The following is a 72,089-nucleotide window of genomic DNA, read 5'->3' as shown; positions in this document are numbered from 1 at the left end:
ATGAGAGCTTATAAAGCTAAAACTGACTTCTAACAGATTCGTAACTAACTTGCCAGCTAATGTAACAGACTAACTTCTAGAAGCTGACAGATGGGCTACTGACTGGGCAAGCTTGGAAGCTGACTAGAGTGGCTGCTGACTAGGCAATCGTACAGCTAACACCCCCCGCAATCACATGCTTAGGAACAAGCATGAGATTGGAAAGCAGAGACTTGATGTGGGGAGAAGACAATGCTTTAGTGAGAATGTCTGCAGTTTGTTGAGAGGAAGAGACAAAGTCCAAGTGAATATCCCCTCGAATGACTCTCTCGCGAATGAAATGGAAATCGATTTCTATGTGCTTAGCTCTAGAATGAAACACAGGATTAGAAGACAACGCAATGGCAGACAGATTATCACAGTGAAGCAGAGGAGGAGTAGAAATGAAGACATGAACATCACAAAGAAGCTACCTGATCCAAGTTAACTCAGCAGCAGTGAAAGCTAGAGCCCTATATTCAGCCTCAGTAGAGGACCTGGAGACAGTAGGTTGACGTTTTGAACACCAAGAAATGGGATTAGAGCCAAGAAAAATGACATAGCCAGTGGTGGAGCGTCTGTCATTGGGATCACCAGCCCAATCTGCATCACTGTAGGCAAGAAGATCAAGAGTACCTTTTTGATAATGAATGCCATAGTCAATTGTATGCTTAAGATATCTGAGAATTCGATAAGCAGCATCAAGATGAACATCTGTAGGAGCATGCATGAATTGACAGACTGTGTTGACATTAAAAGCAATATCAGGCCTGGTGAATGTAAGATATTGCAGAGCACCAACCAAGCTTCGGAATAAAGTTGGATCAGAAAGAGGTGTGCCAGCATACTTGAGCAGTTTGTGATTGGGAATAGATGGAGTAGAGCAAGACTTGCAATCCTCCATAGCTGCCTTCTTAAGCAAATCAGTGATGTATTTCTGTTGATTAACAAAGATACCTGTAGAAGTCCTAGTGATTTGCAAACCCAAAAAATAGTTGAGTTCTCCCAGATCATTCATTTCAAACTCAGAAGAAAGCTCCTTAATAACGGCCGAAATGACAGAATCATCAGTGCCTGTGATGATAATATCATCAACATACAATAACAAAAGAACCATGGACTTGGACTGTGCATCACTTCTGACAAACAAGGAAGAATCAGCAAAGGAGGCCTTGAAGCCTAGACTAGGAAGAAAAGAAGTAAACCGCTCATTCCATGCTCTAGGAGCCTGCTTCAAACCATAGAGAGACTTATTTAACTTGCAGACATAATGAGGATAAGAAGCATCAACAAACCCTTGAGGCTGCTTCATATAAACTTCTTCAGTAAGCAGACCATGTAAAAATGCATTTTTGACATCCAATTGCCTCAATTTCCATCCAAACTGAGCGGCCAATGCAAGAACTAATCTAACAGTAGAATGTCTGACTACTGGACTGAATGTTTCGTCAAAATCCAAACCAGCTTCTTGACTGAAGCCTTGAGCAACCAACCTGGCCTTATATCTAGAAATAGAACCATCAGCATTTTTCTTAATACGATACACCCATTTACAACCAACAAGGTTCCTTTGAGGAGGAAGAGGAACAAGAGACCAGGTACCTTGCTTCTGCAAGGCAGTGAATTCCTCAAGCATGGCCTGCTGCCACTGAGGAATGCGAGATGCAGAACCATAAGTCTTTGGTTCAACAAGTGTTAAATCAACAGGAGAGTGAGCAAGATAAGTTTTAGGCTTAAAAATACCTGACTTGGACCGAGTCTGCATAGGATGAAGATTAGAGAGAGGAGGTGGAGAAAAGGAAATGGGAATATCAAGTTGAATGGCAGGTGGTGAAATCGATGGAGAAGAAACATTAGGCTCACTAGAATGAGAAATAGGAGGCTCACTAGAAATAATAGGCTCACGAGAAAGATTAAGGTCACTAGAATGAGAGGAAGAGGGAGAAGAAGAAGTACCTGAAGAAGCTTGAGCAGGAGCAATAGAAGACTGAGTACCATGACTTGAAGAGGAAACAACTGGAGAAGCAGCAACTGGAGAAACAGGTTGTGCAGTGGGAGGGTGAACAGAAGAAGGAATGGAAAAATTAAGAACAACAGGAGACGCAGAAGAAGAAGATGGCAAGGGAGAATCAATAGAAGAGGAAGACAAAGATTTATAAGGAAAAACAGATTCATCAAAAACAACATGTCTAGAAATATAAAATTTGGAACAAGCAGGATTAAAACATAGATAACCTTTATAACCTGCAACATAGCCCAAAAAGATACATTGAGTTGTGCGAGATTGAAATTTAGATTGATTATATGGTCTCAGAAGAGGATAACATGCACAACCAAATATTTTTAAATGATGAAGAGCAGGAAGGGTGCCATGAACTGACTCAAATGGGGACTTATGATTCAAGATTGGAGTAGGCATTCTGTTAATCAAATATGCAGCAGTACTACAAGCATAAGACCAAAAAATAGAAGGCAAAGAGGCATCTTTAAGCAAGGCTATAGCAGTTTCAACAATATGCCTGTTCTTCCTTTCAGCTAAGCCATTTTGCTGAGGTGTGTAGGGACAAGAAACTTGATGAGATATACCATGAGAAGCAAGATAAGAATGAAGAATTTTGTTTTGATATTCACCCCCTCCATCAGATTGCAAAGTATGAATTTTAGCAGAAAATTGATTAGACAAAAAGGCATGAAGCTTAATGAAAAGAGAAGAGACATCAGACTTATTTTTCATTGGAAATAGCCAAAGGAACCGTGTACACTCATCAATGAAAGAAACATAGTATTTGAATCCATCCAAAGATACAACAGGAGCTGGACCCCAAACATCACTATGAATGACTGAAAAAGGGATTACAGATTTATTTGAAGAAAGCTGAAAAGGAAGCTTTGACATTTTAGCAGCTAAACAAGACTCACAAAGACTCATGTGTGAATCTAAAGTACAAGATATCTGAGATTTGGACAACATTTGAGAAACTATCTCATTTGCAGGATGACCAAATCGTCTATGCCAAAGAGAAGACTTGACCGAGTGTCCAAGATAAGCTGTAGGAGGAGAAACTTGCTGAATAGGAGAAGAATGAACAGAGGAAGGAAAAGATACTGTCTTGGGAATGGGATACAAGCCATGATTACTCAGACCTTTGAATAGTATTGCTCCTGTCAGCTTGTCCTGGATACAAAAAGAGTGAGCATCACAAAGAAAAGAACAGTTATTATCAAGACAAAGCTTATGGACAGATAGCAAGTTAGCAGAAATCTTTGGAACATGAAAAACTTGGGATAAATGCAAAGGTTTTGATGAAGTAGGAATAAAAGAAGAACCAGAATGAGATATGTGTAAGCCTTCGCCATTGCCAACAGTAATAGTATCTGAGGTGGAATATGGTTGAGGAGCTGAAATAGAAGAAAGATCAGCTGTCATGTGATGTGTAGCATGTATCAGTTAACCAAAAATCTTGAATAGTTGCATCAGGCTGAAGAGAAGCATTCATAGCAGTGAGAGTGGAAGTAGGACCTTTGCCTTGGTAAGCAAAGTTGGTTCTGTGAAAACAATCAAGAGCAGTGTGCCCCTTCTTGAAACAGATTTGACATTGCTCAATATGCTTGGATAAAGGACTGATATTGAGTCGTTGAAAACAATCTGCAGCAGAATGACCATGCTTTGCACAAATTTGACATTGAGAAGCTGAACCAGAAGCAACATTCCCACCAAAGGTACCACCATAGCCACCAAAGTTACTATTTTGTCTATATCCAAAATTGCCTTGACCATTTGTACCACCAGTGCTGGTGAAAGAACCACCATTGCCTCCAAAGTTACCATGTTGTCTATGGCCAAAGTTACCATTGCCTCCAAAATTACCATTGCCTTGACCATGAAAACCATTGAAACTAGAATTATATCTATTATTAGGACCATAACCTCTGCCATAGTTGCCATTGCCATTGTTACCAAAACCTCTGCCATAGTTATTTCCAAAAGAAGTCCCTCGACCCTGATAGGTATTATTCTGCCATGAACCCCTTCCTCCACCCCTCATAAAAGGAGGTTGATAAGGAGGAACAACAGAGGATTGATGCTGAGAAGAAGGAGCATCAGGCTGACCAGAAGATGGTTGAGAAGACTCTTGCTTGGCTAACATTGCAGACAAAGGAGTAAAACCTACATCTTGTGAGTTCTCAGAAATGGAAGCTTCTTCAGCAAGAAGGTTGATGCGAAATTCCTTCATAGTACAATTAATGTTCTGATGCCTGTGAATAGACTTCATCATTGTGAATTCAGAGGGAAGACCCTTAAGAGCAGTGATTATAATATCCTCATCTGAATAGAAAATCCCAACAGAAGCAAGAGCATCGCGTGCCAACTTGATCTTATTCAGGTACTGAGCACAAGAATCATTACCCTTCTTAATATTGTGAAGATTAGTCTTCAATTGATGCACATGAGTGCGAGTAAGACTAGCAAAATTATCTCGCAGATTCTCCCAAACTTCTTGAGAGGTTTCACAACCAATAACACAAGGCAAAGCTTCACTTGATAGAGTAGCAAGAAGAAGAGTGATCAAGGTCTTATCGTTTTGCTCCCAGTCCAAGAAAGCTTGAGTGACAGCAGCATTAGCACCATTTTCATCAGCAAAAGCGTATTTGGGAGGACAGGGAATTCGACCATTAATGTAACCCATAAGACCATGACCTTGAAGCATAGTCTCTATTTGATACTTCCAAACCATGTAGTTTGAGTCATCCAAGCGTACAGGAACTAAAGTGCAAATTTGAGGAAGAAGAGATATGGGAGTCATGGTGATCACAAAAGGAACACACAAAAAACGAGCTAGATCAACTGAATATCAAGCACAAATAGCAATTGAGTAGCAATCGAGTAGCAATCGAGTAGCAATTGAGTAGCAATCGAGTCCAACTTCACAATCTTCAACAAATAGCAACAATTAACATAGTTCCGAGAGAGAAAATTCACAAGCAATGATCAATTCAACACAGAATTTCAACTTCAATCTTTAGCACAACACTTCAATCTGTCCAACACTTCAAGATTTCCAACATTTCATTCTTTAACACTTCAAGATTTCCAAAAAATTTCATTCTTTCCAATACTTCAGCAAATCAACAAGACTAAAATCTTTCAAGAATTCACCGTTGTCTAAACTTCGCAAAAGAAACCAAAAAACCGACAAGAACAAGACCAAGATCAAATCAGAGAAAGCTTACAAATCAGAGATCGAGAGCGCACCAGATCAAGACCAAGATCAAGAACAATCACACCATGATCAATCGCAGCAACGCAGTGACAGAGCAATCGCAGCAACGAACACGGATCAGTGGCTCTGATACCATGATTGAGCAAGTAAAATTCGTGATTGGTAGCTAAGAAAAAATATGCAGGAAAATGAAAAATAAGCTGGAGAATTCTCATTATTTTTTCACACGCACACAGTGATACAGTATGAGAGCTTATAAAGCTAAAACTGACTTCTAACAGATTCGTAACTAACTTGCCAGCTAATGTAACAGACTAACTTCTAGAAGCTGACAGATGGGCTGCTGACTGGGCAAGCTTGGAAGCTGACTAGAGTGGCTGCTGACTAGGCAATCGTACAGCTAACATTTTAAGGTGAGGAGGTTAGGTGATCGGGGGGAGGGAGACCGAGTTGGGCAAGTGTGTAGAGGAGATCTTTGTCACTCTCACAACACCATATGCGTGTGTTCCCAATTCTCTTATAGGCACAAAACTGCTCCATCTTGTATATTAGGCCAGAACTTCCCTTATATTTATATGCATACATGATGCACTTGCTTGTGTGTCTCCCCCTTCTAACCATTCATCTGTAACCCTTATTATTTCATATTTAATTTTTAAAATTTTTAAATGCAAAATGACGTAAATACCCCTACATATGTAAGTCAAATTTTACGAAGTTTCCAATTTTGACTAAGATCAGTACCAACCTTAACCAAGGGTAATAAATAAATTAAAATCACAGGAGTAACTTTGAAATATGACCCAAATCACTTGAACTATTTGTGTAATTCGACCTAAATAAAATAAGCTTCTTGCCCTTTATTTACCTAGATATTGAGGTCGATTCACTTAATCATCTAAAAAAATTGCACAAATTTCCTGCACACCTTAATTTTTAATTTTTTCTTATAGAAAATTAAGATTAAATATCAAACCTTAATAATTTTTTGGTATCGCATAAAGACCATATAATATTTCAATTGAACTACTAAATTCAAATGTAGTTTTTTAGATTAGGTCTTAAACATGTTGGCTCCTTTGATTTGAGCCTTTTCTATTTGACATTTTTGTCTTTTGGCCCACATATAATGGTTGTTAGTTAAAATTTATAAGGTTTTGACAAAATTGCCCTTGAGGCTTTTATATTATCTTGAAAATTTGCTAATATAGTCTCAACTTCACATTTAGTTGTGACTGTATGACACTTACAACTTTAAATTTAATTGTGACTGAACGACAGTCACATCTAAATTGTGAGATAGTCACAATTAAGTTGTGACTCAATTAAATTTTTTTAGAGAAATTATACTACAATATAATATAAATAGAGGTCAAAACAATATTTTTACTCAAAATAATACATAGTATAGTGGTGTGAGTTGTCTATTTCAATTTACCAAGACAGTCATAGTTAAGTTGTGACTGGATTTATTTTTTTTTAATACAATATAATATAAATTAATGTAATATTTGTGATGTAATATTTTTTTTATATTTTTATTATAGTGGCATATAATATAATATTTGTAAATTCTAATACCTTTTACTTTATTATTTTGTTTGACTTTTCAACTAGTGTCTATCTAAATTAAATACTATTTAATTTTGATACCTATACTAAAAAGTTATTGAAATTTAGTAGTTAAAATCAATTGACTTTTTTTCATAATGTGAGACCTTGGTCAAATTCCGTTGTTGTTTCCATTGTTAGACAAAAAAAAAAAGTGCAACAACCCCATAAGATCCCACTCTCATTCCCTCTCTCCACCTACCGTCGGCAGCTACCCATCACCAGCAGTCTCTCGCGCCGACCACCCTATTTTCTCTGCCCGCTCCCTCTCCTATATATTTTTCCTATATTTCTCTTTCTTTCTCTTTTCCCCTCACTCTTTCTCTCTCTACAAGCTACTTGCCAGAGCACAATGAAAGGTCAGTGACCTTGCCAGCCTCCTAATCGAAGATTAGCAACCTCCAATCTGGAGGTCGAAAAGGTTGCCGACCCTTTGTGCTCCGGTGGATGGGTTGTAGAGAGAATGAAAGAGAGAGATAGAGAGAGAGAGAGAGAGAGAGAGAGAGAGAAAAAGAGAGAGAGAGAGAGATAGCAAGATAGGGAAAGGGGGGAGAGGGAAGGGGTGGTTGAAGCGGGGGATCGTTGGCGATGAGTAGTTGTTGGCGGTGGGTGGATGGAAGGAAGGAAGGTGGGGTTGACTGAATTGGACGGAGCTTGTACATTGCAAAAAAATTGAAAATTAATGTGATAAATTGGTGGTTTTTTTAGATGATAAAGTGAAATCAACCCCAAAATATGAGTAAGTAAAGTGCAAAAAACCCATTAAGATAAAGGAGTGAAATCCAACTTAGGTACTACTCTTCATCTCATCTCACCCACATAAGGGATTACTAGCCGGTTTATTAATTAATTTGAGTCTTGGTTGGTCATGCAATCAACTAGTTATGATAAGGTTGTTTATTGGATTTCAAAGTATTAATTTAAATCCACCCATGTGATTAATTTAAGGGATTAATACCATTTTACTCCCCCGACTATTACACTTGTATCAGTTTGCTCCCCAGACTTCTAATTTGGAAAATTAAGGACTCTGACTTTTTCAATTTTGCCAATTGAGGTTCTTTTGTCAATTTACACATTTTTTATCCAAATCTTTGAGGGCAAAATGGTCCCTTCCAATTAGATCTTATCATTTTTTCCTCATGCATCATTTTTCCTCTTTTATTTCTTGCTAAATTTTGCTTGATCATCTCGACATTTTAGATGAAAAATGTATAAATTGACGGAATAACCTTAATTGGCAAAATTGAAAAAGTTAGGGTCCTTAATTTTCCAAATTAGAAGTCTGGGGAGCAAACTGATACATGTGTAATAGTCTGAGGAGCAAAATGACATTAATCCCTTAATTTAATGGTAAAAGGTAAGTATGAGACGAGTCGTAAACTCAGTTATAAACTTATAATTAACTGGATTATAGTATAATAAAACTTGATGTAAAAGGAAAAAGAAAAAGAAGTACTTGTGTTAGTTAGTTTGGGATTTCACAAAACCTGGATATATAACAATCAAATTCAATCTTCTATTAATATATAATGGAGTGGTTATATATTCACTCCCCTGTCCTATTTTTACACCTACATTTTAATGTAAATAATAATGACAAATTTATATATCTTTTTGTAAAATGACCTTAAAGGACTTGTCTAAGAAAAATAAAATGAATATACTTTACCCACTCACTGCCTACAACGATCTAAACTCGATAGACTTTAGAATCATCTTCTCTCCTTTTTCTTGTATCATCAATCATTTGATTATACTATTTTTGAATAATGAACAATTAAGAGTAATACATTTTTGATAACACCCACCTCCCATTGTTCCTTTTGAAGAAACTCTTTTTTTCTTTTTGTTTTGGTCGACTTCTGTAGAAACTCTCTTATCCCTGTTCATGCATAATGCCCAAAATATCTTAGCAATACGTTTGCAAGCAATTCTCATGATCACTTCAACACCATCATAGTCAATTAATAGTGAAATAAAACATATATGTGATTGAACGTGAACCAAAAAAACCCACATCAACGTAAGACCCCTATTGTAGCACTTGAAATCCTTGTTGATGACAGCAATATAAAGCAACAAAGGATCATTGAAGACAGCAAATGCACAAAATATTATAATCGTGTTCTTCCATATTTGATTAAGTACTTCTGTTGGTCATGTGGGTGTTATTAAAAGGGTATTATAGAAATAATAGGAGGTAAAAAAAGTATTTTTTCTATATTTTTTAAAATTTAATAAAGATATTAAAATAAAATGGGTGAGAATATAGAACAAGAAAATGAGAATATAAGAAGTCTTTATAATGTGGTTGTTTGTGGATAAACCCACACCGATCCAACAGCCAATCAGGGCCGGACACGTGGCTGGTTAGACCTGACTTCAATGTTTGACTTCTCAGTGGTCAGACTTTGACCTCCACATCATTACTGCTCAGCACTTCCTCCGCCAGCTCAGATCGGGTCTCCATGCCGAGTCCTCCATGCCCGGTCCGAGCCGAACCGATGATCTTCCAAGGGATTGAGTGTTCATCTTTCCACGGTCCCCCCGGTTCGGCTCGGCTCGGCTCGGCACAGAAAGAATCTCCTTTCGAGTTTTGGTGTCGGCCAGATACGGCTCGGAGGGACCCCTATCTACTGGATCGGTTCGGTCGGGAATCCTGTGTCCGACCCGATCACACATGGGCTTCATGTATACACATAAGAACATGTGTTCGGGTCGGCTCGGCTCTCCGCCGCCACTCCCAGGAAGATCACGTTGGGATGAACCGCCACACTTAAATGCGCCTGACAAAGGTCTTCTGACAAAAGAGACAATCCAGCCTGCATTCATGACTACTGAGGGAGTTCACCTGGATCTTCCATACTTGCATTCAATGCAGCATTAAATGCAAAGGAGGTGGATAGCTGTGCATGCCACTGTTCACGACCGAACGCGTGGATCTTTCTCAGCCAGCCAGTCACATGCAGGTAACTTACTCATCACAATCTCCTTTACCTATATATACCAACTCATATGTGCAAAAGGAGGATGGAGCTATTAACTCCTCACCAGAAAAACACTTACAAAAATTCCCACTCACCCAAGAGCATACCCAACTTGCTGAGAATAAACCCCAGAACATTTGCCTTGTTCTTCCTATTCTCCCAAGTTCATCCTTTGTTCTTCCTCACTTACCATCAAACACCATCACTGACTTCATCATCGGAGCGTGTTTGGCTGGTACCACACCGGTCCATCTCCTTTGATCTTGTTTCTCTTACAGGAAGATCTCACATCATCATCCAGCAAGGCTTCGGATTAGCCAAGTCACTACCTCTAAGTTGTTGCATCTCTCTTAATAAAATTTGCATCAACAGTGGTTCTCCTAATTAAATCGTTCATCGTCGTTTTGTCATATTATAACATAATGCTGTTGTAGTCCATTAAAAAGTTGCATTCATTAGTTTACATCCGATTGAATCATCCTTGGCAATTGATTGGAAAACTTTATGTGGGCACCGCAACTGTAAGATGGTGGAGGTACTATTGGTCCTCTGAGATTATAATGATGGTGCTTGGTTGGGTGCAAGCAAAGTCAATTTGATTTTGAGAGAGCCAGCTGTGTAGCAAGTCATTATTGTAATATGATGCATTAATTTGGGTGTGAAGTGTGATTGTGTGCTTTTGTGTGTGTGCGTGTGTGTGTGTGTGTGTGTGTGTGTGAGAGAGAGAGAGAGAGAGAGAGAGAGAGAGAGAGAGAGAGAGAGAGAGAGAGAGAGAGAGAGAGAGAGAGAACTGTGTTCCTTAAAGTCTATCCTCTGATAGACTGAACCACAGGCTACCTTTTGCAGATAAATCACAGTCCAGGAAAAATGTTACAAGTACATAATGATTTTGAAGGACGACTAATAAAGAACGACGAGGATCAAAAGCAAGTACCCAAATCCACCAACTTTTCAAAAGGAAAATGAGGAAATAATGGTGACTGATAGATATGATAGGATGGAGATTAGCTAGATTATGTTAATTATTTGGAGACTTCTACTTTTGAAGGCCCGGCTTCTAATGAAAAAAGAAATTCAGTACATTCATACTATTCATTTAAACTTTGGCCGTTACAACTTAATTAGAAACTCAAGTTGTTAGAAACTTAGGATAGAGACAAATAGATATATAACCTTACTAAATAAAAATTAGTGCTCAACCTACACTCACGCTTAGAAAATAGGGAATTACAATACGAAACTAATATTACATTCTAAACCAAAACGATCAAAATTAAAAATTAGGAGAATTGTCAACAAAAATTCATGATTCCACACCTCAATCACCATAATGAATGGCCAAGAAAGGCCAAAGCAACCACCATAAAATTAGCCTCTCAAAATATATGCTTAAACAATATATTCTCAAAATAATTAGTCAACTATTGAATATCGATCATGAATCTAGCTTTAAGCTTTAAGCCATTAAAAGAGATATCTAATAAGGATATATAGTTTTATCATAAAACAATGCTTGGCTCCATTTGTGTTGGAGGAAGTGCTCCATTCCAATCTCACAAACTCATGTCAAAAAAAAAAAAAAAAAACATGGGTAGTTTGTGAGACCAGAATAGAGGAGTTCATCCAACATTAAATGGAGCCAAGCATGTTGCTTTATGAATCATATACTTAGTCCGACCAGTAGTACGTTCCCTTGATTAATTTTCTCACTTCCGTCCCAACAAATATAAATAGGCCTGAGTTAAATTGATTTCTAAATCCGTTCAATAATTGCTCGAAGAGCCGAAGAGGGTCTTATTATAGACATGTGCACACTGACCTAGCCTGTATCTGCGTTAGAGAGAAGGGAGAGGTCCCTAGCTTTCTGGTTCAATATATAGTACTATAGGGCCAATATATTGTATTTTTGCATAGTGTAATATAGGGCCATCCAAGGCCTTGCATTTTGTCTCCAACTGTTATGGTATTATTGCAAGCCCATCTAGCTAGGTACAGGTACTGATGGTGACTCTGCTGCAATTATGCTAGTTTTGGTTCAACAACAAAAGTCTTGGCTTTGGGACCAAAATACTATTTATCTTTCACGGATGATGTGAAACCCATATGCTTGTTGGCCAACTTAATGACTTGGACCTTTATGGGTTGTGGGCAGGGATAGAAACAAGCATGACCTCTTAATACATACAAGATAAATTTTGTGAAATATAAAATGTTGGTTCTGTAAATTTAATATTTATCTGCCTATTTTAATGGTTAATTGTGTATAATTTTCTAAAGAAAAATGCACCCTAGTAAATTGTCAAAGTACTTCGTATACTAATTATTGTATCTTAAAGTTTAAAATATGATAACTTTAATTATAGGGCCTTTCTGTTGAGATATACTTCATCTTAGACATAATAACACATTATTTGTGGGGCACAGTCTACATTGTAATTTGATCAAAATTGTCTATTTTTTAATTCTCTATATAAGGATCATCCTTGGAAACAATTAAAACATCTAATTTTGATTGAATAAATAGATGAACATAGTAATTCGGTTAACACTTGAAATGATTGATGACCATTTTAATCAAATAGTTAAACGATTTCTAATTTGTTTAATTTTTTGCAGAGATAATCTTTAAATTGAGACTTAGAAAATAGACGGCTTTGATCATTAAAGTACAATGCGGAGTGAGTCTCAAACGTCATGCCTCATCTTAGACATAATGAAGTATGGCTTGTATGACTCACTCTGCATTCTGCATTGTAGTTCAATAATTGAAGATGTCTATTTTCTATATCTTTATACAAGGATCATTCTTACAAAAAAATTAAATAATTCTTAAATTTTTACCAATGCAATTCTAATTAAGCTCACTCCATGATGCAAAGGGAGGCCTATAATTAAGAGTAAAGAAATTATAACATTCAACTCAATTAAATCAATTAAACATAGATGCATGGATAGACAAATGGCATTGTATATTGTTATGCAAAATTTCACATTCACGTACAAAGGGATATATAGGATAGCTCTCAACAAAGAGCACTATAGATTAGGTTTGGTTAGGCAGGGCACTTGGTACTACTTACAGAGAGATATATATGTTAGCTGTCTTATTTATCTGCCTTCTTCATTTGCCTTCCTTTAATGCAGTAAAAAACTTCAGTTATATTTGAAAACTATATTACAATATATTAATCTTCAGTAATTGGCATGACTACATATCACATACTTGGATCTTTGAAAACTATATTACAATTAATCTTCATGAGAGGTTAATTTATAATTAATCCCCTCTAAAAATTTAGAAGTGATGCATTCTGAAATCAAATCAAACCACAAATTCGTATTCATTATCCAGCTTCTCGGTGCTCCTAATTTACCTTGTTTTAGCACTCATATATAATTGATCATTAATTTCCTTTCTTGTCACACATTTATAAATCCATGCCATGTCCAACTTGCAGGCAGGGACCGGAATAGATATATATCACTGATCTGTCATCTGTATATGAAAAGAGTGCTACATGATTGTACAGCTATCTACTTATCCTCAAATACACAATGGCCCAAATAGCAATCTCTCTCTCTCTCTCTCTCTCTCTCTCTCTCTCTCTCTCTCTCTCTCTCTCCCTCTCCCAGATCAGAGATTCTTCCTTTCATTTATGATATTATGCTTTAGCTAGAGATTGCAAGGACCATTAATCTGTGGGTGGTGAATATTTTTAATAAGTTATTGCAAAGTCGTATATAGTTCCTTTACTTTCATAGTGATCCTAACTGATCAAACATGAAACTTTTAAAAGGACGACCTTCCAGCTTGTTGGGAGGACCACCTCCATTCAGTAGATATATGAACCCTTTTACATATCAGAGATTATTGCTACGTATTCCAGAGGACCACTTTAATTTAGACTTTTCTCTATCAATGTCAAATAACCAACAACGTAGGCAACTTGTTTAATTATTGGGGGATTTCTTTACACAATTAATCTATATCTATAAAGTCTGTTGGGTAATGGACCAGCTAGCTAGCCTTCAATTCGTTCACTATTAATATTTATGTCTAACAGAGTAAGAATAAACCCTAATGATTTATTTCAAAAGGTTTTGATGTTATTAGTAATGGATCACTCAACTAGAATTATATATCGTATACATATGTCACCATTTTGATATAAAATTAATTAGTTTCATCCTCACTTGAACTCAATGTTTGTATCGGAACCACACAATCTCAACATATAGTAATTTAGTTGATATTTAGTGATAAATAAATATATAAATATATATATATATATATATATATATATAGTCCATTTTGCTTGATTGCTACAGCTCATATATTGTTTTCTAATTTAATGGGAGAAAGTCATAATTGCAGAAAGCAAATCTCCGTCATTCATAGAACACATGCCCTGCTGTTAAGGGTATCTTGTAATTGAGTAGCCTCTGAGGACAAGCCTTAATTGTTGGGCCAAAGATTGTCCAATCAATTGATGGCTCAAATGGATAAATATATATATGGAAGGAAACATGGCACAATAAACATATAGTTAAATATAACCAGTTAGAACATACATCTAAGGGTATTGATCGATATGGGCTCCTTGAAAACATGTATATATGGGAGACATTTTGATAGATACAAACCATGAGAAGTTGCTATTTATATGGGTCTTTCTAAAAAAGCCATGAGAAGTTGCTGTTTATACAAACCAAAGAGAGAAGAAGAACCTAGAACCTAGAACCCAAACTAAGGATTTCGAATTAAAATAGAAGTCAAATTCTAATCAGAAATGACAAATATTGATACGAAAAATTAACCAATTTGAATGAGAGCCCCATAATCACACGTACTACTAGAAAATCCCACATTAATTTGGCACTGTCTTTATACTCACAGTTGAGTAACTGTGAGACTAAAATAATATTACACATTGTTTGGGGTAAACTATGACTCTAAGCTAATTGTCATGGACAATCTGTGACTTTTTACCTTAATAGTCACAAAAAACTGTGACCAAACCAAACATATCATGAGGAATCCGATACCTTGAGAGCCCCCATAATCGATCATATGAAATAATAGAGAGAAACTATACCCAAAATTAACAACTAAGTTAGTGATTTTCAATGAGATTGGAATTATAATATGAAGAACCAAATGAAAATATAGACCAACCTATCATGACTAAAAAACTGATCATCACAAAGATAAGCATCGATCCAAGGTTAAATCCAATAACTACTTACCTAAATAGTTGCTATACGTATACGTACCCTATGCAAGCTCTTGCTTAAACTACAAAACTCATGTAAGAAATGTACCTACATTGTGAAGGGAGAAGAAAGATAAACAGAGTCAATGTTAAGCTGGACTAAAAAGAATAGATAATTATTCTTCTTTTCTGTTCTTTGTTTTTTTTTTTTTGGAAAACCGTAGTCATAATTGCTAATAGGCTTTAAGCATCCAACCTAAAACCAATTGACAAATGATGGAAAGGCTTAAAACATTATAAGCACATATGTTAAGCTCTAGTTTTTCGATATGAGACATTGCTCTACATTACTCTGAACACGCCCCCACTAGTGGCGAGATTTTGAGCCTAACATGTGGAGATATTGTATTAGGTGACGTGAGAGCACGTGTGGCCATTAGGCCTTACAATTATACACGCAGATAACCAAGCTCTGATAGTATGATAGAATTTGAGCATCTAACCCAAAACAAATTGGTAATGGGTGGATAGGCCTATGACTTTATAAGCATATATGCTAAACTCTAGTTTTCTGATGTGAGATATTGCTCCACATTACTCCACATTACTCTCAACAATTATCAGGGAGAGTCATGGTATTCAGGTTTAGTACGTGCAAGTTCAATTATTAACAAATAGAATGAGAATTTGACATTAGAAAATTTCTCAAGAGATGTAGGAGCTTGAGACTTCTAGTTTAATCATTTATTAGATACTGACTAACCAACTTAACATAAATAATGATGAAATTTGATCGATGTTGTACCTTTCTTCTAGAAACCTATTAAAAGTTAAGGATCGTGAAAGATGCAAACATTAGCATGTATGTGAAGAATACAATCAGAAGCATCAATCAATTCCACATCAAATATATAGAAGGAACAAAACAACAAAGAATAGACAAAACTACACACTAGGGTTTTAAAGCTCACTCTTTGATTAGAATTTAGGTTTTAAATCTCAAGTTTTGGGCCACCGCATGTCCAAAACTCGAGAGTTAAAACTTAAAAAAAATCCTCGAACAATAATTATATACCCTAAAATATACAACCATGTACATATAAAAAATGGCCTAAAAATGACAAAATGTCATAAAAATACTCATGTCGATCTATTCTTTAGTATATATATATATATATAATGGCCTAAAAATGACAAAACGTCGTGCATAGAGCATTTGTGTATATATATATATATATATCAAATGTCGGACAATTACTTATCCAATTAGAACAATTGTATTTCATCCCCCACAATTTAACAACTTGTTAATTATACTTTATTTTATGTTTTGAAAACGTTAAAAACTACCCTTACATGTAAGTATGCAACATCCAATTAACCTAGCAAGATATCAATTATATATAGACATGCAGAGCAAACTTATCTGCACGAGTAGTTTCTACCAATAAGTGATCAATTATTCACTGCTAGCTTAGAATGGAACGTCACCCTCCTACCAATCAAGTGATGTATCGAACTAGAAAACCAGCAGCAGCACCTGTTGACTCGACTAATACATGCAGATACAAACAACCTGCATGCTTTAGCATCTATATTCATATATGGTACGGGTTCTGGTAGCCAGCTACAACTTTTGGAATGTTGTGCAGAAAAAAGATCCGAAAACCCAATTCCAAAGATCTGAGAGTTATAAAAATAAGAAAAAATATCTGCATGAAACCCAATTACCCAAGTACTTATCCCTCTTTGGCAGTTTTCTTAATGAGTCCAAAAGATTGAAGATTCTGTCAGTCATCACCACTACCTTGTGATCAGACTTGAGTATCGCCCTCTGAATTTAACTTAATTGAGGGTTTGAATACTTCCATTTTCTTGATGAACTGTCAATAATATATTGCCCTTTCTTGTGTAGAAAGTAGGATTTTCCTCCCTGATAAAATCTAATTTTTTAACATTGTATTCAATTTTAATTTTGATATATCTATTCACATTAAGTATCCCGTAACTAGCTAGATTATTATTAAATTATGAACATATGTATATATAGGTGCATGTTCATAATTTGTAGGCATATTAACATTGAATCAGGTACATATATAATTGTACATATATTAATGTATATATGTATATGTTTATAATTTAGTAATAATGCACCTATAATTTATATAAATTCAAAGTTAGGATCTAAATTAAAATTCAATCTAGCTGATTCACTTCGGTTTAATGCATTGGATCTCATCCATTTAATGATGACAATCGATTTCATATTTCTTAATTATGTTGTTCTTGTACTTGTTTTATAATAGAGAAATGCATGTTAAGAGTGACAATATTAATTTCCATGATATACTATAAAGAGAGTGTACGTAGAAAACCAAGTGACTGTGGACAAATGATGTGTTGAACTTTAGAAGTTGCTCAAGGATAAACCAAATGTGAGGTAAGAGATGCATATATGCCGGCCACAGTCCAAATTGTCCAATATTGAGTGAAACAGACCAATATGGATCCGCAGGTTTTTCACCTATAAATATCTATTTTGTCTTTCGAGCTTTGTTGTCTTATGGCACAAATACTTGCGATGCATAAACATGCAAAAGCATTTCATCATCACAAATTCACTTGCAAGAAGGTTAATAACTATATATCATACATGCATATGCTTATTACTATCATATGACTTGTTTATGTTAGGATTTAAATTCTTGTTTTTGCTTGTTTAAATCATAACTGTGTAATCTAAATATAAGGGTTTGTGTAACTCTACTTACACTCAAAAAATTATTTAAATTTCTTTTAGAGATAATTAGGCTTGAGTCCTTTAGAAAAACAGTTTTTATATGGAAAACGGGAGTGTTTTAAAATTTATAAAAAAATCATTTTAATTCATAATAAAGTTTTTTAATTTATAAGAAATTTTTTTAAGTTCATAATAAATTTCTCCTCCGATTTGAAGGGTATTTTCCCTCCTAGGATATAGAATAGGCCTTGTTAAAGCTGTATGTGGTATTTCCGTCCAAAATTCCGGAGTAAAATAAAAGGACTTGATTAAAAACTTTAAATCACTAACAGTTTTAGTCTAATAAAGATTCATAAAATAGACTAAACTCTAAGTCTCCCTTCATTTTATCTTTTGCTCTATACTTTTAGATAATAAATATATACTTAGGATTAAAAGTCAAACACAAATAAATAAACAAATAAAAAACAAAGAAAAGATTTGTATCCATTAATTAAAGAGATAATTAAGCTTAGGTCCTTTAGAAAAAATAGTTTTTAAATGGAGACCGGTGGTGTTTTAAAATTTATAAGAAAATCTTTTTAATTCATAATAATTTATAAAAAATCTTTTTTATTCATAATAAAGTCCTTTTAATTTATAAGAAAATTCTTTTAGTTCATAATAAAGTCTTTCTCCGATTTGAAAAGTATTTCTCCATATTTAAAGGATATTTCCCCTCCTAGGGTGTAAAATGAGTTTTGTAGAGGATGCATGTTAGGTTTTAACTCCGAGATTTTGGGCGGAACCCAAAATTTTGGAGTTAAAACCTAATATAAAACCGTCAAAGAAGAAAATAAAATGACTTAATTAAAAACCCTAAATCACTACCGGTCTTAGTCTAAGAAAAACATATAAAATGGACTGAACTCTAATTAAGTCTCCCTTAATTAAGTTACCACGCACTGACTATGATTACCTTTGTTAGTTTACAACTTCGTATGTGTATGGATCAATGCAACTTTCATCAAGTCATATTAGTAGAACCAACCCGAAGGCAACTTATAATTAATTTGCTAGAATTGGTGGTTAAGTTGGGAAAAATATCAGTAAGTACGTATAACGCAAATATTAAATGTGTGGACCCATAGAGGTCTTGTATACGTCAAACTCATCATCAACCCCGACTTTCGCACAACATCTCTTCTATCTATGCTTTGAGGCTTGTGATTCTTCATTTGTGGTAGCAAAAGGAGACGAATCATGCATTCATGCCTCACTTCTCCTTTTGGCTTTATAATAGATTCGCCAACTGGCTCCACCCCACCACTCTCCACTACTATTTATAGGCAGAGAACCCTAGCCATTTCTTGCACATATATACCAACATACATACCATCATCCCCTTATCTTCTACCCACCTCTATATACACAGCCTTTGTCACACTTCCAAACCATTTTGTTGAGAGTTTAATTGATTAATTAATGGCTTCAAGCTCACTCAAAAAACACAACTCCAGCTCTTGTTGGACACCAAAGCAGAACAAATTGTTTGAGAGTGCACTGGCCTTGTACGACAAGGACACCCCAGAGAGGTGGCAAAATGTGGCCAAGGCTGTAGGTGGAAATAAAACAGCTGAGGAAGTGAAGAGACACTATGAAGTCCTTCTGGAGGATCTCCGGCAAATCGAGTCCGGCCGGGTTCCCATTCCCAACTACAAGTCCCTTGGAAGCTGCAGCAGCACCAATGTCGATGAAGAAGAAAGGTAATATTACTTATGATCTTTGATTATCATGCATGCAGATGCAACTATGTCACTCAGTACTGCTACTCGATCTAAAAAGTAAAAACATATTTAAATTTACAAGTGAAAAGAATTTTCATAATTTTGCTTAAGTAATTAGTTTTCAAACATAATTTTTTGAAAGTGGGTTTTCAAACTTAATTAGAGAAACCGATTTGCTAAAATCTTTGGCAGTAACTGAATTAAAAAGACAACCATTAAATACAACTTCCCTCTCATATTCAAATTTACAGGTTAGTTAGTTTTTTTTTAAAAAAAAAAACTCACATGCCAATTATATATGTGATCAGTTTTTCAAGAGTAATAATAATATATATTATATGAGCCAGAGACATTTTGAGGGGTTGTAAGTTCTTAATTATTTCCTTTATTTGCATACCTTTGTCAACCCAACATTTGTTTGTTTGCTTTTTCAGGCTTCTGAAGTATCTTAAGTTGCAGTAAAGTCCAAGTCAGTGTCACCTTTTGATGCCAAGGTTTACTACATATCTGTAGAAAAAAAAAATGTGCGTCTTTATATGTTAATGTACTCTCTTCCTCTCTCCTCTCTCTTCAATGACTCAGGTCATTCTTATCTGTCATTCTCGTTGAGGAAATCTCATCACCTCAAACAAATTAAATCTTTACTTGTCTCCTAATTTCAATAATTAAAGTAACGTTGCATGAACCACATTTTTATACTATTTACATTGTGGAGATATTACAAAATTCTCCAATGTTGAACGAAAAAGTGGTTAAACGTTTAAATAATATACCGAGAGCGTTCTCACATCTCACATTATATAATGTCTCATATATTAATCATCCATTTTTTTGTTTTGGGTCAAATGTGTGGCCATATATCCAATTAACTTACATAAAATGCAAGTTCTCTAAAAGGTAAGGGTTCAGTTAAAAAAATAAATAAATTTAAAGGGTTAAATATAAAAATAGTCTACGAACTTTACAGTAAATCTCAATTTGATCTATTAACTATAAAAAGTGTTAATTTGGTCCACGAACTTTTAAAATTATATCAAAACAGTACAAACATTAAATTTTATAAAAAAATTTAATACAAACTTGTCATATGCATAGTAAGTGACCACATTTTTAAGGGCATTTCAGTCCGTTTATCACATTTTCATGTGACTAATTCCGTTAATTTTTGGGTGAAAGTTAACGTTTGTACTGTTTTGGTACAACTTGAAAAATTTGTAGACCAAATTGACACTTTTATAGTTAGTTCACCAAATTGAGAATCAGTGTAAATTTCGTAGATCATTTTTGTATTTAACCCATAAATAAATAATGTAAGGGAACTAAAAAGGATACAAGCCGGCGGCCCTCCCCAACCCAAAGATTTCTAGAAAAGGGCCTAATGATTAGGCTCTTGAAAAGTTTCGTTGGGTTGGGCTTAGCCAATAAGAGTAGGGAGGTCCGTTAAGAGCAAATTATAATTTAGTACCTCAAATTTATATGTTATTTCAATTTAGTACCCTAATTTTGAAAACTTGCAAAAAAGTACCTCAACTTTCATTTTGTGTCAAAATAGTACATCCGTTAGTTTTTCTGTCAAATAAACCGTTATCTGCTGACGTGGCAGGAGTATTTTCGTCTTTTTTCCTAAATTTAAAAAATAATAATATTTTTTAAAACTTTTAAATACAAAATTTTTTTAAAATAAAAAAATTTCATAAACCAAAAAAAACATTTCCCCATCCTCCTTCCCCACCCATACCCCACATAGAACCACCTTTATCCCCCTCCACTCCCCTCCCAGCCCCCAACCAGCCCTTCCCTTCCCCAGCCCGCCCCCCTCCCTGCCCGACCCACCCCCTGCCCTCCCTCTCCCCCCACCCCAGTCCCGTCGACCCCTTCCCCCCAGCCCTAGCGTCATCGCACCCCAACCCTCAGCCCCCGTTGCACCCCCTTCCCCCAGCCCCAGCCCCAGCCCCGTCGCACCCCCCAACCCCCGTCGCACACCCCTCCCTCCAGCCCCAACCCCTCCCCTCCCCTCCCCTCCCCGCCCCCACCCAGCCCCATCCCCTTCCTTCCCCGCCCCCACCCAGCCCCAGCCCCAGCCCCAGCCCCATCCCTTTCCCTTCCCACCCCTACCCAGCCCGCCCCCAGCCATCCTCCCCCCTCTCCCTGCCCGACCACCCCCAGTCTTATCGCCCCTCCCCCCTCACCTCTTACCCAAACCCTCGACCATCCCCCTAATCTCCCCCCAATTTTTTTTATAAAATTTTTAAAGGTTTTAATTATTTTAAGAAATTTTTTATTCAAAATTTTTTTTAAAATTTTGTAGAGGAAATTTCATAACCTACAAAATATTGTCTTAACTTAATTTGAAAAATATTAAATAGTATAAAAAATTCAACAAAACTTTTGAGCTTCAAGTCAAGCTTATATTCAAAATCCTATGTTAGAAACCCATCCAAAAAGCTTCAAACATGGGCAAAGCAGCTAGGCCTAGTCAGCTGGAGCAAGAATTGGGCCTAGTTTTTTGTGGCCCATAATGTTTCGTGTCAGTGAGCAAAGGTTAGGCCCAGACTTCACAGTTCATATAAAAGAATTCAAAGGTCAAAATAAGTACCAAACTATACAGAAAATCAAAAACAATGTCTAAAGAAAATGTAGATTGAAGAAATCCATGGCCCAAGATCAATGAAAGAATTATATTTTTCCCAAAAGGCCTTAAATCATACTCAATAACAGTACCCAAGTTCCTGTTTTAATGTGAACCATGCACCATTGGGCTAGAAAGGCTTTAATGTGAACCATACCCAAGTTCCTGTTTGAATACTAATTATTAATGTTAGAATCCCCAATTTTTTCCCAAATTTATTTACCAAATTATATGTTGTCAGTATTTGGTGACGTGAGTATCAGTACTGCAATTACCTCCTTCTTTTTTCAACAAAAGAGGAATGCTACGGGTCTTCTCTTTCGTTATTGCGTGCTTTTTCTCTTCTTTTGTTTATTCAATAATATACTCTCATGATCGTAACATTTTATTTTTTAAAATTTCTGAAAAAATTAATTAAATTAGAAATTATTTAATCATATAATTATTATTAAATAAATATTATATTTAATTATTATCAAAATTATTTATTTATTTGATAACAGTTCGATAACTAAAATAATTTTTAATTTGGTTAATTATTTACAGAAATAATCTTTAAAAAGTGATCTAGAAAATAAATCATTTTGATCATAAAACTACATTACGGAATTGACAAGAAAATAGATAAGGCACAAAGAGAATGCATGAAGGAGAGGCCACATAGCATTCCTTAATACAATACAAAATGTTTACTACGTGAAGTTTTTTAGTTATATTGAAAGAAATTAAATTCTTAACTTATTATAATTCTAATTCATTTTTCCACCATACCTCACCAACCATCAATTCCAATACACATTAAAAGCGTGATTTATAAACATAATGTATCACATTGGCTTTCATTAAAAATTAAACAAGGGCATGGTTGCGAAGTCCTTTATTAATTTATTCTTGATGCACATCTTGATCAACCAAAGAAGCGAGAATTTTCTTGAGCTGCATGTTGTAGACGCGGGGTCGCTCCAATTGAACAAGGTGACCTGCCTTCTCTATAGACTGTAACGTTGCTCTCTCTCCCAGTTGCCTGTAATTATCAAGGTTCAGATTCTTACCAGCTCTAACAAAAATAATGTGAAGTACAAATTTTTATATTATAATAATATTTTTTTAACTCTAAAATATGCATATTCACTTTTTAACAGTAAAGTTTAAATTTGAAAATCATTGTTCAAGTTTTTTTTATGGCATATGAATTTTTTGATTATGAACTATCTCCATGAGATTTAAATTTAAAATACGATAAATAAATTGAAGATGGACGTTGTCCACTAAATGAAATGGTAATTGACTATGGCATGTTTTGTCTTTTGCTGAAGTCTTGGTTAATGATTTGTTAATAAAATAATGTATTGAGGAGACAAATTAGACATACTTTTTGAGGTTGGCGGCTGTTTCCATGTTGAAAATCTTGTCATTCTCTCCCCACAAAAGATGCACCCTCTGCAAGAAAATGCGTCATTTGACTATCATAGAAGAATTTAAAGGATAAATAAATAAATTAAAATGAGACTATGAGAGGGTTCATTCATAAAATAGTTTTATTTTTTCAAAACAAGAATCGTCGAGTATTCAAACACTGATCATTGTAATTGTACACACAAAATCTAAAGAAGTTTACTAACCAAAAAATTATAAAAGCGTTTAATCGCGACTGAAACATAAAATGTAGGTTTTACTATCATTGTAAAGGACTTTTTAAACACCAACTATAAAAGCATCGCTCTTTCATTATTTTCTTCCGATCCCTTTCTGCTTTTAGCTTTTAATTAAATTGCAACATTATCTTTTGGCCACAATTAGAAAAAGCAATAATACTAAAATTATTGAATTTATTCATCAAATAATGTGTCACTAACATTTTAGTAAATTGATAAAAAAAAAATGAAGTTTAAAATTAATGAACTCACATTTGAATATTCAATATTCAAATGAAATTGTGATATCACTTTGTAAACAAATGTGGTATGCCTAATAGTTCGATCTCTTAAAATAGGGGAAAAGATTAGGCTATATAGTCAGTGTATGGTATATAATTACTTTTTGTTCCTTTATTTTGACGAATTTATTTTTTTACTATTAAAATATAGATTTTTTATCATCAAATACTCATATAAGGATTGCTCGAACTTTCTTCCATACAACCAATTATTGTATGGCATGCAGCCATTTTTTACACTTCAATTAATATTGACTAATTCATTTTTTTCGCTATTAACATGTGAATTTTCAATTAAAAGATATAGTTTCATACCGTCACCATAATAACAATAAATTCGAAATTTCAAGGATTGAAGCAAAAATGTAAGGGAAGCTAGCTAGACATGGGCTTAATGTTTTGACTTCTGACAAATTGAAAGTGACATTAATTATATTCATAATTGAAGAAGATTGTAGACTTCATTTTATTTATTCATAAAGATTGATATGATATCAAAACTGGACCTACTAAGATATGAGACATAAATTAACACGTGTTGGATGTAAACTGTGAGACCAACACGTGTATTTTTTTGGTCAGAGACATTAAATTCTATGTAGACACGACACCATTACTTAATTTGTTGGGATAGAGAAATTGACCAGATCTGTACAATCAATGTTATCATTTAGGCCTTGTTTGTTTCACTTTCTTAACAGGGACTGGCTTAGTTAAGACTTTAAGCCCATGTTTGGTGAGCTTAGGATTAAAAAACACGGGGCTTAGTGAATCCTCTCCAACTTAAATGAGCTTCTTAGTTGGGCTTAGTGAAACCCGTGAAAATGTGGAGGTTTAGCTAAGAACCTCCTTAGCTGGGTCTACCTAAGACAAAACACGGGGCTTAGTGAAATCCTCTCCAACCCATTTCTTCTACCTGCAGCAACAACGCCAGTCAACGCAGTGCAGCAACAACGCCAGTCACACACACACTCTTTCTCTCTGCTCAATGCCATGGCGCTTGCCACCGTCGTCGACCACCAAAACAACCACCACCTCCACCTTGAGTCCCTCCCTCTCATCGACCTCCGCCTCCTCTCCCAATCCGAGCTCTACTCCCTCTCCCTCACCTCGTATTCCTCCTCATCCCACCCCAACCGTCGCTTCGACGACGACGTTTTAATCCCCAAAATCGACCGCTCCGTCTTCAACGAATCCGCCGGCAGCCGCAAGCAGACCTACTCCCGCCTTCGCCTCGCCCCTCGCAACTCCCAATTCGCTTCAAATTCCAAACCTACCCTCCCCCGCCAAACCCCCCTTCATTCCCAACCCCTTCTCGACCGAGAGAGCCTCCACATCATCGCCCTCCTGAAGCAACTCTTCCCCTCCGATGCCCACAGCGAAAACGACCTCGTTTCCGTCCCCGTCCGCCTCGATCAATACGACGCCGCTGCGCCGGAGCCTTCAGCCGGGAACGTCCCGGTTAGCCTCGTTTCGGTTGCAGATGCTGACGTGGCGCAGAGGAAGCGGAAGCGGGGCCGCCCGCGCAAGGATTCAAGTGTCGTGATTGCCCCGAGCGTCAAAGAGGAGGTGGCGACCTCCTCCACTGCGTTGACTGGCGTTGTTGCTAGCTAGCCACCCTCTGTTAGTGCAGTGGGACATGCTGCATGCATAATTAATTTTCACTTTCTTTGAGTTTCTAGATCGACCTAATTCTCTAACTTCTATTAACTTCTAAAGACCAAAGTGATTGACTTGGATATTTCAAATTAATTGGTCGGGCAAGCTGATGATCATACAAAATTTAAATAAGAATAATAATTGCCTCTTATCTATTCTTACAAAAATGTCATTTTTATTCTAAATAAATAAATATGGGGATTTATGATTTTGTTTCAAAAATTAATTTTCCAACTTGTTAGTCATGCACTGCACCAAACATAGGACATGACTATTTTCATTATCCAGGTTGTTAGTCCTGCACTGTACCAAACATAAAGGCAGTTCTTAACTAGCTTAATCCATGCCAAGCCAGTCCATGCCAGTCCCTATAGCTAGTCCAAGCCAAGACAGTCCTGTGAAACAAACGAGGCCTTAGTTCTTTTGTCAACAAAATTCTCGCTTGTCCGTTAACATTAAGTCTTATGTGACCGTAAACCACTCCATGTCATATCATGTCGTAGTACTAACTTACTTAAATCTTACGTCTAGAAATAATCAATCGGTAAGAAAATATGGTTCGATTATACACTTCATTATTATAATTAATTAGTAAAATAATATAATGCTAATTATTTTTGTAGACCTACTATACAACATGATTTTATAATTAGAATTGTTCATTTTTCAAGTTTTTATTTAAAAATTATTCTTACAAAAAATCAACTAAATAAAAAATCGTTTAATATATTTTTAATAAACTAATTATGCTTAAATAAATAGATGAACACAATATTTTCTAGGGGTGGGCACGGAATGGAGGGGAACGAGACTTACCTCATTTCGTTCGCATCTCATAATTTGAGTTTGGGATCGGTATGGGATGGGATGGGGGTTTTGGGATTATGGCACCATCTCGTCCTGTACTAAATTGGTTTGGTATAAGTTTGATACCATCCCGATCGCAGACCAAAAAAAAAATCAATTGACTGGTTGACTACTTTGCAGTGTACAGCTGCACAGAATACTGGACATGCATTGATTAGTTGTGAATAAATGGATGTCCAAATAAGTGACAAAGATTATGAAAACAGAAGAGTTCAAAAGCCTATCACATATGTTCCCTATTTGCTTGTCCAATTCAGCTGTCAGTGGTGTTACATGGGAAGAATTGAGCTTAGTGTTTTTTATTGGGCTATGAAAACAATTTAAAAAATGGATTGGACTTAGTGTTATTTGGGCCCATTAAATGAAATAAATAAATTTTTAATTAAATTTTAATTAATCGGTACGGTACGAGATCGGTACGATACGAGATCGGTACGGAGTTTGAAAACAGAAAAACAGAATGGAACCAAACGATACAGAATAACACGAAAAGATATGATTTCGGTATTTTCGGTCTTAATGCAACTCCCTAATATTTTTAATAAATATTGATATGATTGTGATGATAATTAAATAACTAAATAATTTTTTATTTAAATATTTGTTTGCAATGATAATCTTTGAATGCAAATAAAAATAGGAACGAATTATGGAATTATATTGTGTAGTGCCCACGTATAGTAAAGACCAAAGACCAGTTAAGAAACTTTGAACCTGTGGGTAATCCATAATGGCAATCTCCTTGTCACCAACCACCAATGCTTCGAGAAGTTCTTCCTTTTCCCTTCTGTTGTCAAACATTACCTGCCACGTCCCACTCATACATTCACTTAAGGGAATAAAACCAGCAGATCACTAAGTTGTGTTCGTAGTTCATAATTCTGTTGAACTAAGTATTTTATTAATTTTTAATATAAATTCATACTGAGTTTCATTTATTTTTAACGAGTAAAAAGTTATTATATAATTTGAATACATGATTAAAATTAAAAGTCAAACAAAAACAAATATAAAAAAAAAAGCAGAGAATTCAAATTTGTGTCACATCAATTTGTAATTAAAAGTTAAATAATAACTGATATCTCTAGCTAGTGTTATTGAATACTAAACCCTAGATCAGAACACTAACTCTATACCCAAAATCCAATGCTCGATCTTAAACAAAAATACAATGTGAGCACATAAAAATCTAAAGAGAAATGAGTAAAATTTATATTCCCCATCAAGTGTTTTTGTTTTTTCTTAAAATAAAGCATTTCAATGTACCTCCAAATAGTGTTTGTAAATCCAATCAGGGAGATGAGGGAACTTGTAGGCAGCAAATTCAAACATGTCTCTCACACCCTTGACTGAGTGAGGAAGCAAATAATCGGACCACGTCCCTAAGAACCCAAGCCGTTCGAGCGCTGCATTACTGATCGAGCGGGTGAGAGCCACAACCGAGCAAGTGACCACCATGGACTCAACCAACTCGGGGTACAACTCGGCCATCTTAAACCCAACCATCCCACCATAGCTCAACCCCACCAGGGTGCACCGCTCCACCCCCAGCTTCCTCAACCCCTTGGCCACGCTCTCCGCTTGAAAGTCCGGCGACCGCTCCGCTCGATCGGTGGTGGAGCCGCCGAAGAAGAGAAGGTCGGGGACATAAACGGCGTAGTTTTTGGCCAGAGCGAGCACTTGGAGGTGCCATGTTAAAATACCATCGACTGCAAAGCCATGGAGGAATACCACGGCTGGCTTTCGTTTCTTGGGGGTTTGGGTTGGGACCCAGAAGTTCATGACTGTTCCTGGCTCGATTTCTACAGCTTGGGGTGAGACCCCAACTAGCTTCATAAGGCCATGCACAATAAGCTTGTAGACTGCCAAAAAGTTCACCATCTCTCTCTCTCTCCAGTGCCGGCTCAAGCATAAGGCAAGCAAGGGCCTGTGCCTAGGGCCTCATGTTGAAGGAGGCCTTATATTGAAAGTATTTGACACACTATTAAAAAGAAAAAACTTAAAATATTTATAATTAGCCGTCTCAAAATTTTGAAAACAGTGCCGGCTCAAGCATAAGGCCAGCAAGTCCTGTACCTAAGGCCTCCCCCATATTGAAAATATTTGACACACTATTAAAAAAAAAAAAAACTTAAAATATTTATAATTAGCCAATTAGGTCTCAAAATTTTGAAAGAGGTTTTCTACTTTCTTATTTAATGTTTAGGTGTGAGATTCTTCATTATTTGTTAGTGAGACTTTTGATTTTTTTATTCCCTTAGGCTTTTCACTAAAAAAAGTGCTTCATGAATTGTTTTTGGGAATATCTCACATTCATTTTATTTGTACATTGTGATCAGCCTGTTTTTTTCCTTTTTCTCTCATTCTTTGTAATATCTCTCGTCTAAAACTAAAAGAAGCAAGCTTAAAGGCTAATTTTTTGAATAATATATTTGGAAAGCCTCTGTGTAGTTTCTCTTTAGGCCTCTCTCTCTCTCTCTCTCTCTCTCTCTCTCTCTCTCTCTCTCTCTCTCTCTCTCTCTCTCTCTCTCTCTCTCTCTCTCTCTCTCTCTCTCGTGAAGACACCAAACAATAATGAAGTGGCATTTAATATGTAAACTTTGAATTGGGGTTGGCCTATGTAAGACTCGTTGACATATCAAAATTCTGCAAATAAGGGAAAAGGCCGAATTTTGGGCTTGGACATAAAAAAGGCTAAATGGGCCATGATTAGAAAGAATAGAAAATGATAAAGGCCCAAAATAAGGAGTTCAGCCCAAGCTTGTGCCATTAAATTAAAAAGAACGTTGGCAACGTTCTTTTTATTTAAATATAGGATCATCAGAGCAAGACCATGAAGGAGCATTCAAGAAGAAATCAATGACGGACCAGGCATAATGGAAGAAACGTTACACACAAAGCCTGTAAAAGACGTAAAAATGGTCATGGGAAGGTATGCAAGATTCTTTGCAAGAACTTCTTATTCATATTGATAAAAGGAAAAACTAATTTGGGTGTCAGAGTATTTTTGGCAGGTGACATTCCCTCCCGATCAGGATTTTCAAAGAAGGATCACATCGTGGCCGTTCCCTATTGATAAATTCAGATTATTCCATCCACATATTGATTGGTATATAAAATTTTTGTCTGAGAAATCTTGCTCGAACAACCCATATATAATTTGGGACCAGGATTCCCTATCCATTTGCTTATTCATTTTTCTATTATGCTTTAATTTTGGTCATCAAAAAGAAAGTAGAGAGAGAAAGAAAAGGAAAGAGGTGGGAGAGTTGATAGCTAAAATTTAAAATATAGTAGAAAAATAGATAGGCAAATGGGTAGATAATCCTGGTCCTATAATTTGTGCCTCTTTGATACAATTTTTTTTTTTTTTTTTCGGTTTGAGGAAGAGTTAATTATGCAGAACAAATTGGGCCTTCTTTGATACAATATTTTTATGGCTTATAAATACATTTGATAAACAATTTATACCATAATAATGAAAAATATACCTGCCAATTTGGTCTTTACATGACATGGACATAGATTCTATCCTTATTGTACTCAAGGACACCGATAAGCTAAACAAATTAGGTAGTACTAGAACAGTAGAACCTATCTATCCTACAAGGCTTTCTGTTATAAACAAGGTATTAAATTTTGAAATTTTCGGCGAAATTTCGTTTTTTTGAGGTTTCGAAATCGAAACACATGTTTAACAATTTTTCGTGCAGATTTCGCCGAAATTTCAAAAATTCGGCGAAATTTACCGAAATTTATTGAAATTATCAAAATTTTCTATTTTCTCCAACTTCAGAAATTCACTAAAAATAGATCAAGACTCCAAATAATTCACCAAAAAATTCTACGGACTCGTATTGATAAGTACTAATTTCCTATGACCTCAAAATAGTCAAATTGCTTTCAAAAAATTATGAAAAATCCTACTCTCATAATTTAATTCTAAAAAAATAATAATCGCCAAATTCTTGAATTTTCATTTTCTAAAATTCATTTCCACACAACTAAGTTCTAGAACCACAACAAAAAGTCTAAGTTAGTTAAAATAAACTTAAAAAAATTTCTAATTCCTTTAAACAAACCTAAAACAAGTTTGAAAAATTTAAGTAACAAAATTACCATAAGCCAAAATTTGGGTTGTTACACTCAGTGAAGATAAAGCTTGGCTGGGTGAGAGGCACGGGAAAAACTAAAGGAAAGATTAAAAAAAAAAAAAAAGTGAAGCGAGAGGTACGGGGAAAAAAAGTAAAGAAAGAAAAAAAAAGGAGGGGGGGTTTGGGGCCCTTGGGCAATTGGAAAGAAAAAAAAAAAGTTTGGGATTTCGTTTAGTTATTTTACACATTAAGCTCTAATACATTTCTATAAAAAGATAATTAAAAATATTCTAAAAAGCCTAAAACCTAATGTTCTAAAGAATATAGAGTATATACGGTTTAATGTATAAATTATAAAGTACAAAGAGTATTAGGGTATATAGAATATATAGAGTATTAGGGTTTAAATTTTAGTGTATAATTAAATTATACAGTATAAAGAATATGCTAATTTTATTTAACAGTATTTGTTCCAGCGCGCATTATATTCACCTTATATCACATGAAACCTACAATATAATTTGGTTTATTCAATATTTTTTATCAATTTAGTAAATAATATGTTAAATAAACATATGGTAAAGTTTCATTAAAAATTTTCGTATTTTGATAGTAATTTTGTCGTTTTCGTCTAATTTTTGTCGAAATTTAAAAATCTTTAAAATTTCTATCGAAATTTCCTAAAAATCCGAAATTTAATTTCTTGGTTATAAATAAATAAAATAATTAATATCTTTAATTAGCTATTGTAACTTGCTTTTTGATTTTTTGACTGATTGACGTTTGCACCGACGCACACTAGATATTACGTACCATTCACTACAAAATTGACCTTCCTATGTGGTTTAATTGGAATTTGCTTTCTATGGATGTGTTCAAATTGAATGTGGATGGAAGGAGACAGAGGTGCTACCATTTTAGTCTCTTAGGGGCACAACCAATATAGGTCTTTTAGAGTAGCACTAGAGGGCAGAATCTATTATTCTAATTTTCCAAATCCAACTAATGTGGCAGTTTATCACCTATTATATTTGAGCTCATATCTTAATTTTATTTAGGGAAGTGATTTTCGCACTCCCCTTTTCTTTATTTGCACTCATTCTTATTTTTTTAAATGTTTGTATATATTTTTATTATTTATTTTTCACATATACCCTTTGGATTTTAATTATAGAATGTCACCTATGCAACATTAATTAAATCCTACACATTTAATTTTTTAAAATTTGGAGTGATTAAGCTCCAATCTAACCACCACAAGAGAAAGAACAAAACAACACAATAAAATTGAAAAATCATCCCAAGAGAGGGTGAAGTTGCTCTCAAAAATAGAGAAGTGGGAAAATTTGTAGTGAGAACGAAGGGAGGTAGGCGTGGTTGGGTGAGGAGGAGAGGGAGGGTCGGTATTATTATGGAGGGGATGGGTCATGCTGGTTGTGGGGCTTATTACGGGGGAGAGCAAGGGGATGGCAGGGATAAGTGGTGTTGCCAGGGGAGGGGAAGGGGGACGGCGGGGAATGGAGAGGTGGTGCTACGAGGGAGAGGGGAGGCTGTGCGGCAAGGTGGAGGGGAGGGGAGGGGAGAGGGTCGACAGGGGAAGGAGGAGAGGGTGGCGAAGGGAGGGAGAGGGAAGGGAAAAGGGGTGGCGGCTGACTCTCAAACCAGCAAGCTAGGGTTCGCTCTCTGACTTCTCTAAACAAAAAGGATCATAAATGCCGATGTGATTTTGCATTTAATTCTCACTTTTGTTGTTGTTTTGGGTCAATTTTATTGCTCTTGAGGTATGAATATTGTAGGTCGGGCCATCCCATTGTAACATTAGGTTAGGCCCAACCCACCTAATAGTTTAGATCATATATGCAGCAGAATGGATAGTTGATAAGGTGAATTTGGTAACATTTTACAAAACGGTTTTTCATTTTACAAATTCAAAAAATGTCTTTGGTAGCCGTATTGAGAAAACAGTTTTTGAAAAAGACAAAATAGAATCTATAGTTTACAGTGTAAATTCAGAAAACAATTAAATGATGCTTTCAGTGAATTTAGAAAACATAGAGAACACAGATACAAATAAAAAAAACATTTACAACTGAAAAAAAATTAAAAAAATGAAAAAAATGAAAAAACATGTGATCTGCACCTCATCCCCACCTAGCCAGACCCACCTCCGGGGGCAGCCCTACCCTTCGCCGCTGCCCACCTCACCCATCTCTCTTCATCTCTCTCTCTCTCTACCCATCTCTCAAAATATATATATTTTGTAATCCCTCTATAGTTTTCAATTCTCGCTTCAATAAACGGATCAAGACTCCCTGTAACATCCATGACAGGAAGCTCACGAGCCTTAGCAACCCTTACATAGAGAAAATACATCTGGTCAACTAGATCATAGGTGTTTGCAGTCTTGTTTCCATTAATAATACGGCCACCAACAACTCTTCTACCTCCAAGGTAGTTGCGTCGGCCGAGGTGGGTTGGGTTTTATGAAACTTCTTTCTTTTTTAATTATATATTTTATGAAATTAGTTAATAATAATTTATAATTAATATCTTTTGTGAATATAATTATTTGGTTGTAATAATTGGTTAATATCAAATTAATGTGTTTTCATTATTTTTGTTTTATATAATTGTTTTTCAATTACGCTACAAGATGCCTTTTCATATTTTGAGAATGCAAAATTTAATTTGTCATTTTTCATTTTACAATACAATTTTTAGAAAATTGTTCTGTAAAACGTTACCAAACGGGCCTTAAGAGATTGGAATTGAACTGGCCCAATTGGGTTGCAGCGTTTTTGTGCCAACTTGGGAACTGGCCTAGTCATTGTAGCTAAGGTAGGGTCTTGCTAACTTGGGCCAACGTTTGGATTTGGATATGAATCTGATGGGCCCATCTCTCATTTGCTCCGTGTAGTTAAGGTGTTGAGGCCCATATCTAACTCAGTTAATTGCTCCAACCAATTAAGGAGAGGTAATTGGATCGCTGTTGAGCAAGCAACAAGCAACCATTGTTTGTCAAATGTTAAGTCACAAAAGCAATTAAGCAAACAATAATGCTAATGAAGCAACTGAGCCACTAATGACGAAACCTAGCTTCACCACATCTTTTCTTCCCAGCACAAAATTACAATTTTTCTTCCCAACACAAATTTAAAGATCTAGACGTAATCTGTGATTTGTCAGTTTATGGTCTTCTTCCCAAAGTGAGCATTAGCAACAAAGTGAGGGAAATAGACAGTCGAATAAAGGGCCAGTTTAGTATTGCTGTAAGAAAAAACAGATGTGAAGTAAAGTCAGCTGTAAAGTAAAACAGTTGAGTATTTGATAAACTATGTTTTCAAAAGTGTTGTGAGTGCAAAAAACAGTATCAAAGTGTTTGGTAAATATTGATATAAAAATGTTGTGACTGTGTATAATTACTAAAATGGACATGATGCTGAAAGTGCATTTCACTTATTTGTTTGGTAAAAATAAAATGTTTTTTTACTTGTTTTTGAAATTTTTGACTACAAATTTTTATTAGCATTAATTTTTCTAAAAACAACATTATGAAATAAGTATGCCTATTATTTTTTTAGGTATATTATAATTTTAATCATATAAATAAAATATCATAATTAATTATCACAATATAAAATATAACTAACAATGAACATATTTTTTAATTTAAAATAAACAAATAAAAATTATAGAAATCAATGAGGGTATTATGGGTAAAATAAAATATTCATTGTTGTTGTGAGTCACTGCAGCTTTCAAAAGCACCTAGAAACCTGCTTTCTGTTTTTGCTGTAGGGAGTTGAGAATTGTGGGGAAAAGCAGTTTTTAATTTTTTTACCAAACACCAAAACTGTTGTAGATGATTGAGAATTGTCATCCACAGCAGCTTTTGGATCCTTTACCGCAATCCCAAACGGGGCCTAAATTTGGGTGTGTTTGGTAACCTTTTTGTTTTTAATTTTTGGTTTTCCGTCTTTAATTATATATATAAAAAAAAAAATAAATAAAAGAATGAGAGGATGATGACAAGATAGATAATTGAGGAGAAGATGTATATAGTATGCTTCACAAAACCAAAAACTAAAACATTTTTTTAATTTTAGTTTTATGTTTTCTCTCTCTTTTCTCCCACTCATATTATCTCTTTAAGTATAAATAACTGAAAAACCAAAAACAAAAATGTTATCTATCAAACGGATCCTTTAGTTAAATTCGTTCGTATTTTATTTTAAGTAAATGATTATAAAACCCAAATTTGAGCTCTTTATACCTTTAAGACCCTGTGCTTTTTTCTTGTTTCGAAGGAGGTCCAATAACACCTAACCCGGTCCACATTCTAACGTTCCTCTCTTCTCCGTCTTGTTTTCTCCGTCTCTCTCTCTGACCTCACTCTGTCTCACCTCGTTGGCTCAGAGCTCATTGTTGAATGGCTGTGCCGATGCCCTGCAAGATTTGCTCGCAGAGCTTCTTCGCGCTGGCGAAGATGGTCCTGATGCAGGCCTTGGGAATCGAATTGTTTTCGGCGAAGTAGGCTTCGAATCATCAATGGCGTCGATGGGGTTGGTGGTGGACTGGTCATCGAGCACGGTATCCAGGTATCCATCTCTCTCTCTCTATAGCTTCGATTCTCTATTTCTGTTGTTGATTTACTCGTTTTGATCTGCGATTCAATTTTGCCTTGTTCGATTTCAATCAGATCTGCATCTTGTGCTAAAAATAGGTTTATGGCCATTTCCTTTCAAACTCTGGCCAGGTACTCTCTCACTTAAGATCACTGCCCCTAATGTTGTTGTCCTTGTTATTGACATGGGCTATAGATTTCGATTGGTGCTTACAGGAAAAACTTGAAATAAGTAATAGTCCATAAGGGCCAGATAACTAGTCTTCTCAAAGGTTTGATATTTGGAAACCGTAGTTTCCATTTTCAGTATACCAAGATCTAGGGTTTTGGAATTCACTTTTTCAACTAACTAAATCTTGTTTCTATCATTCTTCTACTATTATTTGAAGCAGTTACGCATCCTAATAGGTATTTGGCGATTGCAACCAGTGGAGGCTTGAATCAACAAAGAACTAGGGTACCTTTCTTTACTTTTGTTTCTCTTCTGCAGTATTCTAATCATAATTAGTTCATTGATGTTTTTCTTAGCATGTTGGAGAAGATGTTGGATTCCAGCCAAACTCCAATTCTTAAATTGATGGCATAAGTGAGAGGGTGAAAACGTTAGGCAGTATAAGGTAGAGTAGGAGTTTGCCTGGTGTTGATTAAGATATTGATGCTTGGATGTATGAATTTCTAATCATTTTTCTTTCCTTGCATTGGTGAGAACTCTGAAGACACAATGCTTTTATCTTATTTGTTGATATCCATGGTTTTCTATATCTGATATTATAATTAGTGGCAGGTCGGTTGGCTTTGATTCAGTTGATTTTTCACTGGAATTAGATTAGCTGCCTCTTATATTAGGGATCCAGTGAATATATTTTCGGTAATTATCTTGTGCCCTACAATGATCATACTTTTATCTCGTCACATTTGTGCTCCTTGGTTACAGAGTTTTGGTATAAATTTTTTACTTCTGGTGTGGAGCTTACTGCACCTATACCTTTCGCAGATTACAGATTCCATTGTTGTTGCTCGTATACTAAATGCTAGTCTTCTTGTTCCCAAGTTGGACCAGAAGTCTTTCTGGAAGGATGTGAGGTTAGTCATTACTGATATATGTATGCTACCCTCTTATTTGCACTATGGATTTTCGAATTACATTAACCTGTTCAGATGTTATAAGTGTGAACATATAAATGCCTTTACTTGTTAAAAGTTTATATGACAAATCTATTGCTTTTCTTGTGCAGTAACTTTTCAGAGATCTTTGATGTTGATTGGTTTATATCATTTCTATCAAAAGATGTTAAAATTGTCAAGCAGTAGCTTATCATTGACAACCTCAAGTCACTGTCTTGTTTAACTCCTTAGACACCTGAGGTTGTTCTATTAATACTTGAATGTATGCAGCGTTCTAATTCATCTGATAAACTGTTCTATATCCATATGTTCTAATTCATCTTATAATTGTTACTGTTTGTCAGTAACAATATGTAAGTGAGGTTATGATTGTTACTAACAAGCAGTAGCAATATGTAAGTGGGGCTATGACTGTTTTTGACAAGCATATAGAACATGTTACTTGTATTATCTGTTTTTGATAGTGACAATTGTTAAATAGCATTTTTTTGACAATGGCTATTTTTTTGGCAGTGGCTATTGTTAAAAAAAAAAAAAAAAGACACACGGCAGCTTCAACAAAAAAGAAAAAAAGAAGAAGACACATGACAGCTTCATAAAAAAAAAAAAAAAAAAGGAGGTATATGGCTGCTTCAGCAAAAAGAAAAAAAGAAGAAGACAAAGATTTTTGTTTAAGTATTTTTGTTTTTTATGGGTTTATGTTAGAAAAATACATAAGATTTGTATATGTATGTTGTTTATGGGTTTTTTTTTTGGCACAGTAAGAATAGTCATTGTTCGATAGTGGTAATTATTATAATAATTGTCACTGTGACAGTAGCAATTAGGTGATTGTTACTGTGTGATAGTAGCAAATTAATAATCACCTGATTTGTTACTGTGTGACAGTAGCAATCAGGTGATTGTTATTGTGTGACAGTAGCAATCAAGTGATTGTTAATATCTGAATTTTGTAATTTTCTATGAATTTTAGTGATTGTTATTGTATGACAGTAACAAGATATATTAGTTATCTTCAACATGTGATTGTTACTGTTAGACAGTAGCAATAGGTGATTGTTACTATCAAACAATAACAATATCTTATTGTCACTGCCAGACAGTAGTAATAAGTGATTGTTACTATCAAACAATGATAATACTTGATTGCCACTGTCCGGCAGTAGCAATAGGTGATTGTTACTATTTGATAGTAACAATTATATTTACTATTAAAACGTAAAAGATTATGGATGCCTTATCTTGATTTTTTGTATTTTATACTGGTTATTATTTAATATGTTTATGAAATGAAAAATACCTAAATTATGAATTTTTTTTTTTGGTAGTTTATGTACCAATTGGTACTGAAATGAGAAAATAAAAAATGAAGGGAAAAAATGACATTTTTAAAAAAATACTGTAGCGCGCTACAGTAACGGCGTCACTGTAGCGCTGTTACTGTAGCACTGGTTTTTTAAAAGTGGACCGCTACAGTATTTTACTGTAGCGTGTGGGCCGGATGAATAGTAAATTTTAAAAAATGGACTTTAAAAAAAAAAACCCTTTTATTTTTGCAGGTATATTCATAACACATTTTAGGTGTATACGTGTACAAGTAAAAATCTACTTGAATTCATCTATCAAGTTTGGAAAGTGACAAATTCCCTGACAAGGCAAAAATAAATGTCCTCCAGCTCTGTGAAAGACATTCTAGTCTCTTTTTTCATTGCTGTACTTTCTAAAATTTCATGAAGAATTTTGACTTTCTAAAAGACCTTTGTACTTCCCAAATATTTCGGAGTGATGGAAAATTAAAAACTTGGGAGAGAGAAAGAGTTTAGCATCCTATTCAGACGTATATACCAAGGATAATGCTAAAATCAAAACCATCCAAGATGTCATGCAAGGCCCTACCACCATAATGTATTTTCTAAAAGCCATAAAAAGATACCTGTGTCCTACTGATGATGCACAAGGCTTAGTTTCCAAATTTTAAAGATGAATACAAATCCTAACCTATCACCAGAATAATTGACAAGGAAATGATAATCGACCAATTGGGTGATAAACCCTAATTACACCATGAGGAAGTTAGGTGACACTGCCCAGCTGGAACTAAATCTCTCCTGCATCACTGCAAGATAACCCCTTCTCGGAAGCAAGAAATATTATAACAAAAAATTTGGCCGGTTGGCTGGAACGGCGTCGTGGCATTATAGTTCCCAAAAAATACAAAGAAGTCACAAAATTAGCACTGCACGAACATTGGCATTTGGTGATATGATGAAAGTTAAATCAGCATCACTAATATGTGCAATTATATCTTCTGGTTCTCACATGCTTATGTAGAATAAGATAATAAGACTCAATAATCTCAATGCTAACATTTCTTACAATGGAACTTATACATTGAAATTCTTTCAAACAAAAGATTATCCATATACATTTTTGTATTGCTATTGCCCTCCAATGCTCTGCAGAAAACCATAGTAATCACAGTACTACTGCATTTGACATAAAAATCTTCAAAACATCAAAGAGGAAGAGCCAAGGTTAAAATCAGGCCACTCAAACTAACATGAACAAAGGGAATGAGACACATCATGACTTTAATGACCAAACAACACATAACATGCCCAATAAATCAAGAATTAGAAAAGAAAAAAAAAAACTATTAAAAAAAGGGGGCAGCAAAATAACATGATAAGTTGACCAATCAATCCATCAATGTTTCCTTCCTTTGAATTGAGTCTGTAACCAAATTGTGGTTGAGCTAGACAATGATCTCCACTGGATACCTGTGAATGCAATCTTCCCATGGACTATTAGGAGAAGGTTTTACATTCTGAAGAGCCTCCCAGACTGCGCTGTTACACTTGAAACCACTTCCGAAAGCAATCTGCCAGACACGATTCCCCTTTTGCATCCTCCCCTTTGCCTCAGTGTAAGCCAACTCATACCAAATCGAACTCGACGAGGTGTTACCAAACCTGTGGAGTGTCATCCGAGATGCCTCAACATGAACTGGTAGAAGCTGCAAGTTCTTCTCAAGCTCATCAATCACGGCCCTTCCACCAGCATGTATGCAAAAATGATCAAAAGCAAGCTTGAAATCCGGGATATAAGGCTTGATTTTCGCATTGAACAACTTCTTTGCAACCAAAGTAGCAAAGAAGAGAAGCTGCTCACTTATAGGCAGAACAAGGGGACCCAAAGTTGTGATGTTAGTCTTAAGAGCCCCACCAGCAATTGCCATGAGCTCCTTTGACAAAGAAACCCCAGTTTTCCCAACATCATCCTGCTCTTGATAAACACACTTAAAGGCCTTATCATCTGCTCCACGATGAGTCCTCACAACATGCACGAGCTTATACTTTGCCCGATGCCTATCCTTGGACTTATTCGAAAGCAAAACCGCCGCCCCACCAACACGGAACAAGCAGTTTGGTATCAACATCGATTTCTTGTTGCCAAAGTACCAATTCTGAGTAATATTCTCAGTGCTAACAACAACAGCGTAAGTGTTCCTATGAATTTGCAACATGTCCTTAGCAAGATCAACAGCTATAACCCCAGCACTACACCCCATACCCCCCAAATTAAAACTCATAATATTACCCCTCAATTTGTACTTGTTAACAATTATAGCCGAAAGCGAGGGAGTTGGATTAAACAAACTACAATTCACAACAAGAACACCAATGTCTTTGGGCTTAACATTTGTATTAGCAAACAAATTATCCAATGCACCAAAAATCACCTGCTCTGCCTCCTTACGAGCCGCGGCCATTGAAGGCCTCGGTGGGATGTAGTGCATTGCTTCGGGCACATAAGTCTCCTCTCCGAGGCCAGAGCGCTCGAGAATCTTGCGCTGGAACTCGAGCGCGGACTCGTCAAAGTCCCCTGTCAATTTCGAATGCTCCATAAACTGATTGAACTTCACTTGCAAATGCGAGGGAGGCCGGTAGCACGAGTAGTCCACGAGGTAAACGGATCTCGGGCGGGTCATGATGTAAACGGTGGATCCGAAAACGAGAATAGCCGAGAAAATTATGACACTGACCAGATTGTACTGGAGCTGGAGCCAGAGCTGGTGAATGTCATCTGGGTTCATCTGGTAGGCTTCAATAAGAATCAGCGCCATTACAGGAACCAAGCAGAGAGTGAAGAGGTGGGTCATCAAGTAATGGTAACCCAGCTTCACATACTTCAAGTTCACACTCTGCAACAAGTCTGGGAGTGGGAGTCTAGTGCGGTGGATCTGAACTCCGCCATTGGCAATAGACTCGGAGCTCATGATGGGGTTGTCAAATAGTGAAATAGGGAGGTGGGGTTTGGATTTTTGGGGTTTTGGCGAAGTGGGTATTGATGGAGAGGGGGTATATATGGTGAACAGAGTAAAGGGTACGTGAAGAAGACGGATCTGAGTGAGAGTTTGGGTTTTGGGGGTTTTGGAAGGGGTTGATACAACTACAACAACGACCCAGTATGGCTTATAGAACACGTACAGTGGTGAATAACATCACCATTGTTAGATTAATAGATTATGATGATGATGATGATGATGGTGAAGGGGGAGAGAGGTTTTTGAGGGGGTTGGTCTGCTCTGTTTGGTCTATGATTTAGGAGGAGGAGGAAGAGATACAAGAAATTGATTTGATTGATGAAAATTATGGGAAAGAATTTCGGGGGGATTTTGAATGGGATTTTGAATGTGGGTTGGAGTCGGAGTTGGACGTATCAAATGTAAACAAAGAGAGTGAAAGAGAGGAGCGGAAGCTTCAAAGCGATTTCTCCGCACGTCTTAGACTTTGGAAATGACACCAAATGAGATGAGTGTGTTCGATGCACTCGTGTACTACTACCCATATATGACTGCTTCGGGGGAAAAAATAATAAATACACGTTAAAATTATTTTCACGTTATTTAATGCGCTCAAATAAAGAGTGCAAGTAATTATTTTGGAGGTGTAAAGAACAGTTTTTTATTCATGATCATTTTTGATAATGGTAAGACTGGATGTTATTTAATAAAATAAATAGTTATCAGTAGGGGTGGGCGCGGTGCGGTTCGGCCCGGTTCACCTTCGAAACCATGCGCTGCGCCGAACGTTCCTATACGGTGCTAAAAACCGGAAAGAGAGGAGAAAAATCAAACCAAACCATTCAAAGTGTAGTGCGGTTCAGTTTGGTTCTCCATTACGGTTTTAGGTTTAATGAGTTATTATTCATATTGGTATTTTTGGGGAGATTGAGATTTTGTTTGGGGTTTGGGCAAATTTGGGTTATAAGTTATAATTATATATAAGATTATATATAACTATTATAGAGTAATGCGTATAGTATATATATAACTAGGGAAAATTAGAGCAAAAGGACTATAACTATACCCCTATTTTCAGTTGAGGATCCCGATTTCACTTTGATTCAATTAAGGACTATAATTTTTCAAATGACTCAATCAAGTACATTCTGTCATGTCTGTCACATTCACCGTTAAAAACTGGTCACGTGACCCGCACGTGACCAGTTTGCAGGGGCATTTTCGTCTCTTCGTGCACATTTAATTCAGACGCTGCCCATCCCAACCGCCATTTTGTACGAAAATCCAAAAAAGACAAAGCAAATCTGAAAACCTTCAGACCGTACTTGGCTCCTTCAGACCCATCGCCTTCAACAGAAGCTTTTAGGGTTTTAGTTTTCTGGAAGCTTTACGCCTTTACCAGTGCGAATCTGATCCAAGAATATTTGGGAATCATTGCAACGTTGATTGGAGATGGATATAGGCGAATTTATCAGAGAAAGTGGGGAAACCCCGAACTACAGTAAGTGGTCCCGTGGTACTTCGATGAATTGTTTACTCATTCTTTTGGTTTCTTCCATGAAGTGCGAATTGAAAAATACCTTCTTTTTATGGATGTTGTTTCTCTGTTGTCTCCTTATATCATAGATTCGATTTCTTTTTTGCCTCTACTGCGTTGACATTTTGGAGTTTTGTTGTGGCTTTTGGCCTTTATGAGTTGTTGGGACCAGTATGTTGAATAAATTAGAGGTGGGTGGCAGTGGGGACTGAGGTGGGTTGGATTAATTGTTGACTTCAATTTCGGTACTTGTCTGCAAAAATAGTACCTTCAATAATAGGGTTTATTGACATGCTTAATTAGTAAAATTAATTTACTAATTGCTTAATTAGTAAAATTAATTCAATAATTGCTTAATTAGTGAAATGGTTAGACAAATTCTTAGATAGTCAATGGTGTATTCCTTTACTTAATTAATCATTTGGTGTTGTAAAACAGTAAAGGGTTTATGCATAATAATTAACTATTTTATTCATTACTTAATATGTGCTAAAATAGTAACCTAGTTTGGTTATATGCTTAATATGTATTTGCTATGCAGGTAATCCTGATCACTTTACCTTGGAAATACATCATGGGGGTACCTTGGTGACTTTAAATCCTGAAACAGGTGAGAGCATTTATGAAGGTGGGAAGGTTGTTTGGGCAGACTATTGCAATTTGGACTACATGTCCTTATTTGAATTTGATGGGATTTCAAGGTATTTGGGGTATACGGTGCCACCATTGTATTATTACAGGCTGGCTGGCTATCCTCCAAACTTTGGATGAGAACCTGTCTTACATGATCAATGTGTGCTGAGGTGTTGCGAACATCAAGTGAATAGGGTTGCCTCAGTATATTACGTCACATCCACCCACCAGAATCTAATTCAAAATAATGAAGCAGAGCCTGATATTATTGATCTAGAAAAACAGGCTGCTGGATGGGAAGAAGAAGCTGTTGGAGGGGCAGCAGAAGGTGGTGAAGCAGAAGTTGATGGTGGTGAAGCAGAAGTTGATGGTGGTGAAGCACACGTTGAGGCAGATGATAGTGGAAAGGGGCCAGCATGTTCTAAAGAAGTTGAAGCAGATTATAGTGGAAAGAGGCCAGCATGTTCTAAAGAAGCTGAGTCATTGTATGATGTTCCAATTGGTACCAGATCAAATGACAAAGGCAAGGCCCCAATGGTAGAAGAAAGTGATGATGAAGAGGCAAAATCAAATTGTGAGGATGATGAGTTATCTAAGGGTTTAAATGGTGATGAAGATGATGAATATGATGAAGATGATGAAGATGATGAAGACTATCGGTATGTGGATAGTGAATATGAGCAGGAGGCTGAGGACGTAAACATTTTTGACTATGTTGACATGGATATTCATAGTGATGATGATTGTGGCAGTTTTGGAGAAGTTCAATTTGATGACATGGGAAATGAGGATGACATATGGAATTGTGATGAGGATGAGGATGATGCTGTAGACATTGATCACCTCCCTGCCAAGGAAAGGAGACGCAGGAAACTAATGCCAAAATTTACATATTTTAGAAAGGAAACTGACATGCGAGATCCAAAATTCAAGTTGGGGCAGGTCTATGAATCTGTTGAGCTTTTCAGAGCAGCCATTAAGGAGTATTCCATTATCAATCAAAAGGATATCATATTTGCCAAGAATCACAAGTTGATGGTTAGAGCCAAATGTGCTAAGGGATGTCCTTGGCATCTTTATGGCTCATATGATAGGAAGATGCATACTTTTGTTGTGAGAACCTACATTGATGATCATAAGTGCTCACCACCATTATACAATGGGCATGCAAATGCAGTTTGGATGGCAAATAGATATGGGGCTGAGTTTAGAATGAATCCCAATTGGGACATGAAGGCATTTAAGCAAAGAGTCCAGCAGGAATTTAATGTGACAGTGAGTACATCTCAATTCTATAGAGCAAGGCAAATAGCAATGAAGGAGATTCATGGTCATATTGATGACCAATATGCCAAGTTATGGGATTACTTGGAAACCCTTCAGCAGACAAATGAGAACACAACATGTAAGGTCAAAGCAGATTGGGAAGGTGACTCTCCAAGGTTTAGAAGATGCTATATTTGCTTTGGGGCTAGCAAGAGGGGATATTTGGATGGTTGTAGACCTGTAATAGGTCTAGATGGGTGTTTTATAAAGGGCCACTACAAGGGACAACTGCTTAGTGCTATTGGTGTTGATGCCAACAATGGCATGTTTCCAATAGCCTATGCAGTTGTTGAGATTGAAAACAGATCCTCCTGGACATGGTTTCTAACCCTGTTGATTGATGATTTGGGGATAGAAAACTCATGGGGGCAGGTGCTTATCTCAGATAAACAAAAGGGTCTTGTGGATGCCATCAAAGATCTACTCCCAAATGCAGAGCACAGGAATTGTGTGAAGCACATGGCTGCCAACTTTAGGCAAAAACATCCAGGGTTGTTTCTATACAACTTGGTGTTTTCTGCAGCCAAGTCAACAACAGAGCCAAGATTCTTGGCTGAAATGGACAAAATGAGAGATGCAGATTCTGAAGCACATGGTTGGTTTCATGACAAACCACCACAGAATTGGTGTCAAGCGTACTTCAGGACTCATGCCAAGTGTGATCTTATCCTCAATAACCTGTGTGAGTCTTTTAATGCTGCTATACTTACTGCTAGGGACTTGCCTATTCTACACATGCTCGAGAAGATAAGATTGTATGTGATGTTGTTGATGGCTAGAAGGAGGGAGGCTTGTCAAAAGTGGAATCATCCTGTATGTCCAAGGATAAGAGAGATAATCTCTGAGAGGAAGAAAGAGTGCAATGTTTGCATTGTGAGCCATTCTGGTGCAAAAAAATATCAAGTGGATACTGGGAATGGCATGTGGTATGCTGTGGATCTTGATACTCGATCATGTTCTTGCAGAAAGTGGGAGGTGAGTGGTATACCCTGCAATCATGCCATGGCTTGTATTTTCAGGCATGGAAAACAAGTTGAGGAATATGTGGATGAGAAATATCTGATAGAGTCCTACATGGCGACTTATGCTCCTATGATTAATCCTTTACCTGGCCCAGACATGTGGTTGAGAAGTGGAAAGCCTCCATTGAAGCCTCCTGCATTTAAAACACAGCCAGGTAGGCCAAGGAGAGTAAGGGCTCGAGATGCAAGTGAGCCTAAAGCACCATCAAATCCACATAAATTGAGAAAGTATGATGTTACCATCAAATGCAAGAAGTGTGGCAAGGAAGGCCATAACTCAAGGACATGTGGCAAGCAAAAGATTCCAACGCAGGTGAGTTTATAATTTCTGGTCTTGCACATGGATTCTGCTATTGTAAATAGATTTCGTGTGTGTACAAAAATTTTAACTTGGTCAAACTCCAGGTGACGAAGGCCCAGAACCCTGAGCAAGCTGTGCAGCCTAAACCTAAGAAGCAGAGGATGAAACAGAGACCAGACACCCCACCAAGGAGGATGAAAGGAAGCAGCAGGCCAGTATCTTTGAGTCAACCTACTGCCTCTAAAAGCCATGATACCAGCCAAGTTTCCATGTCCCAGCCTGCTACATCATCTCACCAAGTTTCCATGTCTCAGCCAACAAGGAGGTTTAAGTCCCCTGCTAAGAGGAACACAAGATCCCAAACCAGTCTAGCCACTGAACAGCTCAACATGAAAAAGAAGTCAGCTGCCAAGAAGAAACAGCCATAGGCTATGGGTTTAGTTTAGTTTTTGCAATTAATTTCAGGACATGGTGGTGATTTTTCTTGTAATTGACTTGTTTTGCTTTTGATTTTGGATTAGGAATTGGTGGTCACTGTTTTTGTGGTAAATCACTAACATTAGCAGGTTTTTGTATTAAGAATGGTGGAATGGTGGAATGGTGGTCACTGTTTTTGTGTATTTTGATAGTGGAATGGTGGGACATATTTGTATTAGGAAGGTGAATTGTTTTTGTTATTAAGCAGGTGGATTAGAAGGTGAACTGTTATTAGGGAACCTAAGTAGGAAATATTATTTGATTACCTATGCAAGATGTCCAAATTTTCTCATGTGCAAGATGTAAGACATGTTAATGTTAATGTCTTTTGCAACAGTGATTACTTTGTTATTCGTCCATTTTGACAACAATGATTCAACTTATATTTTGGCATGAAATTATTGTAAAATAAGCTTATTTGTCAAAAAGAACATGAACACTTGATTTAATTTCAACTGAATTCAATCCCAAATCTGGAAAATATTCAACTTAATTCCATTACACAACAGATGCCCATATTACATTCATTTACACGTAACAAACCCAAAATGTGGCTGGTAGAACAACCCCGATTAGGCAAAATACATCACAGTAATTTGCACAATGTCATCATACATTAAAGACACTACTAAAATGATAACTAAAGACTACCCTATGGGCCCTATGGACCAACACCCAACCCATTTTCTTCCTGTTCCCTCCCGAGCATCAGTACAAGAACAAAGAAAACCCATGAAATAATGATGCAAAGCCACATCTTCTTTAACCTTGATTTCACTCGACCAACTTCTTCTTCCATCAGCCCTTGCTTCCTTAAAAGCCCAGGTATCACCTGCCTCGACCTTTCACACATAGGTGGATCGACCCACCTCCACAGATTGCAACCACCTCTACCTCTCTGCAATTTTACAGAGGACAGTGAAAAAATGCCCCAACAAAACAAAGGCCAGAAATCCCTAAAGATTGAATATTTGACAATAAAAAATAAGAGAACGCAAGTTGAGGCATCATAATCATACCATGGAACAACACTCAAACCTTCTTCTCGGATTCAAATCGGTCCAAGATGTCCTTATCTGGATGGGTCTTCCACACTGGCAATACATTATACTAATTACCAGGTATGCTCTCAATAATCCACTCAGATGCTTCAGATGCTTTGTTTGTTTTTTTGGGTTAAATAGCTTATATATAGACCTAGGGTTTCAGATGGGGATTGAGGTTTAATATTGGTGGGAAAGTCTATGTGGATGGCGGGAAATCGAGATTGCGGTTGGGATGGGCAGCGTCTGAATTAATTGTGCACGAAGAGACGAAAATGCCCCTGCAAACTGGTCACATGCGGGTCACGTGACCAGTTTTTAACGGTGAATGTGACAGACATGACGGAATGTACTTGATTGAGTCATTTGAAAAATTATAGTCCTTAATTGAATCAAAGTGAAATCGGGATCCTCAACTGAAAATAGGGGTATAGTTATAGTCCTTTTGCTTTAATTTTCCCTATATAACTATATAATACTATAGTATATACTAGTATACTACTAAAATTATATATTACTATATAGTTATATATAACTATTGTAGTATGTATACAACTATATACTAAGTTACTAACTATATAGTTATATATAACTAACTATACTAAGTTTATATATAATTCTATATGCATAAAACATTATTATATAGACTATAGACTATAGAGTATATAGAAATAGAAAATATTAATTTTATTATATAAGATATAACTAAAATTATATACTAAAACATTATTATATATATAATATTAAACTCATAGGGTTATATAAAATATATTTTAGGGTCAAAAATAAAAATGTATAAAATGTGTATAAAAATGTATAAAATGTGTACAAAAATGTATAAAATGTGCATAAAAATATATAATTATATTTTTAAAAAATTACACGGTTTGATTCGGGTAAAATGAGCATGAAACCGGAACCATCCATATACGGTTTGGTTCGGTTTTCTCTTGCGGTGTTGACTTTTTGGTCAACTCGGTGTTTTTTCGATTTTTTTACGGTTGGTTTGGTTCGGTGTTTCGGTGCGCCGGTTATTATGCCCACCCCTAGTTATTGGCAAGTTTTTAAAATTGAATCTAAAATTTGCCAATAACTATTTAGGCTCCGTTTGCGATTGTGGTGAATGAGTCAAAAATTGTTGTGGATGATACCCTGCTTAGAAACCTCCACAACAAAAACATAAAGCAGGTTTCAACATGAGTCAAAAACTGTGGTGAATACCCTGTTGAAACCTTCCTTTGAAAACTGTGGTGAATCACATCAACAATTAATATTTTATTTTACCCATAATACCTTCATTGATTTTTGAAAATCACATTTCTTATCCCTATTTTACATCTCTTATTCATTGTTAGTTATATTTTATATTGTGATAATTAATTATGATATTTTGGTTGTACGATTAAAATTATAATATACATAAAAAAATAATATGCATACTTATTAAATAATGTTGTTCTTAGGAAAATTAATACTAATACAAATTTATAGCCAAAAAATTCAAAAACAAGTAAAAAAACATTTTATTTTTACCAAATAAATAAGTGAAAGACACTTTCAGCATCAAGTCTATTTTAATAATTATATATAGCCATAACACTTTTACATTAATATTTACCAAACACTTTGATACTGTTTTTTGCACTCACAACACTTTTGAAAACATAGTTTACTAAATACTCAACTGCTTTAGTTTATAGTTGACTTTTAGTTCACAGCTGTGAGTAATACCAAATTGACCCTTAGTCTAACGAAAAAGTTAAAGACTTGTATGCAAGATTCAAAATCCAAGACTTATGCTCATCTCTAAACCTAAAGTTTTGATGCCGAAACTCTCGAACATATGATTTGATGTAAAAATACGAGTAAGCCATAACTAGACGTGCCTAGAAAAGGTTTTTGTCAAAAACATGTTTTCTGTACGTTTATTATTAAGTTTAGTCGAGGATATAAATAATATAAAAATAGTAAAATGAGATAAGTGTGTTGCTTTAGATATTCATGCTGACCGCTTTTTTTATGTTCAAATAAAAACGCAGCAATCATTGGCTCATTAGATTGTCAATCATGTGCTATTGGTATTTATTCACCTTTGCTATTATGATACCTTTTTTTTTGGTCTGACAGTATGTACACCTAGTCATGTTGGATTTGGTCGGTGATCAAATGGTAATCTTCTGCAAAATGTGGGGTGCTAAACCATAAAAATAGACCAATACCATCTCAAGTTCTCAACTATTTTATCTAATATTATCTATATTTTATAGAAAATTAAGAATAAATACTAAATATCAATAGTTTTTCAACAAATTAACAAAACATTAATTTTTTTTTAGTTTAGGTACTAACCTAAAATAAGATATTTTGGATTATGTCACAAATTGGTTTGCTATATAGTTGTAACTGTTCGACAGTCATAGTTGTGACTTTCAAATTCATAAAAATTCAAATTTTATAAGGGTTTAATATTTTTAATTTAGACTTGAGGGATGAAGTCCTATAACTCATAGACTAAACATTAAAGTTTAAGCCTTGCAAGTATTGAAAAAGCAACAAATCAATAAAAAAGTTATGAGTATTAGACAGTCACAGTTCAATATAACAATGTTTTTTAAAGTTGGTACTTAAACTGAAATTTAGTATCTAAAGTGAAATGACATAAACGTTTTGATAGTTAAAATGAAATAATATTGCAATTTAGTACCTAAAGTCAACAGAACTATATTTTTAATATGTAAAATCACTTGTGTGGTATCTAATTATGTAAGTCTCATATATACTAAAACTATAATACATAAAATGGTAAGTTGAAATAGACAAAATATCTTCATTGTTTTTTTGTGATTAGGTTTGTTATGCCAAAATTTAGTCGGTCAACAAAGCATATATGAACAAGTCACTTGTTGATACTCACTTCCATATATGAGCAAGCACTGCTGCCTGAAGTGGTCGAGAAGAGCTTCCTCTCTAAAAATCCTACACAAGTGAATAATTGAGTAATTCCAGTGTTAGTTTGGGTAAAATACGGGGGTGTAGTTTTGGCTAAAGACCATTCAGTACCAAAATCAAAACTGAATGCTTGCAAGAATATTACAATGTAATACTAGTAGAGAAACATGTGTCAAAGCATTATCTCACCCTCAATCCACAGAGCCTAGTAGCCTACCTCAGACCATTTCTGCAGCCCAATAGCCCACCCAGCCAACAACTTATAGGTCCCCCATAACAAGAGCTTTGCTCTTCATACCCAAAGTTTGATCATCACACCCAACATTTGAGAGGTATTATGTTGAAAAATATAGGCGTGTTTGGATGCATGTTTTTCATTGAGTGGATTTGGATTTGGATTTGGGGAGCTCAAATCCAAATATACTTGTTTGGGCTTATATTTAAAGTAATGATTTGAATTTGGCCCAAATCAAGATAAATTTCAAAGGGTCAAAACTAAGTATTTGAAATCACATCTGAAAGTGGAATTTGAAATCCTCAAAATTTTCTTAGCCCGATAGAAAATCTCAAAATCAACGAAGACGAGGTCCTGCGTCGAAGAAGCCTCCACACAACCACCACCTCTATGTGTCGATTTGCTCTTGCCAGCGTCAAAGAAGCCTCCACACAACCACCACCTCTATGCGTCAATTTGCTCTTGTCGGCGTCGACCAGCTCCTTTCGACGTCGGCCACCTTTACTGGCTTTAACTTCTGCAGCCAAAAAGTTGTCTCAACATGATTTTTGCTATTTTTTGGAACCATATGTATGAAGCTCATATGTGGTTTGAACGATTTTTGATCCTTTTTTGAACAATATGTAGTAATTTCTAATATAAAGAACAATTTAAAATGTGTGTATTAAATTTATAGGTCATGGGCCTCATTTATAGGCTATCTTTGCAAACGAATCACATGTTACCATAATAATATATTTAAATTTAAATTCTTAAATTGAAATCTTCATATTTCATTTTTTTATCCAAACAATATGATTTGAAATCTAAGAATTTGAACTTCAAATTCAAATTCAAGAATCCAAACGGGCCCTATAATTAATTTGGACATCCCAAATCTTCAACAAATGAGGTTTTCAGTTGCAACCTATTTTGTTTTAATAAATTTCCACTTTGGAAAAAAATAGAAACTCAAACATTATTTGTGAGGATTTGTATTACTAGTAAACTTATAGTATTGATTTAGGGGTGGACATCAGGCCATTCGGGTCGGGTTAATACCCAGCCCACAAGGCGAGCAGATGGCCTCGATTCTGGATTCAACTAGTCCATGCCGCCTACTCAATAAGCAAACAGTTTGGATTAGGCCTAAATCTGTTTGGCGGCTTCTCAGGCAAGTTTGATTTAGGCTTGACAAAATGAAAACAAAACTCTCAAAAAAAACCCTAACTACAACTCATTGTTACAAGGCTTGACCTCATCATACACTATACAAACACAAGACACACAAGACAAGAATGAAAATAGACGGGAGAAGGGAGCTCCTTTTATAAAATAAAGGAAGGTGTTGTTTTCCACTCCCATGCACGGGGGATCGGGCGGGTTGGTCGGTTTGACCCGAAAAATGCCCACCCGACCATTGAACGTTTACTCCATTACCTAGTATCAACCCCGGGCTTTCGACCCAAAGTAAGCATTAACCCTGGGTTTGTGCCATTCAAATTTTTGCATAGAAGCCCAAAGTGAACCATTATGGGCCGAAGTCCACAAGCTCCATCCATTTCCTTGTAGACTTTACCAGCCGATTTTTGAACACCACGTCAAGCCTTTCATAACTCAAGGCGGTTCCTCCTGGACCAAGTACCAACGACATATAAATAGAAGACCCCAGTTTCTTTTGCTTGAAATCTAATCAGTTTTCTTGCAAGTTACGTTAAGCTTGTTTACCTCGTGAATCGCTGGTATGTGGTTCAAATTTGCAGTTTTTATTGAACTTTCATCAGCTTATGTTGAATTGAATGTTTTTTATTTGGTCGTATAGCAAACAGACTTTGTCGTTGATTTAGCAACAATTGTTAGTAATCTATACTTTATGTTTGCCTCGTTTTGAATCATAAGTATTTCTGATTGTTTAACAATTGGTGTATGCTAGATTGGTGGTGGTTATGTGTTTTGGTAATACCTTCACTGTGGCATTACTTCGAACACCTGTTGTGCGGTTGGTAGATCCATATATGTTCACATTGCATTATACATGTAAACTTTCGTGCAATCGTTATAACAGCTTTTCTTTTGTTGTCAGTCAGTTTGATATTATATGTTGTCCGACTATTAATCTGAATCATATATTTGAACAAATATTAACCTGATCTTTGACAATAGAACATTTCTCTTATTATATCTGTTGGTTTTTAAGTTCTCTTAATTTTGTGGTTGATGAGGGAAAATCGATCGTGCTTGATGTTAATGAAATTTTATACTGTGATTGCCCGCTATGTAAAGAAGGTTTTATTTTTATGTATCAGAAACCCAACACTTCTGAAGAAGTTGAAAATTTCTTCTTCTTCTTTTTTTTTTTTTTTTTTTAATGAAGTACAGTGTTTGTTTACATGAAAATTTGCGAGAACTCCTCCCTGTTAAAACTTTTCACGTCCTGTGGTCATATTTTCTTACTTGGTGCTGAAGTTTTTTTTTTTTTGTTGTTGTCAGATTTCATCCATTGTTTACGTGAAATATCAATATATTCTTTCCAATTTTCTTTATTGAAACATCACTGTATCAGATCCTGTTTTGGTGGTTCTGACAGGTGACAAATGAAAAGCTTCTGAATGAGTGTTCTTTATACTGAACTTCGTTTGTAGTTATTTTCTATTTTTAATTTTCCTGTACATATAATCATAAATATTTCATTTGTGGTGTATTTTTGAGAATTGAGAAGTGAGTGCTTTTCTGATTGGTTCTGCATCATCATTCTGCCCTGCATCTTAATGAAGTAACTGAATTTGTTGAAGTGGGTTGTTGTGGCTAGGCCTGTTATGTAGTTTAAAATGATCCGTTTTCTTTTTTTAAATAGTAAGGCCATTGGTGTCATCTCGTCAAAGATCTTTTGTATCAAATAAATTCTGTATCAAGTGTTACTGAGGATGGAATCACAGAAAAGTCAACATGAAGAACAGCCATCTCCTGCTGCTGCAACCCCATCTGTAACTTCATGTCGAAAGAAGAAGCATGAACAAGCCACTTTCTTGGAGGATGTGAAAGATCATATTGATGAATTTATCCATGCATCTATGGATGAACACAAATCTTGCTTCAAGAATACCATCCAGAAGGTTTATTCCACTTCAACTTTGATGCTAATACTGGCTGTCCACAAATATTTTCATTGTATATAACTAGTTTGCTTTTGATACTGATTGCATAACTTTGCATTCATTTTCAGATGTTTGGAATGTCAAAGGTTGTTGCTGAGAGGAGTGCTAACAACAAGGAAGTTGAAAGTTCTCTGCCCCTTCAAACAACAGTGGCAGACTAGAATATCTTATTATTTTGCAACGGGATACCTTCAGAACCTAAATGTTGCTCCTGGAATTATGTTTAATATTCTAAAATTGTGGTACTGCCATTTCAATTTGACTATCTTCAAAATCTAAGCTTGTAAGGATAATGGGTAACTATTATGGAGTTGTTTACATAGCTGATAATGGTAGGACTATTTTCTTGTGATATATTCATCTTTCCTATTGTGGTCAAGTTTTAGTATGTATCTATTCACTGTTGGATTTGGATGGTGATCAATTATGGAGTAGCAATCTTCTTGTGTCAAATATGTGGTGCATTATATTTTCTAGAAACTGGACCTACTGCATGAGATACACAGAGCTGCAATCATTCTCTTTTATGATCAGGTTGCTCTTGGCATTTAAGATCAAGCTATAATGATTGGGCATGTAGTTGACCAAACCTATTGATAGAAATAGTATTACCTCTTTCATCAGGGGCAGGGGCGAATCTATGTTATGGGCTGCCTGGGCTGCAGCCCAGGTGCTTTTTTGGGTTTTTTTAAGCTTAGTTGTATACATTTGAAGCCTAGCCCAGTCCATTTCCATCCAAATCCCATTGGCCCTTTTATTTATTGATTTTGCTGAACATTAAGTTAATTAACTCATCATTCCATGACAGTAATCATGTGCTGAACATTAAGTTATTAACCCACCAAAGAATAAAAAATTATTTTAATTAAATTGTTTCCTTTTTCCCTGATCCCCAAAACTTCTTACCTATGCAAATGAGAGCAACACATAGATCTCTCTCATCTCCTAGCCCCCACCACACACAGTTCTAGCTCTAAGTCTCTAATAAGGTATTATATTAGTTTTAATTTGGGTTTATATCTCCATGGTCTTTGTTTTTTATTTTTTTCTCAACTGTTTATTAAATTAGTAGAAATAGGGTTGGCAAAAGACTACGACTTGATTGATAGATTGATTCGTCTGGTGTTGACTCTTTATGTTGCTACATCACCGAAAGAATGAGCATTTTCATTTATGAGGTTTATTAAAAAATCGACTTCGAAACAAGATAGACGATAAATTTCTGGCTGAATGTATGATCATCCCCATTGAACGAGAATTTTCTAATTAATAGTATCGATAATGAATTGATAATTAATAATTTTTACTTAGTGAAGAAACGTTGGGCGCAACTTAGATAGTGTTATATAGTATTTGCCATTACGTCCCCCCTAATTAACTAGGTGCAACTTTTTTTTTTTTAAGACAAAAATAGTTCGTAAGCTAAGTTTAGCCCACCCCACTTTGAAATCCTAGATTCGCCCCTGCATCAGGGGACATTTCATTAGGCAAAAACTTGTGCAGAGGCAGAGCTACCACTAGATTGCTACTCCATGGTAGAATCAGTCGGGAACTTGAGAGACGATATTTTACCTTGTGGCAGATTTCAGCGATTTGAATCCGGTTTTCTCCATGATAAACAGCCATTAGATTTTGATGGGATTGAGCACAAACTGCATAGGGTGGTAATGTAAAGGCTGGAAGGCAAAGGGCAAATAAGAAACCTCTCAAGGCAAAACATTGAGACTGTTCGATCATTTGGTCAAAAGCTTTTTCGGGGCAAGTTCGTTCTGGTGCCTCGGATGAAAAAGCTGAAGAGCTTACTATGTCTAGGGAAATTTGTATTGGCACGAGAAGATCAACATTTCAAATGATTCGAGACTGTTAAGACATTGGAAAAAAGAGTAGTGAATCAAAACAGAGCTCAGAGGCATTTTATAGAACAGAGGTTAGGTCACTAATCATTGGTTGACAAGAAAATAAATGTTAGCAATACTTATTGTTATGAATAAATTAAAAAAGACAATTTGTGTATCAAGTATACACATCCACGTCCAAATATTTTAAGGTTCAATTATTATTTTTTTGCTTGAATCAAGAAACACCATTTCATTTATTATGATGTAAGCTCCATTACAGAAAAATCATCATACATTAAGTCCATTAATGTAATTTATTACGTTAAAAGAGAAACATGTATCTTGTCCACGTCCAAACTTAGTGGCGGGAGCACGACGAAAAAATTAAGGCGAGTTGGAGTATTGAGCCTAAAAGAGAAAGGATGTGTAGTAGAATTTAGAATTTAGAATTGGGCCTTAGAGGTAAATGTTAAAGATATATCAAATTAGATATGACAAAAATCATACTATAAATGATAAAAATAATAAATTATTATCTTTTCTAACATTAATTGGTTCATGTTGGTAAGAAAAATCATATCAATATTGAAGATGTCATCAAATATTTACATTAATTAATTCTAACCTACAAAATCTACAACAGTTACAATTCCATCTACAACGAATGTAAATATAGGAAAAACAAGAAAAAATAAAAAGTTTGTAAAAATGCCCATGGACTCCCCGATGGGACCATAAGCCGTGGTCCATGGAATCTATGTTGACTTACACTCCACGTGTCTACACACGATTGGCTTGTGCTTCTCTTACCAACCCACTGAGTTGGACGCAAGCGCCCAAGGCCGAGGCACATGCTTCTCTCGTATACCGCGAGAGGTTGTTCAACAAACCCTCCCTAAATGTCATTTAATAGTCTAAATTTCAAAGAAATTTGATTTGCTTGCAAAATACAAACAAACCATGTCTCCCATTATTTCTGGATGTATTTGTCGCACAATATACGGGAATTTATATTGGGTCCATTCTAGACCCAGCTACCAACGTAGAGTCTTTCTAAAAGTAGTGAAGATCTAGATGTTTTTGATTGTTGAGGTTTGGGAGTGTGGATCGGAAAGGAACTAAGTTTTGAATAGTTAAACAAAAGAGGTATGAGCCTATGAGGTAATTACATTTCAAAAAGGAGGAATGCTAGCAAACATATATAAAGAGCCACTTATTGTTCAAAGTGTACAATTAAGTGGACCATTTTGGTAATTCCATCTTTCTTTAATAAATGCGGAATCCATCTATGTGGATCTCGTCTCTATTCAAGAGATAATATACAACTTGATCCGTTGAGATGGTTCCAATAGCAATATACGTAAGAATAAATCTCAAAATTTTGAAGATGTGGTCGTGTTTGGGTACTGTTATTAATTTATATCATCTCAACTAATCATGTCTTACCATCTCTAATACAGGTGAGACCCACACATGCGGACCTCATATAGGTGAGTCTCACCTTTATTAAGGAGATGGTACAAGTCATGGTAAGTCGAGATGACAAAAATAATTTTGTTTGGAAGTGTTTTATTTAGTCTTGTTTAGGCTTACTTTAGACTTCATTTAATTTTGGCAAGTAAGATGTTGCCATGCGACCTGCCATATCGTTTTGTGACTAAAATTTTGGAAAAGGGTTTTAGTGATCTAATATTATTGTTGCATTACAATAAAACTAGAGGTACCAAAATGCAACAATACTTATCCCAAATTTTAGTTATTAAAACATGTGTCTTTTTGTGATAAAAACTTTCATATAATATTATATATACCTCTTGCATCTATCTCTCTCCTTACGTGATGGCAACATGTAAATTTTTTACATCTCTTTGCATGACAAAATCTTACTTGGTAAAAGAGGCAAGAGGTAATTATATTTCAAAAGAGTAATGCTAACTACATATATAAGAGTAGAATCAAACTATTGGATCCATCTTAACTGACCATGTGGTTTATCATCTCACTAATAAAAGTAGGACCCACTTATATGAGTCTCGCCCTTATTAGAGAAATGACACACAATATAATCAATTGAGATGCTCCCAATAGTAATATTCATAAGAGTAAATCTCAAGATTTTTAAGATGTGTTTGATACTGATATTTGTACCATTTTAATTGACAATGTCTTGTACCATCTCTAGTACAAGTTGGATCCACATAGATGGGTCTCACCTCTATTGAATATATGGTATAAGGCATGGTCAGTTGAGATGATAAAAATAGTTTTGTTCAGTAGTGTTTTATTTGGTCTTATTTAGGCTTCATTTAATTTTGGCAAGTAAGATCGATGTTGCCATGTGACCTGCAACATCGCTTTGTGACTAAAATTTGGAAAAGAGTTTTGGTGATTTAGTATTATTATTTCATTACAACAAAACTAGAGGTACCAAAAAGCAACAATACTTATCCCAAATTTTAGTTATTGAAACATGTGCCTTTTTGTGAGAAAAACTTACATGTAACGTATGTATATACTTATTGCGTCAATCTCTCTCCTCACATGATAGGTCACGTGATGAAGGAAATAGATATATGAGATGTATACACCCGTGATATGTAAATTGTTTCATCTCTTTGCATGACAATATCTTACTTGGTGAAAGAGGTAAGATGTAATTATATTTCAATAGAGTAACGCTAGCTACATATATAAGAGTAGAATCAAACTATTGGCTTGATCTCAAGTGACCATGTGGTTTATCATCTCACTAATAAAAGTTGGACCCACTTATGTCAATCTCACATAAGTAAGTCACAACTTTATTAGAGAGATGATACACAATATAATCAATTGAGATGGTCTCAATAATAATACTCAAAACTCAAAAGAGTAAATCTCAAAATTTATAAGATGTGGTCGTGTTTGTGTACTGTTATATGTACCATTTTAATTGATCATGTCTTGTACCATCTCCAGAACAGTTGGGACCCACACAAGTGGATTCTACATAGGTAGGTCTACACCTTTATTAGAGAGATGGTACAAGGCATGATTAGTTGAGATGATATAAATAGTTTTATTTGGTAATGCTTTATATTGTTTTATCTAGGTTTACTTTAGACTCCATTTATTTTTGGCAAGTAAGATGTTGTTGTGTGATCTGCCACATTATTTTTGACTAAAATTTGAAAAAGTTTTTCGGTGATTCTAGTATTATTGTTTCATTACAATAAAACTAGAATTACCAATTAACATGTACTTATTCCAAATTTTCGCTGTTAAAACATGTGTTTAATTAATTACGAGAAAAACTTCCATGTAATGGTGTATATACCTTTTTTGTTTATCCTTCTCATCAAGTGATATGTAGCATGATGAGAAAGATTGACATATAAGGTGTATACACTCGTAGCATGTAAGTTTTTTTTTCTCTCTTTGCATGACAATGTCTTACTAGTTAAAAGAGGTAAGAGGCAATATATTTCAATAAAGTGTAATGCTAGCTACATATATAAGAGTAGAATAAAACTATTGGAACCATCATCAATCGTAATTGAAATTGACCAAATTGACCATGTGGTTTACCGTTTTTCTAATAAAGGTGAAACCCACTAATGTAGGTCCCACGTAAGTAAGTCTCACCTCTATTAGAGAGATGATACACAACATGATCAGTTGAGATATTCCCAATAGCTACTCATAAGAGTAAATCTAAAAAATTTGAAGATGTGTGTGTTATTGTTATTCGTACCATATCGTCTGAACATGTCTTGTACCATATCTAGTACAGGTGCGACCCACACAAGTGGACCCACATAGGTGGGTCTTACTTTTATAAGAGAAATGGTACAAAGCATAGTTAGTTGAGATGATACAAGTCAATTAGTAGTGTTTTATTTGGTCTTATCTAGCTAGGCTTAATTACTTTACACTTCATTTATTTTTGGCAAGTAATTAGGATTATGCAATGTGACCTGTCACATCGTTTTCTGACTAAAATTTAATTACAATAATACTAGAGGTACCAACATGCAACAACACTTATGCCAAATTTTAGTTATTAAGACACGTATCTCTTCACAAGAAAAACTTCCATATAATGGGTAGATACACCTTTTATATATGTCTGTCTATCTCTCTTCTTACGTGATAGGTCATGTAATGAGAGAGATAAATACATAAGATGTTTACACATGTGATATATAAGTTTTTTTTTCTTCTCTTTGCATGACAATATATTGCTTGTTAAAAAATGTTAGAGGTAATTATAACAATAAAGAGTAATGCTAGCCACATATATGAGTAGAATAACACTATTGGAACCATTTAGGCTTAGTTTGAGATTGCTGTGAGATAAAACAGTTGTGAAGTAAAGCAGCTGTGAAGTAAAGCAGTTGAGTGTTTGGTAAACTATATTTTCAAAAGTGTTGTGAGTACAAAAAGCAGTACGAAAGTGTTTGGTAAATTGTAATGCAAAACTGTTGTGGCTATTTATAATTACTAAAATGAGGGTATTATGGGTAAAATAAATTTTTCATTGTTGCTGTGATTAACTGCAGCTTTCAAAAGCACCTACAAACTTGCTTTCTATTTTTGCTGTGAGGAGTTGAGAATTGTGGGGCAAAGCACTTTTTCATTTTTTTACTAAACACCAAAACTGTTGTGGGTGATTGAGAATTATCAACCACGTACAACAGCTTTTGGGTCCTCTCCACAACAATCTCAAACGGGACCTTAATTGGCCATGTGGTTTACTATTTCTCTAATAGATTAGTAGGTACTACATAAGTGAGATAATATACACAACATAGTTCATTGAGATGGTCCCGATAGCAATACTCATAAAAGTAAATCTAAATTTTTTGAAGATATGGTCATGTTTGGATATAATTATTTGTACTATCTCAACTGACCATGTCTTGTATTATGTAGGCCTCACCTCTATTAGAGAAATAGTACAAGGAATGGTTAATTGAGATTATACAAGTAATTTTATTTGGTCTTATATAGGCTTACTTTAGAGTTCATTTATTTTTGATAAGTAAGATACTGCCATGCATGTGACCTGCCACTAGGGATGGCAAAATTCCCCGCGCCCGAAAATCCCCGTGGGGACCCGCCCCGATTAAGCAGGTATGGTAATACCATCCCCGTCCCTGCCCCACCCCGTATACCCGTTTAATAAAAATATTATATTATATTATATAATTATATTTTAATTTATTATCTTAATTTTTTTTTGCATGTCTTTAAAATTTAATAGTGTTCTCTTTATAATTTAGTATTATTGTAATATAATATGATGAATCTTAATATATTTTATCTATTAAATTATATATTTATATTAATTTAGTATGTTATTAATAAAAAAATTATTTAAAAAATAATAATAAGGGCCCCGAAGACCTCCGATGGGGAGTCGATTACCCGGCGGGGCGGGTATGGTATTGGCAAACTCGCCCCGTTGCCATCTCTACCTGCCACATCGTTTTTTGACTAAAATTTGGGAAAGGTGATTCTAGTATGATTGTTTCATTACAATAAAACTAGAGGTACCACTATGCAACAATACTTATCCCAAATTTTTGTTATTAAAACACGTATCTTTCTGTAACTTTTATGTAACGGGTGTACACACCCTTTTTGTCTATCTCTCTTTCCACGTAATGAGGAAGAGACATACATATCAAGTGAATACTCTCGTGATATGTAAGTTTTTTGGTCTCTTTGTATGACAATATCTTAGATGTTAAAAACAATTGAGACTCAAAGTAAGTAGGATACTGCCATGCATATTACATGCTACATCATTTGGTGACTAAACCATGGGAAAAGTATCAATGACCCTAGTAATAATATCATAATGCTATGTTGGTTCACTAAATGATGTGTTAGTATTTAAATTTTTAGAAATAAATAAAGTCCATAGTGCTACATATATATTTAAATAAATGAAACATTTGCACCATCATTTTTTTTTTTATCTAGGGGAGGGTAGAGATTTGCACATCATTTAGTGAACAAAATTTTGTGAAAATATTTGGTAAACAATACTAGTTGCATTATTGTTTCAACAATGTGTAAATGCTGTATGCACTCAAACAAATCCTTAATTTTTAATTTTAATTGATGTGGTAGTGTTTCCCTTTGTTAGAAACTTAGAAATAAATGACATTTGAGGTGTTTCATTTGGACATATGCCCACTTTAAACTCATTTACTTAAATTACTTCTATCAAGATAATGTCATATCACTAGATACGGACCATACGGTTGGTTTTTTTTTTTTTTTCTTAAACTTTGAGGAAATATTTGGTATTTGTAGTATTATTGATGTGCATAATAATAGTAGCGGCACCAAAAGTACTCCTCCCAAATTTTAGTTACCAAGTCATATGGAATATCTCATTTGGTGTAACTCATGTAAAAGCTCATACGAATATTGTGAGAGGAAATACAATAATTTTTTTATCCACAAAAATTTTCATTTAATATTTATTCTCTTAATTCTAATAGAAAATATATTTATACTCATATTTTGTTAACTAATAAAAAAGATTAATTGCAGTAGTTGATGAATAGCGCGGTTAGAAAGATAGTTGAATTTGCTGTTGTGAACCCAAGTTCGATTTTCTCTCCTCTTAATAAAAAAAATGTATATAACAAAATAATAAGTAAGACCAATTGGGTTGTAGGGTTTTGGACTCAGCCGTACTTGGCAGTACTGCTGAGAGGGAGAGGGTAGCAATTCTCTCTTAGGTCTTGGCCATGTGGCAAAACCCCATCGCGGGAAACATTCATAACAAGTCGTTTTTCAAAGCCAAATTTCCCGCCTGTTCTTCAACTTGTTATGAGTGTGCTCACTGCTCATTCCCTCTCTCTCTCTCTCTCTCTCTCTCTCTCTCTCTCTCTCTCTCTCTCTCTCTCTCTCTCTCTCTCTCTCTCTCTCAAGGCTCAGCCTCAAGGGCCATTAGACAATGAATTCTAATTGACTCCCAAGTCTCAACTCTAAGGTCAGAGTCTCACAGATTCTTGCTTTTTTTTTTTTTTTTCTTTCTTCTAAATTTTCTAATGCGTTAATGTAATTTCTGTAGCTTTAGTACAAGTATGTGACACATAAAATAAGATTCCATTAGCTGAATCTTACACATAAAATTACAAAGTACATACACATAAAATTACGAAGTACATACACATAAAATTGCAAATTACAAACATTTAAGGTTATAGCAACAAGAAACAAATACTACAGAGTACATACATTGGAATAAGATAAGAATCACTGTTTGTGATTTCTTCAACTACTAGTGGGTACATATCAGCAGGGCTAATGATGAATCTTTATTTATTAACTAGTGGGTACATGGTCTTGTGCTTCAGTGGAGCTTGAGGTTTCTCATCCTGCAAAGCAGAGCAAACATTCAGAGGAATTAGCTTTAGCTTTAGCTCAAATCAACTATAGTGGGATACTTGTTAAATAAAAAAAGAAATAAATGGGTAGAGTGAAAAAGCTTTGATTATTGGATTTCAGCTTTAGTGTATCACATTGACTATATACATGATTTAGTAAAAAAGCCATGACTACCAAAGGCATTTGCAAATTGCTAAATGGGTTATGCTGGAGGGTTCAAAACATTGAAGATTTGGGATTTAATGACTTCATGCAGATAGTTTAATTTCTACCTGTGGTTGAAGCTAGCTATTCAAAATTGGTGTTAGTAGAGTCAAGTAGGCTTACTCAATCAAGGCACTTGGAGACCCAATATCCTGGCAGGTTTGGTTTTCAAAGAAAAGAGCTTATAAAATATTGACCACATATGTCAAACTAAGAGCTAGAATTGGAAAAATCTTAACAAACTACATGTGTATGCAACACCCCTTTTACAAAAATTGGTCACGTGACCACCATGTGAGGGGTGAATTGTCAAGAAGAGTAGTATACACTCGTTGTATATAAGAATTTCTCGAGAAATTGGGTTACAGTTTGAGAAGTGTGCTGTTTTCTTTTGAAGCTTTTTCAAGTTTCAACTTGGTAGGATGGCGGTTTTCCAAGTCAATGGTGTAGTTAATTGTAGAATGGAATAAGATGGAAAGAAAGGTTGGTGATGTCGAATGGTTGTGTATTTTAAGCACCGATTTCACATTCTGTCAAAGAGTCAGAAAGTAGTAATAATATAGTCATTTCGTTTAATTAGGTGGAGGACTTTGACAAATAGTACACTACCTCTTTTCCTCATCACTCATGTGGCTATTGCTAGTCCCTCCTGCAGTCCTGTAATCCGGGAAGGACACTTGGCCTGACTCAATATGCTTGACATCCTCCACAAGAAGCTCATAGTGCCTCTTAACCTCCTCCGGGGTCTTACCTCCGACCGCCTTGGCAACATTGTACCAGCGGTCGGGGGTTTCCTTGTCATAGACAGCCAGAGCCTTCTCAAAGGCCTTGTTTTGCTTGGCAGTCCATGAGCCAGAGCCTCTGGAGGACATTGAGCTTGATGCCATTTCTAGCTAAGACAGCAAATTCTAGAGCAAGTTTAGGCAAAGAAAGCCAAGAAGCAGTGTTAAAAGGGGTTTTAAGAAAGACTATAGAGGATGGTCCAGGATGAAAAAAGCTTGGTAGGCAAAGGAGAGTGAGAGAAGGGTGAAGAGAGTCAATAGAGAAGACCTAAGTCAAGGGGTGGTGGTGATGTGCAAAGTGCTGGCAATTCCTGCTCTTTATAAGCAAGAGTAGGGGGGGGGGGGGGGGGGGGGGGTGTGGTGGGGTACTGCCAGTTGGAAAAGAGATCTTGCAAAAATGATGTGGAATTTTAATGATTTGTCATCTTAGCAACCACAAATAATTAAATGAAGCAGAACAAAGATGGAGAACAGCATTGCAGGAGAGAATCAGTATCTCCAAGAATTTTTGATAAATCAAAAATAAATTCAGTTGATCTATTTAAGTCCTTTTCTTTCTTTCTCATATATGCAAATTTTTTCGGGTGGGTAACTTTCTTTATTAAGCTATAAGCACGTGGGTTAATCCCTTTGGGGTTAGCTAAGGTGATGAGGGTCATTTTGAGGTGGGAAAAAATGGGGTAGAATCGGTCTTATCTTAATATCTCAATATACTAAAAGAAAAAGTTAATGAAAAATTCTATCATACAAATACTTTATGTCATACAAATATATGTTAACTTTCGTATAGTAATAGATTACTTTTAGGGTAGAGAATTTCCACAATGATGTCTTTGTATGACATAGACACAACCATGAAACTCAAAGTTAATGAGAGCATGTGGGTGTTAGTATGCATTAGAATTTCTAAAAACAGTCTTGAGCCCAGAAACCTAGGAGATCTTCTCTTGCTTAATCTGTAAGTTTACTAAACCTAAAGAATTACAGAATTGAAGTTGTTTGGCCTATGGAAGTTGCCTCCTTCGGGATAAAATGGTAATTGTGGTAAATTATTGCCTTAAAGATAAGCATACCAATAGAGGGAAAAAACAAAGTAGAAATGCTCAAGGTGAACCTTGTTCATCGGTTGAGATTTCCTTCAGATTACCCCCTCTGTTTTATTCTCTAACTTGCAGGTTTGTTAGGTGGGCCCATGACGCTTTAAACAACAGTCAATCAGATGGACCGTACAAAACCTTCACGTGTGCATCACATTATCACAAGTTCACAACCCATTTTTCCTTTTTATTTTCTTGGTTTTAAAGAGTTTCAGTGGCAAGAGGTCTCTGAGCTCCTGAGTACAGAGTGATCTTTGTTAATGTACACCGTCCTGAACAACGTTCCAAGCACTCTAGCTGGCCTGATGTGTCCGTACAATGATTCAATTGTGTTTTTTCTCTGAGGATAGGTCAAGTTACCAACTCTCTTCAGCAGTTGGGACCCTTTATTTCTCTCTGATGGTTGATTGGTAGGCTTTATAGGCACATAAACCTATTGATTTTTATTCACTCCCTGCACAATGGATCTGTACTTTATAGATCTCTTTCCTATCAGACACTGAAATATCTATGTATAATCAGAGTTCAATTAGACCCCCAGTAGTCAGAAGAAAAAAAGAAAAGAAAAAGGTTCAATGATTGGTTGAATTGAACTTGAACTCTTGGCTAATTATGTACCCAATTGACACAAAGTTAAGATTGACCTGTTAATTTGTCATTTCAATCACAAAATCATCAATATCAATGAACAAAACCCATGTTTTTCAGGATTTGCAATTTTTTTTTGGCCAGTATGATTGGCAATTTCAATATAAGGTAATTTGCAAAATCATATGATCTCAATTATTTTATGCTGTTCATGGTTTTTGTCCCTTTGATGTGCCAAACAGTTCTAAAGCATATACAGAGAAATACAAATTATAGTACTGCTATAAATAACAAGGGTATCCACATATGATCTCTCTGCTTTGTCTTTAGCTGTTACTTGAGGGATGGGGCATTAGGGTCACAAACATTAGTTCATACAGCCTGCCACTAGTTCTTCAAATTTTAGCTCATTTTGATCTAGAAATCATTACTTTTGTTTGCCATATTTGGTTACTTCTCAAGTAAAAGGAAAAGTGGTTTCAAGTTTAACCTGTCTTGGGTGAACAAATAGTTTGGATCTGGCTGGCTTGTATCTGTTTTTTACTTCTATTATTAATGATGAACAGTTGCAGCCATACCCCAACTGATATCATCCTAGGCATGGACTCATGGGCAACCAACTTGCAATAATGTGATAGAATCTTGAACTGGCCGGACAGTTTTAACTGGCCCAGTGATCGGTTTTAGAGCTTCTCACTTTTCCATTTTACTACTAAGTACAGGTACATTAAGGAAAGATGGAATGTTAGACCAGATGGTATGGGAAGCTAGCTTGGTTGTTTTTACTCTTTGATTCACTAATTTATTGAAAAGTTCTCTCCCTTTCACAGTGTTAGGATTTTGGAAGCTTTTAGTCCACTGCTTCTAGCATCTAATAAATTGTTACAAGAAAATTTGCTGATAATACTAGGAATTTGAGTTTCTGCATGTTGCCTAATAAAGTTGGTTGGTCGATAATTGTTTTATATTCTAACACTCTCCTTCACATGTGGCCAGGTTTATCTCCACCATTAGAGCCCAGCATGTGAAATTCAACTTATATTGGGAGGATGTAATTACAGGAATTCAAACTTAGGATTTCTTACAAAAATGATAAAGTTGTAGGTTTACCACTATTTTCAAAAGCTTAAACTATTAGGTGAAGAAATCCAATAGGTACATATAACTAGGACAAGTGCTCAAAACTATCCCTCACGTTAAACCCTTTTTTTGGGTAGTGATGCACATGGATAAGGGTTCTTTTGGGTGCTGAGAGTTGTATACCCTTCCCATTAGGGGTAACCTACACTTGATGACTCTCATACCATGACTACCATGACAAAATTTGTTGGTTTACCATTTTTCCCAAAAGTTTAATCTTCTGAGAATAGTAGTAAACCAACAAACTCTGTCATTACCATAACATTATTAATTTTTGCATTGAATATGTTATATGTGCCATTGTATGTTGAATACCTGTTTAGAACACCATAACTGTGTGCTATGTCTGGTATCCACACAAGCCATAAATATGTGAGTTCCTATTAGCTTTCAAGTACTCAGATGAACCATACTTAACTTCCATAATTTCACAAGGTTAAGGAGTATCTCAATCAAGAAAGTGACAGCATTTACTTTGGTCAAGAGAATATCTGTTTGGAATGAAAAGCTAAGACTGAAGCATCGGATTTTTTAGAGGGCGGTGAAGTGATGCCATGGCTTTAGTCTGCAACTTGGTTAAGGTAGCCCCAACCTATGGGTCTACATTTGTACAAATCCTGCAAGTAGACCTTAGTTTAGTCAATTCACACCTTCTAGGATCCACAAAACCAATTTTTGTATACAGAGGCATATTGGACTAGAATGGCAGCAAAAGGAGATTTCTGTATTTGGATGCTGCAGTGGAAGAATTTAGTTGCTGTTTTAGGTTAATAAATTGGTCCTCTACCTAAACATATGGTTTTTCTTATTAGTGACACATTCTCAAACATATGGTAATTAATTACCTACCTTGGAATTACTGTTTCTATCATCAAAAGTGAAATCTACAAAACCATATTGCTCTCCACACATGTTATTTTTGTCATCCTGCAATCCCAATGATATATCCTTAACAAATATATCTTTTATTAGGCACCAACTAGTGTAGGCTTGATATACATTATCGGCCAATTCCCTAATATATATATAGCTTAAGCTTTTAGGGTCCAGTGACTATTTAACATGGTATCAGAACCTTATTTGCAAGAGGTCTTGAGTTCAATCCCATTTCCAACTTCTTTATTGGTTTGCAGAAGTCAGGGCTGCACCGAATACGTTTCTCTCTCCCCCCACCTGTTTGCCTCTCTATAAGCAGGATGAGGCTGCACATGAGGAAGGGGGTAAACCTAATAAAGTAATAATATTATACATCATTAGCTCATTCCCTAGAAGTTTAAGCTTTTGGGGTCCAGTAATTTCCTAACTATAACTTCTGTTAGCCAGCAGTTAGAATTTTTCTGTTGATTAAACTGTGGCAGGTACTGAAACGTTGAAAGCAAATGTGGCCTCTTCCATTGCCAAGTTGTCATGGTCTTGGGATACTGACCACACGCTAATGGGGCTATCACTTATCATTAGTTGAAAACTACTTTGAGCAACTTTCTAGGAATCTATACGAAATAAAGTGATGCCTTGAGCTACTTATTACACACCCTCTTAACGATATTTAGAATCCTTTTCATATATGATTCCTCCTCTCTTTGGGGACTACTATTCTTCTCTGCCTCTAGTGGTCCTTCCTTACAAGTGGGAGATGTGCTAGCTTAACCTTGGACTCTGCTGGTCTAGCAGTATAATTTTTGTGCTTATAATTTCCTATATTTGGTTTGGGTGATGCAGAGACTATTTGTCAAAATATCCTTCAGCATTCAGATTAAGGCCTTTGATTTACATGTTATGATGTTACAGAAGCAACCATGGGATTGGGAATCTAGCTTCAACTTAATGGTGAGGGAAAACAGCTCACACCATTCACACAATCACACCTGTCTATGGCTGGTCCTAAGTGGCCGCAAAACTTGAAAATCACCTTTTGGATGGAATCTTTGATTAGAAAGTGAGAGTTGTGGAAATATGGTTTTCAAATTTTTGGTGAATTGTTGGAAGGATTTTTTTGAAGTGTACTACGTGGAGGATATGCATGGGAAATGCCGCCTGTGGAGGTGTGTGGGTTTATTTGCTTAAGTTTGACATTTTTAAGTGGGGGATGGGGTATTCGGACGTGAGACATCTCTCAATATTGGAAAGAAAAATACCATTAGACTAACTACTAGTTGTTGCTTACGTGTGACTTTGAGTTTGAAAATCAAGTTTAAAACAATAACTATAGACTTCAAAACTTTAGATGCTAACACGAAACTATTAGAGTAGAATAATTGTTGGCCATATTCCAATTGCCTAAACTTTTGAGAATAAGTGAAAAACTAACAAACTTTTCATGGTATCCAAGTAAGAGATTTGAATCCGTCCAATTGCATCCTCCCAATATAAGTTGAATCTCATATGTTGAATTAATGAATTCCAATGGTGGAGAGAGACCCACATATGTGGGAGACTGTCATAATATAAAGTATAAACAATTGCTAGCTCATTTGGGAGTAGTGGTAAACGAATAAACTTTTCAAAAACTCTGTTAGAGAATGAGCCGATTAACAATGTACGTTAAGATAACACTCTACACCTTGCAAATCAACTAAGAAGTGGGGAATAAAGATTGAAAATTTCGAACTCAAGACTTTCTACGATTAAAGCTCTAAAACTATGTTAGAGAACTATTATATACCAAAAACATTAAGATGTTAGTGAATGGGCCAATAGTATATATCTGAAGGAATAATGATTGGCAACTAGAGCTCTAATATTATGTTAGGCAACTACTGGATACTGAAAACTTAAGGTGTTAAAGAAATGACCAAAAATGTATATCAAGCTAACAAAAAGGATAGAGACCATGGTGCCTTATGAATTGATAATACTTATGTGGCTTACATGTGTTGAACAAGATATGAAGCACTCATACGAGATGAGCCATGCAAAAGATGGAATAGGGAGTCACACAGATAATAACCAATGAAGCATCTCTGAGCTCCACCAATCAGCATTCAATCCATTGTGGGTGCACCAAAGAAAATGTTATCAAGTTTAAAGATTAAGATGATGTTGGATTATGTAGAACTTGGCTGGGCTTGAGGCAGCAATCTTCATTTTTTTTTTTTTTTTCACTTCTTGTATTTAGATGATGTTGCATTGCATATTGGGAATTTGGGACCTGCATGTACGGTGATTCTAGTTGTCAGAAGAATCACTAGGAACAAACCAAGATATTGTGGGCCATGGATACTCGCATCCTCACACTAATCTTGTGCTGTCATGCTTTGTCAAAGTGCATTGCAAAGTCAATGCTTTTGTTTTGGCTCCATGTTGATCTTCTGCCTCCAATGAATTTTTAGTGGAAGAGCGGTGAGTTTGTATAAATCATTCTATCAAATCTGTAAGTTCCGAGCCTATTTTAACTCAATTCGAGCTCAACTTTATGAGCTTGGATTGTATAAGTTATTGGGTTGAGTTTGCGTTCGGTTGAATTGAGTATTGAAGAAATCTAGACATTCATTTTAAAACTAATTAGAAATAGGAGGAGTAGTCCAAACTCTTATAAGCTACTATGTAACACCTCTCATTTTTAATGTAAGATCTTTATCTTAACACGCCTCCGCACGTATGACATCACTCAAATCCAACACGTAGACAATTCATATTGGGTGATGTGGGAGCACAGGTAACCATTTGACACACCATGTGGATAACATATTCTGATACTATAAAGGAATCTAGACATTCATTCCAAAACCAATTAACAATAGGAGGAGTAGTCCAAACTTTTATAAGTCACTATACAAAGCCTCACATTTTCAATGAGCTCTAACAAACATGAATATACTTGTCCATAAGCCTTATAACTCAAGGGACATGGGATGAGTGGGATGAAGGTAGAGATCTTAGGACTCGAGTTAACAAACCCAAATAAATATAAAGTTCGATCCAAAATTGAGCTTTGGGATAAAGATGGAGAGGCAGACAAGCACATAGGCGTTAGCCGGTTAGCCCCATTCTCAGGGACGAATCAACCTATTGGGCTGTATGGACTCTCATGCAATTTTTATTAAGGGTTTTCCTTGGTAACAGCCCATACAAATAGAACCCAGCCCAGCCCAACCTTGCCCAGCACACCACTTACTAGTTGATGTTACGTTAAAGTAGTTTTAAACAACCACTTGCCCAAAAGTTTAAACAATCAAATAATAAGCAAACAATGTATATCAAGCTACACTCATTTTAAATTGGTCGGATTGAACCCCGTTCAAATTGCACCCCTAATCATGGTTGTTGCATGTGTAGTAACTAGTGACCTCATATGGAAGCACTTTTGATTGATATTTTTAACCATGAAGGTCTATGGATGTTGTCAATGGAAGTCTACGCTAATTAAGGGCCCGTTTGGTATCTAACTCAAATTTTTTTTTCAAAAATTAAGATTTTTTTTTTTAATTAGAGTTTTCAAAATCAATTTTTAAAATTTGAAAACGTGTTTGGTATGAAATTTGAAAACAATTTTTAAATTTAAAAAATGATGACATCTAAGAAAAAAGGAAGTGTAAAAAAAAAAATGAGAAAAACGATGTTTTATCATTTTTAAAAAGAGGCATATTTTTGAATTTTTTTTCTAAAAACTTTTTTTAAAAATGGTCTACCAAACACGTTTTCTTGACTAAAACTTGTTTTTTTGTTTTTGAAAACAAAAAATAGTTTTTGAATAGAATACCAAACAAGCCCTAAATGTTTTTGGGCTTTGTAGGGACTCTATCAGAATGCATATGTTCTAATCTGGTGTAAGGAGTTTGAAAACACTAAAATATAGTTGTATATATATAGATTGACTTCTGTATGAATCACACACAAGGGCCTGATTACAAATACAACTACATATAGTTGAATTCTAACAAATTTTGAATTTGCATCAAAGTTGACATCCTGGCTTTGAAGGACCTTATGTGATCTTGGTATTTAAGTGTTTGAACTTTGAAGGTTTAGTTATTACCAATTTATAAGATTGTAAGCTTTGCTTTTGCTTGGTAGTGTTAATTAGGTAAAGAAAAAGCTCTTGGATGGACCAACAGAGCTACTGTGATCAACCAAAAAGGCAAGAAAGAAGATACTTAATGAAGATTTTAGAGGAATATTTTTTTTAGAGGTTACAAATACAGATACATAGGCATGAACTCCAAATTATGTAACACTATCCACTCAAGATTTCAGAGGTTAAAATCATCATTGTGAAACTGTCCATTCAAATTATGTAAAACAATCAAATGTTAAGGATGCTGCTGCTCCAGTAATATAACTTCTCTTTAGCATTTTGACAGTAACTGAATTTACACTCAATAGTGGAGTCAATTACAGCTTATCTTCCATCTAATTCACTTCAAAACACATTTTTGTCAAACCTTGCATGACCAAACAGATTTTGATTATCCAAACAGATTGTGATCAAATTATAGTAGGGGGGGCTATTCACACCACCCTAATCCACTAAGTTGACCACCCCACTTAAATTTTTACCCCTTTTTGCCCATTTTGCCCCTGCTTTAAAAAAAAAAAAGCATCTTCAATTTTGGCCGGCCACCCCTCCCCACCGCCGCGGAGCTTTACAA

At 35.6% G+C, this 72,089-nt stretch overlaps 4 protein-coding genes and 1 pseudogene across 7 annotated transcripts; 2 read left to right on the top strand and 3 right to left on the bottom strand.

The window, feature by feature from the left end:
* The first annotated feature begins 19,142 nt into the window (after positions 1-19,142).
* On the top strand, positions 19,143-20,248 carry LOC147276965 (protein RADIALIS-like 3). The gene is made up of 2 exons (XM_086253707.1): positions 19,143-19,542; positions 19,998-20,248. The coding sequence occupies exons 1-2, from the start codon at positions 19,262-19,264 to the stop codon at positions 20,023-20,025; spliced, it is 309 nt and encodes a 102-aa protein (XP_086109833.1). The 5' UTR covers positions 19,143-19,261; the 3' UTR covers positions 20,026-20,248.
* Positions 20,249-23,077: 2,829 nt separating this feature from the next.
* LOC147276964 (uncharacterized) lies at positions 23,078-28,535 on the bottom strand. Its single transcript, XM_086255047.1, has 4 exons — positions 27,921-28,535; positions 27,369-27,458; positions 23,565-23,632; positions 23,078-23,216 (listed from the first exon to the last, which is right to left on the bottom strand). The coding sequence occupies exons 1-4, from the start codon at positions 28,533-28,535 to the stop codon at positions 23,078-23,080; spliced, it is 912 nt and encodes a 303-aa protein (XP_086111173.1).
* Positions 28,536-38,952: 10,417 nt separating this feature from the next.
* Positions 38,953-41,107, bottom strand: LOC147276963 (3-ketoacyl-CoA synthase 4 pseudogene; annotated as a pseudogene).
* A 10,778-nt stretch (positions 41,108-51,885) lies between these two features.
* Positions 51,886-53,839, top strand: LOC147276962 (uncharacterized). 4 transcript variants are annotated; one of them, XM_086254757.1, is made up of 4 exons: positions 51,949-52,047; positions 52,239-52,304; positions 53,160-53,418; positions 53,529-53,839. In XM_086254757.1, exons 3-4 carry the CDS (start codon positions 53,230-53,232, stop codon positions 53,619-53,621), a joined length of 282 nt encoding a protein of 93 aa, XP_086110883.1. In that variant the 5' UTR covers positions 51,949-52,047; positions 52,239-52,304; positions 53,160-53,229; the 3' UTR covers positions 53,622-53,839. The 4 variants fall into 4 exon arrangements, with proteins under 4 accessions (XP_086110881.1, XP_086110884.1, XP_086110883.1 ...); XM_086254756.1 differs by having other exon boundaries at positions 51,950-52,047; positions 52,239-52,342; XM_086254755.1 differs by lacking the exon at positions 52,239-52,304 and having other exon boundaries at positions 51,886-52,047.
* Positions 53,840-62,389: 8,550 nt separating this feature from the next.
* Positions 62,390-63,949, bottom strand: RL1 (RAD-like 1). Its single transcript, XM_086253660.1, has 2 exons — positions 63,504-63,949; positions 62,390-62,680 (listed from the first exon to the last, which is right to left on the bottom strand). Exons 1-2 carry the CDS (start codon positions 63,779-63,781, stop codon positions 62,656-62,658), a joined length of 303 nt encoding a protein of 100 aa, XP_086109786.1. The 5' UTR covers positions 63,782-63,949; the 3' UTR covers positions 62,390-62,655.
* Positions 63,950-72,089: the final 8,140 nt, after the last annotated feature.

This window comes from Dryas octopetala, chromosome 8 (genome assembly GCF_963921425.1).
Source record: "Dryas octopetala chromosome 8, drDryOcto1.1, whole genome shotgun sequence".
Taxonomy (NCBI): domain Eukaryota; kingdom Viridiplantae; phylum Streptophyta; class Magnoliopsida; order Rosales; family Rosaceae; genus Dryas; species Dryas octopetala.
Note: the sequence above shows the minus strand (reverse complement) of the source record. Positions and strands in the feature narration are given on the sequence as shown.

What these genes read in the sequence shown, in the direction of transcription:
- LOC147276965 (XM_086253707.1), top strand. Translation starts at nt 19,262, where the DNA reads ATGGCTTCAAGCTCACTCAAAAAACACAACTCCAGCTCTTGTTGGACA. An exon ending in AATGTCGATGAAGAAGAAAG is followed by an intron (nt 19,543 to 19,997) that starts GTAATATTACTT and finishes TTGCTTTTTCAG; the next exon opens with GCTTCTGAAGTATCTTAAGT.
- LOC147276964 (XM_086255047.1), bottom strand. Translation starts at nt 28,535, where the DNA reads ATGGTGAACTTTTTGGCAGTCTACAAGCTTATTGTGCATGGCCTTATG. An exon ending in TTTACAAACACTATTTGGAG is followed by an intron (nt 27,459 to 27,920) that starts GTACATTGAAAT and finishes GGGACGTGGCAG; the next exon opens with GTAATGTTTGACAACAGAAG. An exon ending in CCATTATGGATTACCCACAG is followed by an intron (nt 23,633 to 27,368) that starts GTTCAAAGTTTC and finishes ATTTTCTTGCAG; the next exon opens with AGGGTGCATCTTTTGTGGGG.
- LOC147276962 (XM_086254755.1), top strand. Translation starts at nt 53,230, where the DNA reads ATGGAATCACAGAAAAGTCAACATGAAGAACAGCCATCTCCTGCTGCT. An exon ending in TCAAGAATACCATCCAGAAG is followed by an intron (nt 53,419 to 53,528) that starts GTTTATTCCACT and finishes ATTCATTTTCAG; the next exon opens with ATGTTTGGAATGTCAAAGGT.
- RL1 (XM_086253660.1), bottom strand. Translation starts at nt 63,781, where the DNA reads ATGGCATCAAGCTCAATGTCCTCCAGAGGCTCTGGCTCATGGACTGCC. An exon ending in ATGAGTGATGAGGAAAAGAG is followed by an intron (nt 62,681 to 63,503) that starts GTAGTGTACTAT and finishes TCTGCTTTGCAG; the next exon opens with GATGAGAAACCTCAAGCTCC.